The 72,089-nt window shown below is 48.8% G+C and overlaps 1 pseudogene; it reads right to left on the bottom strand.

Moving 5' to 3' along the window:
* Positions 1-43,626: 43,626 nt before the first annotated feature.
* Positions 43,627-44,268, bottom strand: LOC139272630 (heat shock cognate 71 kDa protein pseudogene; annotated as a pseudogene).
* Positions 44,269-72,089: the final 27,821 nt, after the last annotated feature.

The following is a 72,089-nucleotide window of genomic DNA, read 5'->3' as shown; positions in this document are numbered from 1 at the left end:
CGCTCCAAGACTTCCTTGACCCTTGCACCAGGGAGGCAACATAGCATCCTGGAGTCTCGATTGCAGCCGCAGAAACGCCGATCTATTCCCCTTACAATAGTATCCCCTACCACTATAGCTCTCCCATCATTTTTCCTGCCCTCCTGTGCAGCAGAGTCACCCCTGGTACCATGAACTTGGCTGCTGCTGCCTTCCCCTGGGGAGTCATCTCCCCCAACAGTACCCAAAACGATGTATGTGTTTTGGAGGGAGGTGACCGCAGGGGACCCCTGCACTACCTTCCTTCCACTGCTCTGCCTGGTGGTCACCCATTCCCTATCTGCCTGAGTAACCTTTAGCTGCGGTGTGACCAACTCACTAAATGTGCTATTCACGACATCCTCAGCATCACGGATGCTCCAGAGTGAATCCATACACAGCTCCAGTGCCGCAATGCAGTCTGTCAGGAGCTGCAGCTGGATATACTTCCTGCACATGTAGTTGGCAGGGACACTGGAAGTGTCCCTGTCTTCCCACATAGCACAGGAGGAGCATGACATGGCAAGAGCTCTCCTGCCATGACTTAACCCTTAAATTAACTTAATTTGGCAACAATGCCAAAGGTTTCTTACTGATAAGAACAAGAAAAAAGATAAAGAAAAAGAAAACTCAACCAGCCAATCACTTACCCTCTTGGCTGTGACGTCACACTTCGATTACTTTTTACTTCTCTCTTACCTTTGACCCCGCTGCCGACACTTCCCTGACAGGTCCGCCCGGTCCCGCTCCCGCTGCTGCTCCCGACTAGCTCGGTCTGGGCCTCGAGCCTCGGGCTTTATTGACACGCTCCGCTGCCGACACTTCCCTGACAGATCCGCCTGCTCCCGCTGCTGCTCCAGACTAGTTCACGTTTGCGATTACGCAAGCGAGTTTGGGCAGAAATACGGCCGCAGACCTCACTTCGGAAAACCAGCGCGATTGGCGCCCAGATTGCCAACTGCACCCAAAAGCGGACACTCGACCCCAAGGTCTGATCGGATCTCCCGTTCCACCTTAAGTGACGCGATCTTTGAGGAGCTCACACACAGCATAGTTCTTTTCCCATGAGAACAGAACAGTGTTAACTCACTCAGATAAATTAGCTGATGCCTGCAACGGCATGTTTCTGCACGTTTAGCCATCGCGCACAGAAGATTGAAAACCTCATGCTGCATTGCCTGCGTTACAGGCAACAGTGCACTCACCCAGGAAAGGTCACCTCCTGTGTAGCTTGCGTTTGAATAAGACACTTTACTGTCAGCTGGGGCATAAGACCAGCTATAATGACATACTTTTAAGTTAATCTGGTTTGTACTATGATTAATTATATATTCAATTCATTCATCATTCATAGGCAGTCCCTTGGAATCGAGAAAGACTTGCTTCCACTCCAAAAATGAGTCCTTAGGTGGCTGAACAGTCCAATACGAGAGCCACAGTCCCCGTCACAGGTGGGACAGACAGTGGTTGAAGGAAAGGGTGGGTGGGGAGTCTGGTTTGCCGCACGCTCCTTCCGCTGCCTGCGCTTATTTTCTGCATGCTCTTGGTGACGAGACTCGAGGTGCTCAGCGCCCTCCAATTAGGGCGGTCTTTGGCCAGGGCCTCCCAGGTGTCAGTGGGGATAGAACATTTGAGAGTTAACAGTCAAACTGTGATTTGTTTCTGAAATAAAATTATAATTTTCCAGTTTAGCATAGAATCATAGAGGTTTACAGCACGGACGGAGGCCATTTCGGCCCATTGTGTCCGCGCCGGCCGACCAAGAGCTACCCGGCCTAATCCCACTTTCCAGCTCTAGGTCCATAGCCCTGTAGGTCATGCCACTTCAGGTGCACATCAGGTACTTTTTAAATGCGATGAGGGTTTCTGCCTCTACCACCCATTCTGGCAGTGAGTTCCAGACCCCCACCATTCACTTGCTCAGACAATGAACTCTGTGATTGAGACAACAGAAGATATGGCTCTGTATAGAATGTGTGTGGGGTCTGGGACTACCCTGCCCATGAGCAGTGTAAGTGAGGGGAGGTTTAAGAGTTAAGAACGAGCTCACACTTTTGGCAAACATTCATTCCATATTGTTAGCACCATTGTGACCACCAATTTAAAGAGGCGGGGGGAGAAATTGACCTGGTTTGTGCCTCCCGTTAATGCCTGTGGGGGGAGGGGGGGGGTGGTGCAGGCAGTAACATCATCGTCATCATAGGCCGTCCCTCGGAATCGAGGAAGACTTGCTTCCACTCTTAAAATGAGTCCTTAGGTGGCTGAACAGTCCAATACGAGAGCCACAGTCCCTGTCACAGGTGGGACAGACAGTGGTTGAGGGAAAGGGTGGGTGGGGAGTCTGGTTTGCCGCACGCTCCTTCCGCTGCCTGCGCTTGCTTTCTGCATGCTCTCGGCGACAAGACTCGAGGCGCTCAGCGCCCTCCCGGATGCACTTCCCCCACTTAGGGCGGTCTTTGGCCAGGGACTGCAGGTGTCGGTGGGGATGTCGCACTTTATCAGGGAGGCTTTGAGGGTGTCCTTGTAACGTTTCCTCTGCCCACTTTTGTCTCGTTTGCTGTGGAGGAGTTCCGAGTAGAACACTTGCTTTGGGAGTCTCGTGTCTGACATGCGGACAATGTGGCCTGCCCAGCGGAGCTGGTCGAGTCTGGTCAGTGCTTTGATGCTGGTCGAGGACGCTAACGTTGCTGCGTCTGTCCTCCCAGGGGATTTGTAGGATTTGCGGAGACATCGTTGGTGGTATTTCTCCAGCGACTTGAGGTGTCTACTGTACATGGTCCACGTCTCTGAGCTATACAGGAGGGTGGGTATTACTACAGCCCTATAGACCATTGGCAATTTTGAGGGCTTGGTCTTCAAACACTCTTTTCCTCAGGCTGCCGAAGGCTGCACTGGTGCACTGGAGGCGGTGTTAGATCTCGTCGTCGATGTTTGCTCTTGTTGATAAGAGGCTCCCGAGGTATGGGAAATGGTCCACGTTGTCCAGGGCCACGCCGATGACTGGGGGCAGTGCTGTGTGGCGAGGACAGGCTGGTAGAGGACCTTTGTCTTACAGATGTTTAGCATAATGCTTTCCTATGCCTCAGTAAATAATTTGTCTGTGTCCTGGAGTTCAGCCTCTGTATGTGCGCAGACGCAGGCGTCGTCCGTGTACTGTAGCACGACGACAGAGGTTGGGGTGGTCTTGGACCTGGCCTGGAGATGGCGAAGGTTGAACAGGTTCCCACTGGTTCTGTAGTTTAGTTCCACTCCAGCGGGGAGCTTGTTGACTGTGAGGTGGAGCATGGCAGCGAGGAAGATAGAGAAGAGGGTTGGGGCGATGAGGCAGCGCTGTTTGACCCCGGTCCAGACGTGGATTGGGTCTGTAATGGATCCGTGGAGCAGGCGGAGGATGGTGGCGAACTTTTGGGGGCTTCCAAAACGGAGGAGGACGCTCCATAGACCCTCGCGGTTGACAGTGTCAAAGGCCTTTGTAAGGCCGAAGGCAGCTGTGTATAAACATAGAAACATAGAAACATAGAAAATAGGTGCAGGAGTAGGCCATTCGGCCCTTCTAGCCTGCACCGCCATTCAATGAGTTCATGGCTGAACATTCAACTTCAGTACCCCATTCCTGCTTTCTCGCCATACCCCTTGATCCCCCTAGTAGTAAGGACCTCATCTAACTCCTTTTTGAATATATTTAGTGAATTGGCCTCAACAACTTTCTGTGGTAGAGAATTCCACAGGTTCACCACTCTCTGGGTGAAGAAGTTCCTCCGCATCTCGGTCCTAAATGGCTTACCCCTTATCCTTAGACTGTGACCTCTGGTTCTGGACTTCCCCAACATTGGGAACATTCTTCCTGCATCTAACCTGTCTAACCCCGTCAGAATTTTAAACGTTTCTATGAGGTCCCCTCTCATTCTTCTGAACTCCAGTGAATACAAGCCCAGTTGATCCAGTCTTTCTTGATAGGTCAGTCCCGCCATCCCGGGAATCAGTCTGGTGAACCTTCGCTGCACTCCCTCAATAGCAAGAATGTCCTTCCTCAGGTTAGGAGACCAAAACTGTACACAATACTCCAGGTGTGGCCTCACCAAGGCCCTGTACAACTGTAGCAACACCTCCCTGCCCCTGCACTCAAATCCCCTCGCTATGAAGGCCAACATGCCATTTGCTTTCTTAACCGCCTGCTGCACCTGCATGCCAACCTTCAATGACTGATGTACCATGACACCCAGGTCTCTTTGCACCTCCCCTTTTCCTAATCTGTCACCATTCAGATAATAGTCTGTCTCTCTGTTTGCTACCACCAAAGTGGATAACCTCACATTTATCCACATTATACTTCATCTGCCATGCATTTGCCCACTCACCTAACCTATCCAAGTTGCTCTGCAGCCTCACAGCATCCTCCTCGCAGCTCACACTGCCACCCAACTTAGTGTCATCCGCAAATTTGGAGATACTACATTTAATCCCCTCATCTAAATCATTAATGTACAGTGTAAACAGCTGGGGCCCCAGCACAGAACCTTGCGGTACCCCACTAGTCACTGCCTGCCATTCTGAAAAGTACCCATTTACTCCTACTCTTTGCTTCCTGTCTGACAACCAGTTCTCAATCCATGTCAGTACACTACCCCCAATCCCATGTGCTCTAACTTTGCACATCAATCTCTTGTGTGGGACCTTGTCGAACGCCTTCTGAAAGTCCAAATATACCACATCAACTGGTTCTCCCTTATCCACTCTACTGGAAACATCCTCAAAAAATTCCAGAAGATTTGTCAAGCATGATTTCCCTTTCACAAATCCATGCTGACTTGGACCTATCATGTCACCTCTTTCCAAATGCACTGCTATGACATCCTTAATAATTGATTCCATCATTTTACCCACTACCGATGTCAGGCTGACCGGTCCATAATTCCCTGTTTTCTCTCTCCCTCCTTTTTTAAAAAGTGGGGTTACATTGGCTACCCTCCACTCCATAGGAACTGATCCAGAGTCAATGGAATGTTGGAAAATGACTGTCAACGCATCCACTATTTCCAAGGCCACCTCCTTAAGTACTCTGGGATGCAGTCCATCAGGCCCTGGGGATTTATCGGCCTTCAATCCCATCAATTTCCCCAACACAATTTCCCGGCTAATAAGGATTTCCCTCAGTTCCTCCTCCTTACTAGACCCCCCGACCCCTTTTATAACCGGAAGGTTGTTCGTGTCCTCCTTCGTGAATACCGAACCAAAGTACTTGTTCAATTGGTCCGACATTTCTTTGTTCCCCGTTATGACTTCCCCTGATTCTGACTGCTCCCTACATTTTTCCTGCAGCTGTCATGCAGCAAAGATCATGTCCGTTGTGCCCTGTAGGGGACGAAATCTGCAGTGACTCCAGGAGGAGCTCCTCGGCCACAGGGAGAAGATAGTTGAGGAGGTCTCTAGCGACAACTTTCCCAGTGGCACAGGAGATACAGCAGTTGGCCGACAGCCATGATGTGTGAGGATTCTTCATCGCAGTCAAGGCTACCTACAGTCCAAACACCCAAGGCTCCACCCCACTCCTGGCCAAGAACGGGGAAACACTCATCAAGGACACTAAGGCAGTCACTTCGAAGATCCCTCAATCGAAAGCACAGGAGATATAGCAGCTGGCCGACAGGGAGATTCCTCTGTAGTTGCCGCAGTCGGACTTGTCCCCTTTTTTAAAAGATGTTCAGGATCACTGCATCTCTGAGATCTCCCGGCATGCTCTCCAGACGAGAGAAATGAGATCATGTATTCATGCCAACAGCGCCTCTCTGCCATACTTCAGTACCTCAGCGGGGATTCCACCCGCTCCCGTAGCCTTGTTGATCCGAAGCTGTCTTCTGGCTTTTTCTACCTCGTGCAGCGTTGGGGTTTTACTGTGGTGGTGGCGGGTAGCATGCTGCGGGATGGAGTCGAGAACACTTGGTCGAAGGCCTTGACTGCGGTGAAGAATCCTCGCACATCATGGCTGTCGGCCAGCTGTTGTAGCTCCTGTGCTTTCTCCATCCACCACCTGTTCTTTAGGCCCCGGGTTTTTTTGCTGGACCTCAGCCTTGAGGCTTCCCTCCAAACCACCCATCGGCGACGACGACCAGTCTACCAGCGACGACCGAGCCGCCGTATTGTTAGCACCATTGCGACTACCAATTTAAGAGAAACAGGCCTGGTTGTACCTCCTGTTTGCGCCTTTGGGGGGGGGGGCGGTAACAGGGTGCTAATGGGTTACTGACAGGGCACGGCAAAATCACCAACACCCGTAAACTCCCCTGGCAGTTTTGCGCTGCCGCTAACACTGACTTCTCCTATTCCCCGGTAGATCGTGACATCATCCGGTGCACAGTGCCCCGTTACCGCCCCGGATGCAATATTCGCTCCTGCCCCCCTGCCACATGGACAGGCGTCAACGGCGGCAGCTGCAGGAGGCATTGTCACCCTCGGCCGGCCGCTTGGGGAGCGCTAGTTAAAGCAGTGGTGGTGGTCGGATCGAGGCAAAATGTAATTCTGTCCCCAGCGTGTTGCATTTTGCTATTTTTGGATCCCCGCAATTGCTCAGCCCTGCATTCTCTTACAGTGCTTGGGGCTGCTCTGCGCATAATCACAGGTGTCGTCTCCCAACAAACACAGCCTTAGGCTTCGAGCAACAGCACCGCAATGGTACTTCCCTTTAAAGGAGGGAAGGAGCCTGTACAACTGGCAGAACTTAGCTCACTGATCTTGGAGCGCTACACTGTACGTTCCCGGCAGAATCAAATCTTTAACGCCCGGCGATACTCTTACTCTCCCGCAAAAGTTAACGCCCCAAACGGGACGCCACGCAATTTCTGGCCCGCACTCTCTCCCTACCTCTTTTTCCTCCTTTAAGTCACTCCTTAAAAACTGCCTGTCTGACCAAGCTTTTGGTCACTGTGATATATTCACAGAGCACAGCACACACAGCTCCTAACATGGCAGGCAGCTCTCTCGGAAGCCTCCGGAAATCTGCCTGGTTCTGTTTATTATTAACTCGCTGCACTTGCAGTACACAATACATCCACATCCACAGTGTGGAGCTACAAACATTACAAGCTTACAGACATTACACTTCTCCCTCCTTAATGAAGAAGCCATCATAACAAACATCATACATAACTTTCATGTTTATACATAACACAGGATATAAACTTTTTTTTCCATATTTACAAATTTAACATTTACCACTTGTTTTCTGTTTCAAAGAGGATACCTTCGCTCTCGAACAGAACCTTCCAAACATGGTGTCGAATCTAAACTCATTCGAGGCTCATCCTGAGGAATGTTTTCCTCACGGAATTTCCTTAATTTTCATTTGTACTCGCTCTAACTTCAGGCTCTTTGTTTTCCTCACTCGGGCTCAGACTTTCATTCTGATTCTCTCCTGGATTTGTTTCCAGTACATTGGATTTAGGATTTGCTACTGGTGTACCAAAACTATCTGATGAGTCAGAAATAATTGAATGATTCCCACCTTCAACTCCTTCCATGTCTGCAGCTAAAATATGATCAATATGAATAAACCTAATCTGTCCATTATCAAACATCTTTACCAAATATGTGCGAGGACCACATATCTTCACCATTCTTCCTGGTAAACACTTTACCCATTTATGGTGATGGTTCTTCACTCTCACCTTCTGGTTTAATTTCACACTTCTCTCTTTTACTCTACCTCTATCATGATTCTCTTTCTGTCTTAATTGTGTCTCTTCTACGGACTGTGTCAAATTTGGCTTTAACAACGAGAATCTGGTTCGTGGCTGTCGTTTGAGAAACAACACTGCTGGTGTTCTACCAGTAGTTGTATGAGGAGTATTTTGATATGTAATCAAAAAATTAGCCAATTTGTGATCCAATGACAACTGTCGTTTCCTTGGATTTGGATCTAACATTTATTTTATGAAGGCACGTTTTACAATTTGTACAGTGCGCTCTGCTGCACCATTCGAAACAGGATGGTATGGTGGAACCTTGGTATGTTTCACACCATTTTTGCTCGTGAATTGTGCAAATTCTTCTGAACGAAATTGTGGTCCATTATCCGAAACAATCTCTTCAGGGAGGCCAAATGAAGAAAATAATTTTTGCAAAATGTCCAATATTTTACTTGTTGTTATTTTCCACATTGGAAACACCTCAACCCACTTCGAATGGCTATCAATTACAATGAACAATTGTTGTCCTTCAAACTCAGCAAAATCAATATGTAGCCTTTGCCACACCCTGGGAGGCCATTTCCATGGCTGTAATGGTACTGGTGGTGGTTGCTTGCTTACCGATTGACATGTCGTACACTGACTCACGATGTACGCTATATCTTTATCAAGTCCGGGCCACCATAAATAACTGCGTGCAAAACTCTTGGTCAAGCACATTCCCAGGTGCTGGTCATGGAGGTCTCCTAATAATTTGGACCTGAATTTATTTGGTATAACCACTCTTGCACCCCACATGATACAATCTTTATCTACTGATAATTCATTCCTACAAATGAAGAATGGAAGTGTATCTTTGTCTGTTACCTGGTTTGGCCATCCAGTTGCAATATACTCATACACCTTTGACATCACTGGGTCACGTTTGGTTGCTCTACCAATCTCTTCAGCTGTAACTGGCAGTTCATCAATGTATGGAAAATAAAACACTTCTTCCCTATCGGGTGTAACTTGTGATGGGGAACGCAATCTAGACATTGCATCAGCATTACGGTGATCAGCTGATTGTCTGTATTCGATATCATATGTATATGCTGACAAAATCAAAGCCCATCTCTGCATTCAGGCTGCAGCTAATGTTGGAACCGGGGACTTTGGATGGAGGATTGCTGTTAGGGGCTTATGGTCCGTAACAATGGTAAACTTATGACCATACAAGTATTTGTGAAACTTCTTGACCCCAAAAATTAATGCCAAAGCTTCCCTTTCAATTTGCGCATAATTACTCTCACTGGCACTGAGAGTGTGTGAAGCAAAAGCAATTGGTCTCTCCTCCCCACTACATGATACATGAGAGATTACTGCCCCAACTCCATACGGAGAGGCATCACATGCTAGCTTAATCTCCTTAGATATGTCATAGTGAACTAACATGGTGCTCTCTACCAATTTGCTTTTACACTCCTTGAATGCTGTATCGCATTCTTTTGACCACTTCCAATGGACCTGTTTTTTCAAAAGTTCATTCAGTGGATGTAATACTGTAGCCAAATTTGGTAGGAACTTCCCATAATAGTTCAAAAGACCCAAGAATGAACGAAGTTCAGTGACATCCCTAGGAGTGGGTGCATTTCTGATTGCATCCCATTCTTCCATGGTTGGATGTAAACCATCTTTGTCTACTCTGTACCCTAAGTACTCCACTGAGTTTTTAAATAACTCACACTTACGAGCAGACACTCATAATCTGTGCTTTTCTAGCTGTTTGAGGACTTCATTCAATATGTTATGAATTTGCCTATTTGGTGCTGAAATTAGTATGTCATCCAAATAACATACTACCCCTTCAATACCTTGCAAAATCTGGTTCATCACCCCTTGGAATATGGCAGGGGCGGAAGACACTCCAAACGGTAGCCTAATTGATATAGGCCTAGGTGAGTATTTATAGTCAAACATGACTTGGACTCCTCATCTAGTTCAAGCTGTAAGTAGGCATTCGTAAGATCCAGTTTTGAAAAGATCTGATCACCTGTCAGTGTTGTGAACAAATCTTCTATATTCGGCAATGTATTGGGAACATTACCCTCTAGAACCTGGTTTACGGTTACTTTATAATCACCACACAATCTTACCTTACCTTACCAATTACATCGATCTGTCTTACAAATAATGTTCTCAGTCTCTCGCCTTTTGAGTTCTTGCTCAACTTTCTCCTTGAGTGCATATGGTATGGAACGTGGCTTGTAGTAAACTGATCTAGCGTCCTTCTGTACCCTGACACTTGCCTTGAAGCCTTGGATCGGACTGCCTGTTTCACAGTACACCTTCGGATACTTCTTGATAACCTCATCCGTTGATGAAAATCTCGCTTCCACACAGAAAATCTTACTCCAATCCAGCATCAGTGAGCTCAACCAATTTCTTCCTCGTCAGGCAGGCTTGTCTCCTTTCACTACTATTAGAGGCAAGTTCTGAAATTGATCTTTATATGTCACCGGTACGGTGATACGACCTACCACAGGAATTTTCTCTCCCGAGTAGCCTCGCTGCTCTATCTTGGATTTCTCCAGTTGGAAATCACGCAATTTGTCACAGTACAGTGACTCTGGTACTACACTCACAGATGCACCCGTGTCAATTTCAATTGGTATCTTGAATCCCGCACATCTATGTGGATTTTGATGCTTTCCGAATCGCTGACCGTTAACCTCGTGCTCCTGATGACGTGTAACTCTAACATCTCCTCGTCCTGTTGTTGTTCTTCCATGCTATGTAGTCTCTTGGGATTTCTACTCATAGCTTTGAACGCTGGACTCATAGCTTTAAAAGCTGGTTTACCCTTCAGTCGGCATGCCTTTGCAAGATGCCCAGTCTTTCTGCAGAAGGAACACTCTGCCTTCACGTATGGACAACTTTGAGCAATGTGTTGTCCCAGGCACATATAGCACGACTTCGACGCTCTGTTAGAATTTCCAGTTTCTGAGACTTTGGGCCCCCACCGTCTTTTACTTTGAACCTGCAGGTGATTTATCTCGGTTGACTGATGACCGTAATTATTATTTAATTCTCGGGAATATTGTTCGGCCATGCCTATTGACCTCGCTGTCTGACAAGCAATCTCAAAAGTCAAGTCGTCCGTCATCAATAACTTCCTTCTGATCGCATCATTTTTCACCCCACAAACAAAACGATCCCATAATGCTTGGTTTTGAAAGTTTCCAAAATTACAGTGCATCGATAGCTTTTTTAATTCTACAATGTAGTCACTGATACATTCATCAGCCTTTTGATTCCGAATCCCGAAACAATAGCTTTCAGCAACTTCTAACAGTTTGGGGTTATAGTGCTGCTCCAGCTTCGTTAAAATCTCTTTAAGCATTGTGTCCTTTGGCTCGTCAGGCACAAGCAGATTTACAAGAGTGTCATATAATGCCGGACCCGCCTCCGATAAAAAGATCGCTTTCTTACGTTCCAACACAACATCTGGACTGCATTGTCTGGAACTTCGATTATGTAATTTGGAGTGAAATACATTTCTAGCCGATCCACATACGCTTTAAAACATTCCCAATCGTGTCTATATTCTCCCAAATGTCCCAATACACCTGCCATTTTAATCTTTAGCTGTTCACACTGTGTGCTGTATTTTACCTCGGATATTTGTAGCCTTTTCCAAAGACAGAAACTTCTAAAGTGTCTCTGTCGGTTGGCTGAATCCTTCACCAACAAAATTTAAGCTTAAAATCATCTGAAAAATCCCATCTCAGTTGCCAAATGTGATATATTTACAGAGCACAGCGCACACAGCTTCCTAACATGGCAGGCAGCTCTCTCGGAAGTCTCTGGAAATCTGCCTGGTTCTGTTTATTATCAACCCTGCACTTGCAGTACACAATACGTCCACAGCCAAAGTGTGGAGCTACAAACATTACAAGCTTACAGACATTACACCCGCTGTGATCCCATTCCACCCCATCCCCGACCTCCTGCCACCACCGATAGAAAGCAATGGAGACCCCCGCTGAACACACGCAAGTGGATCCCCACATACACAAATAAATTCCTTGGTTGTGCGCCCACCATTTCTCCCAGCACACCGTCACCCCACCAGATGACCCCATGATGGTTCGGTAGGTATCATTATCAAGACGTTCCCAGTCCGAGTGTCGGCTCCCACGTCCCTGATGAGCTTTCTGAGCCACCACCACCGTCCCAGAGGTATGTCCCCTTAGGCACATCTTCCTGCCTTCTGTCACTCTCACTCTGGAAGTGGCCACAGTGATCTCCGGGCAGGGGATGGAGGCCTTTCCGTAGGTGAAGCCCTCGTGGTTGGAGTACTTGGTGGAGTTCGATCCCAACCACCAAGGCCATCTCCCCTCGTGGGGAGGTACCAGCGGATTGGAAAGCAGCTAATGTAATGCCTCTGTTTAAAAAAGGGGGCAGACAAAAGGCAGGTAACTAGAGGCCAGTTAGTTTAACATCTGACGTGGGGAAAATGCTTGAAACTATCATTAAGGAAGAAATAGCGGGACAGCTAGATAGGAATAGTGCAATCAAGCAGACGCAGCATGGATTCATGAAGGGGAAATCATGTTTAACTAATTTACTGGAATTCTTTGAGGATATAACGAGCATGGTGGATAGAGGTGTACCGATGGATGTGGTGTATTTAGATTTCCAAAGGGCATTCGATAAGGTGCCACACAATAGGTTACTGCAGAAGATAAAGGTACGCGGAGTCAGAGGAAATGTATTAGCATGGATCGAAAATTGGCTGGCGAACAGAAAGCAGAGAGTCGGGATAAATGGGTCCTTTTCGGGTTGGAAATCGGTGGTTAGTGGTGTGTCACAGGGATCGGTGCTGGGACCACAACTGTTTACAATATACATAGATGACCTGGAAGAGGGGACAGAGTGTAGTGTAACAAAATTTGCAGATGACACAAAGATTAGTGGGAAAGCTGGTTGTGTAGAGGACATAGAGAGGCTGCAAAGAGATTTAGATAGGTTAAGCGAATGGGCTAAGGTTTGGCAGATGGAATACAATGTCGGAAAGTGTGAGGTCATCCACCTTGGAAAAAAAAACAGTAAAAAGGAATATTATTTGTATGGGGAGAAATTACAACACGCTGCGGTGCAGAGGGACCTGGGGGTCCTTGTGCATGAATCCCAAAAAGTTAGTTTGCAGGTGCAGCAGATAATCAGGAAGGCGAATGGAATGTTGGCCTTCATTAGGAGAGGGATGGAGTACAAAAACAGGGAGGTCCTGCTGCAACTGTATAGGGTATTGGTGAAGCTGCACCTGGAGTACTGCGTGCAGTTTTGGTCACCTTTCTTAAGGAAGGATATACTAGCTTTGGAGCGGGTACAGAGACGATTCACTAGGCTTATTCCGGAGATGAGGGGGTTACCTTATGATGATAGATTGAGTAGATTGGGACTTTACTCGTTGGAGTTCAGAAGGATGAGGGGTGATCTTATGGAAACATTTAAAATAATGAAAGGGATAGACAAGATAGAGGCAGAGAGGTTGTTTCCACTGGTCGGGGAGACTAGAACTAGGGGGCACAGCCTCAAAATACGGGGGAGCCAATTTAAAACCGAGTTGAGAAGGAATTTCTCTCCCAGAGGGTTGTGAATCTGTGGAATTCTCTGCCCAGGGAAGCAGTTGAGGCTAGCTCATTGAATGTATTCAAATCACAGATAGATAAATTTTTAACCAATAAGGGAATTAAGGGTTATGGGGGGTGGGCGGGTAAGTGGAGCTGAGCCAGATCAGCCATGATCTTTTTTGAATGGCGGAGCAGGCTCGAGGGGCTAGATGGCCTACTCCTGTTCCTAATTCTTATGTTCTTATCTCTTTTAATACCCTGGGATGCATTTCATCAGGACCAGGGGACTTGTCTACCTTGAGTCTCATTAGCCTGTCCAGCACTACCCCCCTAGTGATGGTGATTGTCTCAAGGTCCTCCCTTCCCACATTCCTGTGACCAGCAATTTTTGGCATGGTTTTTATGTTTTCCACTGTGAAGACCGAAGCAAAATAATTGTTTAAGGTCTCAGCCATTTCCACATTTCCCATTATTAAATCCCCCTTCTCATCTTCTAAGGGACCAACATTTACTTTAGTCACTCTTTTCCGTTTTATATATCAGTAAAAGCTTTTACTATCTGTTTTTATGTTTTGCGCAAGTTTACTTTCGTAATCTATCTTTCCTTTCTTTATTGCTTTCTTAGTCATTCTTTGCTGTCGTTTAAAATTTTCCCAATCTTCTAGTTTTCTACTAACCTTAGCCACCTTATACGCATTGGTTTTTAATTTGATACTCTCCCTTATTTCCTTGGTTACCCACGGCTGGTTATCCCTTCTCTTACCGCCCTTCTTTTTCACTGGAATATATTTTTGTTGAGCACTATGAAAGAGCTCCTTAAAAGTCCTCCACTGTTCCTCAATTGTGCCACCGTTTAGTCTGTGTTCCCAGTCTACTTTAGCCAACTCTGCCCTCATCCCACTGTAGTCCCCTTTGTTTAAGCAGAGCACGCTCATTTGAGACACTACTTCCTCACCCTCAATCTGTATTACAAATTCAACCATACTGTTATCACTCATTCCGAGAGGATCTTTTACTCGGAGATCATTTATTATTCCTGTCTCATTACACAGGACCAGATCTAAGATCGCTTGCTCCCTTATAGGTTCTGTAACTTACTGTTCTAAAAAACAATCCCGTATGCATCTATGAATTCCTCCTCAAGGCTACCCCGTGCGATTTGATTTGACCAGTCGATATGTAGGTTAAAATCCCCCATGATTACTGCCGTTCCTTTTTCACATGCCTCCATTATTCCCTTGATTATTGCCCGCCCCACCATGATGTTATTATTTGGGGGCCTATAAACTACGCCCACCAGTGACTTTTTCCCCTTACTATCTCTCATCTCCACCCACAATGATTCAACATTTTGTTCATTAGAGCCAATATCGTCTCTCACAACTGACCTGATATCATCCTTTATTAACAGAGCTACCCACCTCCTTTCCCTTCTTGTCTATCTTTCCGAATTGTCAGATACCCCTGTATGTTTAATTCCCAGTCTTGGCCACCCTGCAACCACGTTTCTGTAATGGCCACCAAATCATACCCATTTGTAATGATTTGTGCCGTCAACTCATTTACTTTATTTCGAATGCTGCGTGCGTTAGTGTTTTAATACTAGCTTTTAAACCATGATTTTTAGTTTTGACCCCTCCTGCAGCCCCTTTATATTCATACATATTATCCCTTCCTATCACCTTGTGGTTTACACTTACCCCAGTGCTACTCTGCTCTGTTGCCTCCTGCCTTTTGCATTCTTTCTTGGGATCCTGTTCATCTGCGCTCTCACCCACTCTAACGAGCTCAGAGCCCTCTCCTGGGTTCAGAATACTCCTCGCATTGAGGCACCGAGCTTTCATGCTTGCCTTTTTATTACACGTTGACCCTTTAGAGTTATGCTGTACAGTGGCCTTTTTTGTTTTTTGCCTTGGGTTTCTCTGCCCTCCACTTTTACTCATCTCCTTTCTGTCTTTTGCTTTTGTCTCCTTTTTGTTTCCCTCTGTCTCCCTGCATTGGTTCCTATCCCCCTGCCATATTAGTTTAACTCCTCCCCAACAGCACTAGCAAACACTCCCCCTAGGACATTGGTTCCGGTCCTGCCCAGGTGCAGACCATGCGGTTTGTTCTGGTCCCACCTCCCCCAGAACCGGTTCCAATGCCCCAGGAATTTGAATCCCTCCCTGCTGCACCACTGCTCAAGCCACGTATTCATCTGAGCTATCCTGCGATTCCTACTCTGACTAGCACGTGGCACTGGTAGCAATCCCGAGATTACTACTTTTGAGGTCCTACGTTTTAATTTAGCTCCTCGCTCCTTAAATTCGTCTCGTAGGACCTCATCCTTTTTTTACCTATATCGTTGGTACCAATGTGCACCACAACAACTGGCTGTTCACCCTCCCTTTTCAGAATGTCCTGCACCTGCTCTGAAACATCCTTGACCCTTGCACCAGGGAGGCAACATACCATCCTGGAGTCTCGGTTGCGGCCGCAGAAATGCCTATCTATTCCCCTTACAATTGAATCCCCTATCACTATCACTCTCCCACTCTTTTTCCTGCCCTCCCGTGCAGCAGAGTCAGCCACGGTGCCATGAACTTGGCTGCTGCTGCCCTCCCCTGATGAGTCATCCCCCTCAACAGTACTCACAACGGTGTATCTGTTTTGCAGGGGGATGACCGCAGGGGACTTCTGCACTACCTTCCTTGAAATGCTCTTCCTGCTGGTCTTCCATTCCCTAGCTGGCTGTGGACCCTTCACCTGCGGTAAGACCAACTCGCTACACATGCTACTCACGTCATTCTCAGCATCGTGGATGCTCCAGAGTTAATCCACCCTCAGCTCCAATTCCACAACGCGGACCGTCAGGACCTGAAGGCGGATACGCTTCCCACACACGTAGTTGTCAGGGACACCGGAAATGTCCCTGAGTTCCCACATGGTACAGGAGGAGCATATCATGTGACCGAGCTCTCCTGCCATGACTTAACCCTTAGATACACTTAAATTGGCAACAACAATGCTGAAGTTTGCTCGCTGTTATAGAAGAGAAAAAAGAAAAACTACTCGGCAATCACTTACCCCCTTGGCTATGACGTCACATTTCTGTTTCTTTCTACTTCGGGTGTGTGTTGCAGCATGTGAATGCCAATGGTCAGTTACAGCCGGTAGCTTATGCCTCCAGAAGTCTGTCCGAGACAGAAAGGGGCTACGGGATGGTAGCATGTGTATATGCAGTAAAAAAAATGAACCAGTACCTGTTTGGCAGGAAATTTGAGCTGGAGACAGATCTCAAACCCCGAACATCCCTTTTGGCCGACAACAAGGCCATAAATGCAAATGCATCTGACAATTCGGAAAGATAGACAAGAAGGGAAAGGAGGTGGGGTAGCTCTGTTAATAAAGGATGATATCAGGGCAGTTGTGAGAGACGATATTGGCTCTAATGAACAAAATATTAAATCATTGTGGGTGGAGATTAGAGATAGTAAGGGGAAAAAGTCACTGGTGGGCGTAGTTTATAGGCCCCCAAATAATAACTTCACAGTGGGGTGGACAATAATCAAGGGAATAATGGAGGCATGTGAAAAAGGAACAGCAGTAATCATGGGGGATTTTAACCTACATATCGATTGGTCAAATCAAATTGCACGGGGTAGCCTTGAGGAGGAATTCATAGAATGCATACGGGATTGTTTCTTAGAACAGTAAGTTACAGAACCTACAAGGGAGCAAGCTATCTTAGATCTGGTCCTGTGTAATGAGACAGGAATAGTAAAAGATCCTCTCGGAATGAGTGATCACAGTTTGGTTGAATTTGTAATACAGATTGAGGGTGAGGAAGTAGTGTCTCAAATGAGCATACTATGCTTAAACAAAGGGGACTACAGTGGATGAGGGCAGAGTTGGCTGAAGTAGACTGGGAACACAGACTAAACGGTGGCACAATTGAGGAACAGTGGAGGACTTTTAAGGAGCTCTTTCATAGTGCTCAATAAAAATATATTCCAGTGAAAAAGAAGGGCGGTAAGAGAAGGGATAACCAGCCATAGATAACCAAGGAAATAAAGGAGAGTATCAAATTAAAAACCAATGCGTATAAGGTGGCCAAGGTTAGTGGGAAACTAGAAGATTGATTAATTTTTAACAACAGCAAAGAATGACTAATAAAGCAATAACGAAAGGAAAGCTAAATTACGAAAGTAAACTTGCGGAAAACATAAAAACAGATAGTAAAAGCTTTTACCGATATATAAAACGGAAAAGAGTGACTAAAGTAAATGTTGGTCCCTTAGAAGATGAGAAGGGGGATTTAATAATGGGAAATGTGGAAATGGCTGAGACCTTAAACAATTATTCTGCTTCGGTCTTCACAGTGGAAAACACAAAAACCATGCCAAAAATTGCTGGTCACATGACTGTGGGAAGAACATAAAAACATAAGAATTAGGAACAGGAGTAGGCCATCCCTAGAGCCTGCTCTGCCATTCCACAAGATCATGGCTGATCTGGCCGTGGACTCAGCTCCACTTACCCGCCCGCTCCCCATAACCCTTAATTCCCTTATTGGTTAAAAATCTATCTATCTGTGATTTGAATACATTCAATGAGCTAGCCTCAACTGCTTCCTTGGGCAGAGAATTCCACAGATTCACAACCCTCTGGGAGAAGAAATTCCTTCTCAACTCGGTTTTAAATTGGCTCCCCCGTATTTTGAGGCTGTGCCCCCTAGTTCTAGTCTCCCCGACCAGTGGAAACAACCTCTCTGCCTCTATCTTGTCTATCCCTTTCATTATTTTAAATGTTTCTATAAGATCACCCCTCATCCTTCTGAACTCCTATGAGTAAAGACCCAGTCTACTCAATCTATCATCATAAGGTAACCCCCTCGTCTCCGGAATCAGCCAAGTGAATCGTCTCTGTACCCCCTCCAAAGCTAGTATATCCTTTCTTAAGTAAGGTGACCAAAACTGCACGCAGTACTCCAGGTGTGGCCTCACCAATACCCTGTACAGTTGCAGCAGGACCTCCCTGCTTTTGTACTCCATTCCTCTCGCAATGAAGGCCAACATTCCATTCGCCTTCCTGATTACCTGCTGTACCTGCAAACTAACTTTTTGGTAGGACCTTGAGACAATCACTATCACTAGGGGATAGTGCTGGACAGGCTACTGGATCACAAGGTAGACAAGTCCCCTGGTCCTGATGAAATGCATCCCAGGGTATTAAAAGATATGGCGGAAGTTATAGCAGATGCATTCGTTATAATCTACCAAAATTCTCTGGACTCTGGGGAGGTACCAGCGGATTGGAAAGCAGCTAATGTAACACCTCTGTTTAAAAAAGGGGGCAGACAAAAGGCAGGTAACTACAGGTCGGTTAGTTTAACATCTGTAGTGGGGAAAATGCTTGAAGCTATCATTAAGGAAGAAATAGCGGGATATTTAGATAGGAATAGTGCAATCAAGCAGACGCAACTTGGATTCATGAAGGGGAAATCATGTTTAACTAATTTACTGGAATTCTTTGAGGATATAACGAGCATGGTGGATAGAGGTGTACCGATGGATGTGGTTTATTTAGATTTCCAAAAGGCATTCGATAAGATGCCACACAAAAGGTTACTGCAGAAGATAAAGGTACGCGGAGTCAGAGGAAATGTATTAGCCTGGATCGAGAATTGGCTGGCGAACAGAAAGCAGAGAGTCGGGATAAATGGGTCCTTTTCGATTTGGAAATCGGTGGTTAGTGGTGTGCCACAGGGATCGGTGCTGGGACCACAACTGTTTACAATATACATAGATGACCTGGAAGAGGGGACAGAGTGTAGTGTAACAAATATTGCAGATGACATAAAGATAAGTGGGAAAGCTGGTTGTGTAGAGGACACAGAGAGGCTGCAAAGAGATTTAGATAGGTTAAGCGAACGGGCTAAGGTTTGGCAGATGGAATACAATGTCGGAAAGTGTGAGGTCATCCACCTTGGGAAAAAATCAATAAAAGGGAATATTATTTGAATGGGGAGAAATTACAACATGCTGCAGTGCAGAGGGACCTGGGGGTCCTTGTGTATGAAACTCTTTTTGGAGTTTATCTGCAAAACAAAAAACATTAAACCATGCCACCCGCCCGAGATGATACAGCAGACATTTACAAGGCCCCTTTTTTTTTCTTTTTTTTTCTTTTTTTTTGGGGGGCTAAAATCACATTTTTTCCAGTGCCCCCTATAAAAGGGGAGGGGGACACTAAAAGCACCGGCAATTAAAACAAATTGAACTTTAAAACGTAAAATCAAATTAAAATTTGGTTGCCGGGCGTGATGATGCACTCCAGTCCCTCCGGTGCCCACCTCTCGCGGAAGGCCGCGAGCGTACCGGTGGACACCGCTTGCTCCATCTCCAAGGACACCCTGGACCGGATGTAAGAGCGGAAGAGAGGCAGGCAGTCAGGTTGAACGACCCCCTCGACCGCCCGCTACCTGGACCGGCTGATGGCACCCTTGGCCGTGCCCAGGAGCAGTCCTACGAGGAGGCCTTCGGACCTACCCGCTCCCCTCTGCACAGGGTGCCCAAAGATCAGGAGAGTGGGACTGAAGTGCAGCCAGAATTTCAGGAGCAGCCCCTTTAAATAATAAAACAGGGGCTGCAACCTCGTGCATTCCATAAAAACATGGAACACGGACTCTTCCAGATGCAGAAATTGCAGGCGGCCTGGGAGTCCGTGAACCGGCTTAAAAATTTGTTGCACGGCACTGCTCCGTGCACCACCCTCCAGGCCAAGTCCCCGATGAATAGTGGGAGGACTCCCGCATAGAGTGCCCTCCATCGGGGACCCCCGCCTCCTCCGGACGGCAAGATGGTACGCCATGGCGTGTCCGGACGGCCGGCGAGGATGGCAAAGTTGAGAGTGTGCAGGAGCAGCACGTACAGGAAACCCCTCCGCGCGGAACTGAAAGGCACGGAGGGGATTTCCCCGAGGCGGCTCAAGTTGTGAGGCGCCGGCCCCTGAGGGAGGTTCCGGGATTTGACGCCAATGAGGAATTCCGTCCGGACGGGGGTCAGTTCGGACGGGATCTCCCCACGTGCTTGATGCACCTAACAGAGTCAGGGCCCAAAGCTGTTTTTAGCGACTCGATGGCTTCGGCCGCGTGGCGGACGTCGGCTGAATTTAGGCGCCGCGCCAGCGTGCCTGGCGCCATCCAGCCCGCTCCTCCGCCATCGAGCAGGTCCCTGACCCTGGTCACCTCACCAGCCACAGCCCTCTCTTCCGACCGCCACAAAAAACCTCTGTCGTGGAGGTACGGATTCCCGAGCAGCGGCTCCTGCAGCACAGCCGCCACTCCAGCCGGCGGAGAGCTGCGCTTGGTGGAGACTTTGTTCCAGACCCTGATGAGGTCCCTGTAAAAGACAGGCAGCTCCCGAAGGGTGGTCCTGACACCCCCCAAGTTCACAAACAGGAGCTGCGTGTCGTAGTTGAGGTCGCGCTGCTGGCGGAAGAAATACGTCGCCAGAGCACACCACCTAGGAGGGGGCTCGACGTAAAGGTATCTCTGCAGGGTCTGAAGACGGAAAGTCGCGAGCTGGGCGCTGACGCACACCAACGACTGACCGCTCTCAACAAGCAGGAGCCTCAAGACCGCTGCAGAGACCCAGTGCTTCCTGTTGTTCCAGAAGAAGTCCACCAGCTTCTTCTGTATCTCCTTGTGCATGAAACTCTTTTGAGTTTACCTGCAAAAACATAAACATTAAAACCATGCCACCCGACCTGGGTGACACAGCAGACATTTTCAAGGCCCCTTTTTTTTAAAATTTATTTATTTTTTTTGTTTTTTTGGGGCGCTAAAATCAAATTTTTCCAGTGCCCCCTATAAAAGGGGAGGGGACACTAAAAGCACCGGCAATGAAAACAAATTAAACTTTAAAACGTAAAATCAAATTAAAATTTGGTTGCCGGGCGTGATGATGCACTCCAGTCCCTCCGGTGCCCACCTCTCGCGGAAGGCTGCGAGCGTACCGGTGGACACCGCGTGCTCCATCTCCAGGGACACCCTGGACCGGATGTAAGAGCGGAAGAGAGGCAGGCAGTCAGGTTGAACGACCCCCTCGACCGCCCGCTGCCTGGACCGGCTGATGGCACCCTTGGCCGTGCCCAGGAGCAGTCCTACGAGGAGGCCTTCGGACCTACCCGCTCCCCTCCGCACAGGGTGCCAAAAGATCAGGAGAGTGGGACTGAAGTGCAGCCAGAATTTCAGGAGCAGCCCCTTCAAATAATGGAACAGGGGCTGCAACCTCGTGCACTCAATAAAAACATGGAACACGGACTCCTCCAGACCGCAGAAATTGCAGGCGGCCTGGGAGTCCGTGAACCGGCTTAAAAATTTGTTGCACGGCACTGCTCCGTGCACCACCCTCCAGGCCAAGTCCCCGATGAATAGTGGGAGGACCCCTGCGTAGAGTGCCCTCCATCGGGGACCCCCGCCTCCTCCGGACGGCAAGATGGTACGCCATGGCGTGTCCGGACGGCCGGCGAGGATGGCAAAGTTGAGGGTGTGCAGGAGCAGCCCGTACAGGAAACCCCTCCGCGCGGAACTGAAAGGCGCGGAGGGGATTTCCCCGAGGCGGCTCAAGTTGTGAGGCGCCGGCCCCCGAGGGAGGTTCCGGGGTTTGGCGCCGATGAGGAATTCCGTCCGGACGGGGGTCAGTTCGGACGGGATCTCCCCACGTGCTTGAGCCTCCTCGATGCACCTAACAGAGTCAGGGCCCAAAGCTGTTTTTAGCGACTCGATGGCATCGGCCAGCGTGCCTGGCGCCATCCAGCCCGCTCCTCCGCCATCGAGCAGGTCCCTGACCCTGGTCACCTCACCAGCCACAGCCCTCTCTTCCGACCGCCACAAAAAACCTCGGGCGTGGAGGTACGGATTCCCGAGCAGCGGCTCCTGCAGGACAGCCGCCACTCCAGCCGGCGGAGAGCTGCGCTTGGTGGAGACTTTGTTCCAGACCCTGATGAGGTCCCTGTAAAAGACAGGCAGCTCCCGGAGGGTGGTCCTGACACCCCCCAAGTTCACAAACAGGAGCTGCGTGTCGTAGTTGAGGTCGCGCTGCTGGCGGAAGAAATACGTCGCCAGAGCACACCACCTAGGAGGGGGCTCGACGTAAAGGTATCTCTGCAGGGTCTGAAGACGGAAAGTCGCGAGCTGGGCGCTGACGCACACCAGCAACTGACCGCTCTCAACAAGCAGGAGCCTCAAGACCGCCGCAGAGACCCAGTGCTTCCTGTTGTTCCAGAAGAAGTCCACCAGCTTCTTCTGTATCTCCTTGTGCATGAATCCCAAAAGGTTAGTTTGCAGGTGCAGCAGGTAATCAGGAAGGTGAATGGAATGTTGGCCTTCATTGCGAGAGGGATGGAGTACAAAAGCAGGGAGGTCCTGCTGCAACTGTACAGGGTATTAGTGAGCCCGCACCTTGAGTACTGCTTGCAGTTTTGGTCAACTTACTTCAGGAAGGATATACTAGCTTTGAAGGAGGTACAGAGACGATTCACTCGGCTGATTCCGGAGATGAGGGGGTTACCTTATGATGATAGATTGAGTAGACTGGGTCTTTACTCGTTGGAGTTCAGAAGGATGAGCAGTGATCTAAAAGAAACATTTAAAATAATGAAAGGGATAGACAAGATAGAGGCAGAGAGGTTGTTTCCACTGGTAGGGGAGACTAGAACTAGGGGGCACAGCCTTAAAATACGGGGGAGCCAATTTAAAACCGAGTTGAGAAGGAATTTCTTCTCCCAGAGGGTTGTGAATCTGTGGAATTTTCTGTCCAGGGAAGCAGTTGAGGCTAGCTCTTTGAATGTATTCAAATCACAGATAGATAGATTTTTAACCAATAAGGGAATTAAGGGTTACGGGGAGCGGGCGGGTAAGTGGAGCTGAGTCCACGGCCAGATCAGCCATGACCTTGTTGAGTGGCGGAGCACTCGAGGGGCTAGATGGCCTACTCCTGTTCCTAATTATCATGTTCTTATGTTCAGTGTCATGGATTAACCAGGACGACTGGAGACCTGCTCTGCTGCACAGACCTAGTGCGCACACACATCGCAGTGTGGGCTGGCCCGTGCTGCCCCTGGCCCTCACCTCTTCTGGGCCCCGAACTCACGCCTCTCTTGGGCCCCGGTCACATCCCTCCACGATCACTCGCCGCTCCTACGCCCTGACCTCGCTGTACCTGCCCACGCTCCAATCACCGACCTGGGGCTTGGTGACATCCAATCCAGTCGCCCTCTTCGCTGCCGTCGCTCTCCAGTACGCGCTGTACCTTGAAGCGAAATGCGGCCATGCTGCTCCTGTGAAGGCCCCGACCTGCCGATGGTCCTTGCAGGTCGGGGCCGCCACGCAGAATGCCGGGTCGGACATTATACACTCCACACACACGATGGCGCTGCAGAAACTGTCATCATGTCACATGACCCTTTTATTGTATTTACATCAGTAGTTGCATTACCACAGTCGTCCACTATGGGGAGCTCTACTACACCGCCCTTACCCGGTCTGGGCCTGTATGTGACTCCAGACCCACAGCAATGTGGTTGACTCTTTACTACCCTCTGAAATGGTCCAGCGAGACACTCAGTTGTATTCAAGAAAGCGGCTCACCGCGACCTTCTTGAGAGCAGTTAGGGGTGGGGCAATAAATGCCGGCCTTGCCAGCGATGCCTACATCCCATGAATTAATTTTAAAAAACAGATTGTAAATCCCCCAAAATAACATTTATTATCTGACATATTAAAATTCACAAGCAAATCTCAAATGTGTCTGTATTTAACCAATCTTGAAGTATTGTTCCTCAGTGCTGTTATCGCTGTTGCAAGTATTAGGTAAGTAGAGTGCCTAGAGGCTGCCCGGGTGTATTTTGTATTGTTTCCATGGTGAGCTAAATGGTATCTCCTCGACTTACGAACATACAAGGGCGGACCACCTGTTTCTGCTAAGGTTTCAATATGTCACTCTCTCGATTGTTCCACGTGAGTCACTCACTTCTGGAGAGAGAGAGAGAGAGAGAAAGATAGAAAATAAGTGCAGGAGTAGGCCATTCGGCCCTTCGAGCCTGCACCACCATTCACTAAGATCATGGCTGATCATTCTCTCAGTACCCCTTTCCTGCTTTCTCTCCATACCCCTTGATCCCTTTAGCCATAAGGGCCATATCTAACTCCCTCTTGAATATATCCAATGAACTGGCATCAACAACGCTCTGCGGTAGGGAATTCCACAGGTTAACAACTCTCCGAGTGAAAAAGTTTTTCCTCATCTCAATTGTAAATGGTTTACCCCTTATCCTTAGACTGTGTCCCCTGGTTCTGGACTTCCCTAACATCGGGAACATTCTTCCTGCATCTAACCTGTCCATCAGAATTTTATATGTTTCCAAGAGATCCCCTCTCATCTTTCTAAACTCCAGTGAATACAGGCCCAGTCGATCCAGTCTTTCCTCATATGTCAGTCCTGTCGTGCCGGGAATCAGTCTGGTGAACCTTTGCTGCACTCCCTCAATAGCAAGAATGTCCTTCCTCAGATTAGGAGACCAAAACTGAACACAATATTCCAGGTGAGGCCTTACCAAGGCCCTGTACAACTGCAGTAAGACCTCCCTGCTTCTATACTCAAATCCCCTAGCTATGAAGGCCAACATACCATTTGCCTTCTTCACCGCCTGCTGTACCTGCATGCCAACTTTCAATGACTGATGTACCATGACTCCCAGGACTCGTTGCACCTCCCCTTTTCCTAATCTACCGCCATTCAGAAAATATTCTGCCTTCGTTTTTTTACCACCGAAGAAAATAACCTCACATTTATCCACATTGTACTGCATCTGCCATGCGTTTGCCCACTCATCTAACTTGTAGCCTCTTAGCGTCCTCCTCATAGCTCACACCGCCACCCAGTTTTATGTCATCTGAAAACTTGGAGATATTACACTCAATTCCCTCATCCAAATCATTAATGTATATTGTAAATAGCTGGGGTCCCAGCACTGAGCCCTGCGGCACTCCACTAGTCACTGCCTGCCATTCTGAAAAGGGCCCGTTTATCCCCACTCTCTGCTTCCTGTCTGCCAACGAGTTCTTTATCCACGTCAGTACATTACCCCCAATCCCATGTGCTTTAATTTTGCACAACAATCTCTTGTGTGGGACCTTGTCAAAAGCCTTTTGATAGTCGAAATACACCACATCCGCTGAGTCGGGAGTCCGTGAGTTCGGCGAGAGGCCTATCAAGGTCGGGAGGTGCGTCGCTGAGTCGGGAGTCCGTGAGTTTGGCGAGAGACCTATAAAGGCCGCGAGATCGGGAGGTGCGTCGCTGAGTCGGGAGTCCGTGAGTTCGGCGAGAGGACTATACAGGTTGTGAGGTCGGGAGGTGCGTCGCTGAGGCGTGACTCCGTGAGTCGGCAAGAGGCCGATAAAGGCCGCGAGTTCAGCAGTCGAGAGATGCATCACTGAGTCGGGAGTCCGAGAGTTCGGCGAAAGGCGTGCTTGTGCTGCTACAGGGAGAAGGCAAAAAAGAAGCAGAAAGAAATAGAAAGGTGACGTCACAGCCAAGGAGGTAAGTGATTGGCTGGTGATTGGTGAGTAGTTTTTCTTTTTTCTTTTCTATATCAGTAAGTAACCATTAGTATTGTTGTTGCCAATTTAAGTGTATCTAAGGGTTAAGTCATGGCAGGAGAGCTCGGTCACGTAATATGCTCCTCCTGTACCATGTGGGAAATCAGGGATGCCTCCAGCATCCCTGATGACTATGTGTGCGGGACGTGTATCCACCTCCAGCTCCTGACAGACCGCATTGCGGAACTGGAGTTGCGGGTGGATTCACTCTGGAGCATGCACTATGCTGAGAATGACGTGAATAGCACGTTTAGTGAGTTGGTCTTACCGCAGGTAAAGGGTACACAGCCAGATAGGGAATGGAAGACCAACAGGAAGAGTAGTGCAAGGAAGGTAGTGCAGGGATCCCCTGCGGTCATCCCAATGCAAAACAGATACACCACTTTGAGTACTGTTGAGCGGGATGACTCATCAGGGGAGAGCAGCAGGAGCCAAGTTCATGGCACCGTGGCTGGCTCTGCTGCACAGGAGGGCAGGAAAAAGAGTGGGAGAGCGATAGTGATAGGGGATTCAATTATAAGGGGAATAAATAGGCGTTTCTCCGGCCGCAACCGAGACTCCAGGATGGTATGTTGCCTCCATGGGGCAAGGGTCAAGGATGTCTTGGAGCGGGTGCAGGACATTCTGAAAAAGGAGGGTGAACAGCCAGTTGTCGTGGTGCATATAGGTACCAATGACGGGATGAGGTCCTAGGAGGTGAATTTAGGGAGCTAGGAGCTACATTAAAAAGTTGGACCTCAAAAGTAGTAATCTCAGGATTGCTACCAGTGCCACATGCTAGTCACAATAGGAATCACAGGATAGCTCAGATGAATACGTGGCTTGAGGAGTGGTGCAGAAGGGAGGGATTCAAATTCCTGGGACATTGGAACCGATTCTGGAGGAGGTGGGACCAGTACAAACCGGACGGTCTGCACCTGGGCAGGATCTGAACCAATATGCTAGGGGGGAGTGTTTGCTAGTGCTGTTGGGGAGGAGTTAAACTAATATGGCAGGGGGATGGGAACCTATGCAGAGAGACAGAGGGAAATAAAAAGGAGGCAGAAGAAAAATATAGAAAGGAGAATAGTAAAAGTGGAGGGCAGAGAAACCCAAGGCAAAAAACAAAAAGGGCCACATTTCAGCAAAATTCTAAAGGGGCAAAGTGTGTTATAAAGACAAGCCTGAAGGCTCTGTGCCTCAATGCAAGGAGTATTCGGAATAAGGTGGATGAATTAACTGCGCAGATAGCAGTTAACGGATACGATGTGATTGGCATCACAGAGACATGGCTCCAGGGTGACCAAGGCTGGGAACTCAACATTCAGGGGTATTCAACATTTAGGAAGGATAGACAGAAAGGAAAAGGAGGCGGGGTGGCATTGCTGGTTAAAGAGGAAATTAATGCAATAGTAAGGAAGGACATTAGCTTGGATGATGTGGAATCGGTATGGGTGGAGCTGCGGAATTCCAAAGGGCAGAAAACGCTAGTGGGTGTTGCGTACAGACCACCAAACAGCAGTAGTGAGGTTGGGGATGGCATCAAACAAGAAATAAGGGATGTGTGCAATAAAGGTACAGCAGTAATCATGGGCGACTTTAATCTACACATGGATTGGGCTAACCTAACTGGTAGTAATGCGATGGAGGAGGATTTCCTGGAGTGTATTAGGGATGGTTTTCTAGAGCAATATGTCGAGGAACCAACCAGGGAGCTGGCCATCCTAGACTGGCTATTGTGTAATGAGCAGGGACTAATTAGCAATCTTGTTGTTCCAGGCCCCTTGGGGAAAAGTGACCATAATATGGTAGAATTCCTTATTAAGTTGGAGAGTGACAAAGTTAATTCGGAAACTAGGGTCCTGAACTTAAGGAAAGGTAACTTCGACGGTATGAGGCGTGAATTGGCTAGAATAGACTGGAAAACGATACTAAAAGGATTGATGGTGGATAGGCAATGGCAAACATTTCAAGATCACATGGATGAACTTCAGCAATTGTACATTCCTGTCTGGAGTAAAAATAAAACGGGGATGGTGGCTCAACCATGGCTAACAAAGGAAATTAAGGATAGTGTTAAAGCCAAGAAAGAGGCATATAAATTGGCTAGAAAAAGCAACAAACCTGAGGACTGGTTTCCTTATTTGGACTTATAAGGATATCATTATTCAGCAGGAAATTGTGTTAGGGAAATTGATGGGATTGAAGACCGATAAATCCCCGGGGCCTGATAGTCGGCATCCCAGAGTGCTCAAGGAAGTAGCCCTAGAAATAGTGGATGCATCGGTGATCATTTTCCAACAGTCTATCGACTCTGGATCAGTTCCTATGGACTGGAGGGTAGCTAATGTAACACCACTTTTTAAAAAAGGAGGGAGAGAGAAAACAGGTAATTATAGACCGGTTACGTGACCTCTGTAGTGGGGAAAATGTTGGAATCGATCATGAAGGACGAAATAGCAGCGCATTTGGAAAACGGTGACAGGATCGGACCAAGTCAGCATGGATTTATGAAAGGGAAATCATGCTTGACGAATCTTCTGGAATTTTTTGAGGATGTAACGAGTAGAGTGGACAAGGGAGAACCAGTGGATGTGGTGTATTTGTACTTTCAGAAGGCTTTTGACAAGGACCCGCACAAGAGATTGTTGTGCAAAATCAAGGCACATGGTATTGGGGGTAATATACTGACGTGGATAGGGAACTGGTTGGCAGACAGGAAGCAGAGAGTCGGGATAAACGGGTCCTTTTCAGAATGGCAGCCAGTGACTAGTGGAGTGCCGCAGGGCTCAGTGCTGGGACCCCAGCTCTTTACAATATACATTAACGATTTGGATGAAGGAATAGAGTGTAATATCTCCAAGTTTGCAGATGACACTAAACTGGGTGGCGGCGTGAGCTGTGAGGAGGACGCTAAGAGCCTGCAGGGTGACTTGGACAGGTTAGGTGAGTGGGCAAATGCATGGCAGATGCAGTATAATGTAGATAAATGTGAGGTTATCCATTTTGGGGGCAAAAACACAAAGGCCGAATATTATCTGAATGGCGGCAGATTAGGAAAAGGGGAGGTGCAACGAGACCTGGGTGTCATGGTTCATCAGTCACTGAGAGTGGGCATGCAGGTACAGCAGGCAGTAAAGAAGGCAAATGGTATGTTGGCCTTCATAGCTAGGGTATTTGAATATAGAAGCAGGGAGGTCTTACTGCAGTTGTATAGGGCCTTAGTGAGGCCTCACTTGGAATATTGTGTTCAGTTTTGGTCTCCTAGTCTGAAGAAGGACGTTCTTGCTATTGAGGGAGTGCACCGAAGGTTTACCAGACTGATTCCAGGGATGGTTGGACTGTCATATGAGGAGAGACTGGATCAGCTGGGCCTGTATTCACTGGAGTTTAGAAGGATGAGAGGGGATCTCATAGAAACATATAAGATTCTGACGGGACTGGACAGGTTAGATGCGGGATAAATGTTCCCGATGTTGGTGAAGTTCAGAATCAGGAGACTTTGTCTTAGGATAAGGGGTAGGCCATTTAGGACTGAGATGAGGAGAAACTTCTTCACTCAGAGAGTTGTTAACCTATGGAATTCCCTGCCGCAGAGAGCTGTTGATGTCAGTTCACTGGATATGGCACTTATGGTTAAGGGGATCAATGGGTATGGAGAGAAAGCAGGAAAGGGGTACTGAGGGAATGATCAGCCATGATCTCAGTGAATGGCGGTGCAGGCTCGAAGGGCTAAATGGCCTACTCCTGCACCTATTTTTGTATGTTTCTATGTTTCTATGTTTTTCCCTTGACCACTCGACTAGTTACATCTTCAAAAAATTCCAGAAGATTTGTCAAGCATGATTCCCTTTCATAAATCCATATTGACTTGGACCGATCCTGTCACTGCTTTCCAACTGCCTCCTCGATCTCCCGCCGACTCCCCGACGAATCCTTAGGTGACTGAACAGTCCAATACGAGAACCACTGTCCCTGTCACAGGTGGGACAGACAGTGGTTGAAGGAAAGGGAGGGTGGGACAGGTTTGCCGCACGCTCCTTCCGCTACCTGCGCTTGGTTTCTGCATGCTCTCGACGACGAGACTCGAGGTGCTCAGCGCCCTCCCGGATGCACTTCCTCCACTTAGGGCGATCTTTGGCCAGGGACTCCCAGGTGTCGGTGGGGATGTTGCACTTTATCAGGGAGGCTTTGAGGATGTTCTTGAAACGTTTCCTCTGCCCAACTTTGGCCCGCTTGCCGTGAAGGAGTTCTGAGTCGAGCGCTTGCTTTGGGAGTCTCGTGCCAGGCACGTGGACAATGTGGCCCTGCCCAACGGAGCTGATCGAGTGTGGTCAGTGCTTCGATGCTGGGGATGTTGGGCCTGGTCGAGTGGATTACCGTGGATCGGGATCCGCAATTTTCATCGGTTGGTCCAGGCCCACGTGATCCCAGGCTGCACAAAGGCTCCTGGAATACATGGGCCCCTACGCTGCCCAGCTAATGGAGGTCTTGGTCCGGCAGTCCACGTTCCTCCGGGACCACCAGGTACTTTAGTTAAAAGAATTTCGGATGGTAGCATTCACCCGCAGGAAGCCTCCGATCGCAATTTTTGGCTGATTGTGACAACTATTCTGTTTGTGACAGTAAATGATCAGGCTAGAAGCAAGCTTGGTTACCAGCCGATCATTAGAGTGGTGTTTTAAGTGAAGCTACTGAGTAAAACCTAGTGGGTAGAATTCTCGTTGGGGGATTTGTCCTGATTGCTCAAGGATAGGAGGTCGGCCATTTGGGACCGAGACGAGGAGGAATTTCTTCACTCAGAGGGTGGTGAATCTTTGGAATTCTCTGCCCCAAAGGGCTGTGGATCCTCAGTCTTTTTGAGTATATTCAAGGCTGAGATGGATAGATTTTTGGAGTCAAGGGGAATCAAGGGATATGGGGATCGGGCGGGAAACTGGAATTGAGGTCAAAGATCAGGCATGATCTTATTGAATGGACACCGTGGACCACTTCCCATATCTCGGGAGCCTCCTATCAACAAGAGCAGGCATTGACGACGAGATCCAACACCGCCTCCAGTGCGCCAGTGCAGCCTTCGGCCGCCTGAGGAAAAGAGTGTTTGAAGACCAGGCCCTCAAAACTGCCACCAAGCTCATGGTCTGCAGGGCTGTAGTCATACCTGCCCTCCTGTCTGGCTCAGAGACATGGACCATGTACAGTAGACACCTCAAGTTGCTGGAGAAATATCACCAACGATGTCTCTGAAAGATCCTACAAATCCCCTGGGAGCACAGACGCACCAACATTAGCGTCCTCGACCAGGCCAACATCCCCAGCATCGAAGCACTGACCACACTTGATCAGCTCCGCTGGGCAGGCCACATAGTTCGCATGCCAGGCACGAGTCTCCCAAAACAAGTGCTCTACAAGGAAAACAGATTATCTGCACATTGTCACATTGCTGTGAGTGGGAGCTTGCTGTGCGCAAATTGACTGCCGCATTTCCCACATTACAACGGGGACTACATTTCAAAAAGTAGTTAATTGGCTGTAAAGCACTGTGGGAGGTCCTGTAATTGTTGCAGGTTCCTGTAGTTCGCATGCCTGACACGAGACTCCCAAAGCAAGCGCTCTACTCGGAACTCCTTCACGGCAAACGAGCCGAAGGTGGGCAGAGGAAACATTTCAAGGACACCCACAAACCCTCCCTGATAAAGTGCAACATCCCCACAGACACCTGGGAGTCCCTGGCCAAAGACCGCCCTAAGTGGAGGAAGTGCATCCGGGAGGGCGCTGAGCACCTCGAGTCTCGTCGCCGAGAGCATGCAGAAATCAAGCGTAGGCAGCGGAAGGAGCGTGCGGCAAACCAGACTCCCCACCCACCCTTTCCTTCAACGACTATCTGTCCCACCTGTGACGGGGACTGTTCAGCCACCAAAGAACTCACTTCAGGAGTGGAAGCAAGTCTTCCTCGATTCCGAGGGACTGCCTATGATGATGATGATGATATGGAATGGGGGAGCAAGGCTCGAGGAGGCAAATGACCGCCTCCTGCTCCTGATTCTTCTGTAACTCTGTCGGAAGACTGGCAGAAACTTCAGAGGAACAACGTGAATGACAGGGTCTCCGCCACTCGTTCACTGAGGGTACAGCAGGAGAAGACCCCAGGGCATTGCCCCGAATGATGATACCTGGATTTATTGCCTACACAATTTTGTTAAGGCAGAGTGCGGCATTTGCCATGAACAAATATGTTTGCTAATTGGTCCAGAAATTCCTCTCGAGGACTTGCCGCTGTGGAAGAGAAATAAGATGTGCACTTACCTGAGGCTGCTGAGCCCACTGGAGATCCCAGTCCAGAGGCCTCTCGTGACTGCGCGTCGCAGCGCGTGCTCGTCAGGATGTGCGCAGGAGTCACGTGGGCCTGGACACCCAATCACAGTTAATTATTTTCTCATTCACAATAATAGGAGATTACGAATCTCCTGTTGGTATGAATGAAAAAAAAAACGCACAAACACTACATAATTACTTTGAAAAAAACACCAGACATAAATACACTAACAAAAATTAAAGTTGTTATAAATGGTTTTTAAAGAAAAAAAATTTGCCGATTTAAAAAAAAAAGTTAGGCTTAGTGATTAAAATAGCATTACCTGAGTGGGCAGGGTTTTAACATAAAATGTTATTTTAATCATGTTTTTGATATGTTTTAAAACTTTTACGCTTGTAGCAGTAGGCTATGTGCTTGCTTTATCAGTCGCAAGAGTTTTGAGGACATTTGCCGGGCAAGATATGGGTAAATCCCGCAATCCTGCCCGTGCAAAAGACCTCGCTTCCGAGATGTCTACGATCTGTCGAGCTCCAACTTGACAGATCGGAAAAGCCGGCTTTCAGCGCATGTACACTGCGTATTCACGGAACCCACCACCCCCCCACCACTCATCCAGTGTTTGGGCTCTTTGGAAAAAAAAATTTAATTTGGGACTATTTACCAGAAAGTTTGAAATACTAAAGTGCTTATGGAAGAAACTACGAACTTTAATCGAATTTTGGACTTTTACAAGACAAATTCAAGTCTGTTGGCGGGCCTAAGGAACTCAAGGAGCCAACGTGATTATTGGAACTGTCTGGGTGTTGGGACTAAGTTAAATTGTCTGGAGAAATGGATATTCGAAAACCCTTCTCTACAAGAGACATTAACATTACAACAATAACTCAGAGATGGCCAGCCATCAAACTGAACCGAGAAAAGCCATCTTCAGCATGAAGAAGAACAAAGGGCCCACTACAGCCTGTATGCAAAAACCAAGCACAAAAGGACATTGCGATTACCAAGCTAATATTTCCATCAAATATAGATGAGCATCCCACCCAAGACATATTAACTTTTAACGAGCCTGCCAAACTATTACAAAGAAATGTCAAGCCCGCCAAATTTAAACAAAGAATTATGGACTGATTTGGCGCAAAGATTAGGACAACTCTAACAGTATAACTGGCCCCGTTTTAACAAAGGGTGTACCATACTGCGACTATGCCACCAAGAAGGGAAAGAAACCAACACGACAGTTGTAAACTAACTTCTCCAGCCTCGAAGTCCTGAAGGAAAGAAGAACATCACCATCGCAGCAGCAACCGACCACAGCCAACGTGGCATCACCGCGACCAAGCAAACTTGAAACAAAACTCTTAACAGAAAGAAACCGAAGAATCGAAAGTTTCCACTCTACAAGCTGCTCCTGAGCTACCAACGAGTAAAACATTACCTGGAGAACTATAAAACCCGACTTCTATCGAAAGGAAACGGATACTTACCCCACAAATCCAAAACGCGCCTTACTGCATCAGCGGACTCAACCCAACTGAAGATTGCGAATTAAGAAGTCTCCTCCGACGTTCGGGGTACGGCAAACAGAACCTACAGAATTCAACAAACCCCGAAATCACGAACTACCGCTAACTGACCAGAAAGGATTGGTAAGCATAGTCCCTGCCTTCCCTGGAGTCTAACCTAGCTAGAATTAGGTATTGGGAGGTGGGAGGTGTAATTTTTACTGTAACCCCCTTTGAATGTGTAATGTATTCTTTATTAGAGTGATTATAAGTTTGACATTGTATTTTCTTGTCTGTAATAAAATCAAAGTTCTTTTGCATCAAACCAGTGTCCTTTGCACTTTATCACACCCCACAAATAAATCCAGAGTCTAGAACCCAAGGGAGTGGGAGCGATTCGAACCGTTCAAGTAGGTCAGAGGTGAACCTGATCCCCGGGACCACCCTTTACAGGGCCCGGGACGTCGGAATTTCCACACCAATATCTTTAGTTGGACATGGCAGAACTAATTCCCCTGGCCACGTTTCGACAATAGCCCATTGTCAGTGGCGGGTGAAGCCTGCAGAACATGTCCTGTTACTCATCTGTCAGCCATGGTTCCGTTGGCGGCACTCTTCGCCTCAGAGTCGCGGATTTAAGTCCCACGCCAGGAACCTGAGCACCAAATCTAGGCTGACGCTCCCAGTGCTGTGCTGGGGGAGCGCCGCACTGTCGGAGGGGCAGTACTGAGGGAGCGCCGCACTGTCGGAGGGGCAATACTGAGGGAGTGCCACACTGTCGGAGGGGCAGTACTGAGGGAGCGCCGCACTGTCGGAGGGGCAGTACTGAGGGAGCGCCGCACTGTCGGAGGGGCAGTACTGAGGGAGCGTCGCACTGTCGGAGGGACAGTACTGAGGGAGTGCCGCACTGTCGGAGGGGCAGTACTGAGGGAGTGCCGCACTGTCGGAGGGACAGTACTGAGGGAGCGCCACACTGTCGGAGGGGGAATACTGAGAGAGTGTCGTACTGTCGGAGGTGCCATCTTTCAGATGAGACATTAAACTAAGGGCCCCATCTGCTCTCTCGGGTTGACGTAAAAGATCCCACAGCCACTATTTCGAAGAAAAGCAAGGGGGAGTTCACCCCGGTGTCCTGGGGCCATTATTTATCCCTCAACCAACACCTGAAAACAGATTATCTGCACATTGTCACATCGCTGTGTGTGGGAGCTTGCTGTGCGCAAATTGACTGCCGCGTTTCCCACATTACAACGGGGACTACATTTCAAAAAGTAGTTAATTGGCTGTAAAGCGCTGTGGGAGGTCCTGTAGTTGTTGCAGGTTCCTGTAGTTCGCATGCCTGACACGAGACTCCCAAAGCAAGCGCTCTACTCGGAACTCCTTCACGGCAAACGAGCCAAAGGTGGGCAGCGGAAATGTTACAGGGACACCCACAAAGCCTCCCTGATAAAGTGCAACATCCCCACAGACACCTGGGAGTCCCTGGGCAAAGACCGCCCTAAGTGGAGGAAGTGCATCCGGGTGGGCGCTGAGCACCTCGCGTCTCGTCGCCGAGAGCATGCAGAAATCAAGCGCAGGCAGCGGAAGGAGCGTGCGGCAAACCAGACTCCCCACCCACCCTTTCCCTCAACCACTGTCTGTCCCACCTGTGACAGGGACTGTGGTTCTTGTATTGGACTGTTCAGCCACCTAAGGACTCATTTTAAGAGTGGAAGCAAGTCTTCCTCGAATCCGAGGGACTGCCTCTGATGATGATTTGCTGTTGTAATGTGGGGAACGCAGCAGTCAATTTGTGCACAGCAAGCTGCCACAAACAGCAATGCAATAATGGCCAGGTAGTCTGTTTCTTTCATGATGTTGGTTCAGGGCTAAATATGGGTCCGGGACACCTCTATACAAAAGCAAAATACTGTTGATACTGGAATCTGGAATAAAAACAGAAAATGCTAGAAATCTCAGCGGATCAGGCAGCATCTATGGAGAGAGAAACAGAGTTACTGTTTCAGCTCGGGATGACCCAAAACGTTAACTCTGTTTCTCTCTCCACAGTTTCTGCCTAGCCCGCTGAGATTTCCGCAATTCTCTGTTTTTATTCCAGGACACCTCTGCTTTGCTTCGAGTTAGTGCCGTGGGATCTTTTACATCCACCTCAGAGTTCAGCCAGGGTCTTGGTTTCACGTCTCAGCTGAAAGACGGTCCCTCCGACAGTGCGGCGCTCCCTCAGTACAGCCCCTCCGACAATGCGGCGCTCCCTCAGTACTGCTCCTCCGACAGTACAGCGCTCCCTCAGTACTGCACCTCCGACAGTGCAGCGCTCCTCAGTACTGCCCCTCCGACAGTGCAGCGCTCCCTCAGTACTGCCCCTCCGACAGTGCAGCGCTCCCTCAGTACTGCCCCTCCGACAGTGCGGCGCTCCCTCAGTACTAACACTGGGAGTGTCAGCCAGGATTATGCAACTCTAACACAAGTCCTGCCAAGTTGCCCCGCCCACGGCTGTCTAAGTCGCCGGATCATCAATCTGTCAGGGCAGCCGTTGAGAACAAGCCAACACTGCTGACATTTGCCAGTTCAATCAGACGCCCTTCCAAGGTGCAATCAAGCGGGTCACTGTGACCTTGCTTAGCAGGGACAATGCGGGGTCACTTTCCCGATGGAATAAAGGGAACAACGAAAGAGAGATAGCTAGAGATAGAGAGAGAGAGAGGGACAGAGAGAGAGAGGGACAGAGAGAGAGAGGGAGAGAGAGAGCAAGGGACAGAGGGAGAGACAGAAAGAGAGAGACAGAGAGAGAGAGAGAGAGAGAGCGAGAGAGAGACAGAGGGAGAGAGATAAAGGGAGATAGAGATAGAGAGAGAGAAAGAGAGAGAGAGAGGGACAGAGATAGAGGGAGAAAGATAGAGACAGAGAGAGAGAGAAACAGACAGGGAGAGAGAGAGAGAGACAGAGGGGGAGAGACACAGACAGAGATGGAGAGATAGAGATAGAGATAGAGAGAGAGAGAGATGGAGAGATAGAGATAGTGAGAGAGATGGGGAGAAAGAGAGAGGTAGAGAGAGAGTTATAGCAAGAAAGAGAGAGACAGAGAGACGGAGAGAAAGGGAGAGAAACAAACTTCATCCATGTGGCTGGAGTGCACAAGAGCCACCATAACTGGTGGCGACCACGTTAGTGATCAGGATGTCGAACAACAATACGATGCAGTATATAAGTCGGAAAGAAGATATAACGTTGTCAATATCCCAGTCTCAGACCACCACACTGGAATAATGGCCCTGGAATAGTATCCTTACACAGGGGGTGGAATTCCGTTGTGCCCCGTTTGGGGGCGGTACCATCCGGGAGGCGGGACATTGTGCGCCAGGCGCGGAAGTCCCGCCCCACTCGCCAAATTGGGGTTACCGCCCCCGAAAAGGAAGCGGAGCGCAAGATAACGCACTCCACTTCCTTTCTGGGGCGGGTAGTGGGGTGGGGCGGACGGGATGGGAGCGGTGCGCAGCGCGATGCACTGGGCCGTGTAGCCCCGCCACGTAGGAGGGGCTCTTCCCCGTCATTAAAGGGAAGGGCCCAAGCTGCAAACTCTGCAGCGATGAAAGGGTCCTCCCTGGACCACCGTGGGGCAGGGGCGCCGGGCCAACAGCCCGGCGGTGCTCAAGCAGAATGCCGGGCTGACCGATCGCGGCACGCACCCCGCGTTCGAAGCGGCAACATTTCTTTTTCAATGGCCGGCTGGCACTCGCTGCCATCGCCCGGTGCAGCCTCAGAGGGGGGGGGCGGCGACACCCAATTTAGGGTCTGGGGCGATAGCGGGGCACCGCGCACGATGAAGACGTTGTCATCGCCGGCGGGACGGGCGCTACAGGATACCGCCGCCACTAAACTCCCGCCGAATTTAGCGGGAGTGGTCAGCGACCCCGTGGCCGGGCGAGAGGTCGTTTGCGCCCCTCGGGGGAGGGGGCATGCTGCTGTTGACAGGAGGCGCAAACAAGAGTGGTGGATGCAGAAACCCTCACCACTTTCAAGAGATGGTTGGATGGGCACTTAAAGTGCCGTAACCTTCAGGGTTACGGACCCAGAGCTGGTAATTGGGATTAGACTGGATGACCTCTTGTTGGCTGGTGCAGATACAAGTACTGCAGGGAATAGAATACGGCCAGGGTGATCTCCTGGACTAGTTTCGATCGCCTGGATGGGTCGGAGAGGAATTTTCCCAGATTTTTTCTCCCTAAATTGGCCTGGGTTTTTATCTGGTTTTTGCCTCTCCCAGGAGATCATATGGCTCCGGTTGGGGTGGAGTGTAGAATGTTTCAGTGTAAGGGGTGTCGCAGTTGTGTGGGGCGGACTGGTTGGGCTGGGTACTCTTTACTTTTCCGTCATTGTTCATAGGTTTATATGTAACCTTCAGGGCTGCTGACCGAGGGCCGTGCGGCTCTTTGTCGACCGACGCGGACACGATGGGCCGAAATGGCCTCCTTCAACGCTGTAAATTTCTATGTTTCTATGTAACCCCAATTTCTAGGCCATAACATTTACAGCACAGGCCATTGGGCCCAACGGGCCCGTGCCGGTGTTTATGTTCCATACCAGTCCCCTCCCACCCCTCTTCATCTCACCCCATCAACATATCCTATTCCTTTCTCCCTCGTGTGTTTATCCAGCTTCCCTTTTAATGCATCGATACTATTCGCCTCAACCACTTCCTGCGGCAGCGAGTTCCACATTCTCACCGCTCTCTGGGGAAAGAGGTTTCTCCTGAATTCCCCGTTGGATTTATTAGTGACTGTCTTATGTTTACAGTTCTTAGTTCTGGATTCGTTCGCATGCAGAAACATCTTCTCTACGTCTACCCTATCGAACCCTTTCATAATATTAAAGACCTGAATTAGTCTTCTCTTTACCAGGGAGCAGAGCCCCAGCCTATTTAGTCTTTCCTGACAGGTATAAGCTCTTAGTTCTGGTGTCGATCTAGTAGTTTGTCATTGCGCCTCTCCTCCAGTGCCTCCTTATGTCTGTCCTCTGCCTCAGGAGGAGCGTTCACCAACATCAAATAGGTTGGGCTCGCTCTCATCCCCTTTCTCCAGTGTGATCACAGAACATCTCTCCCCCTCTGTCCTTCCCTTTCTTTCTACTCAACAGGCTCCCTCTGTGGCTCAGTGGGTAGCACTCTCGCCTCGGAGTCACAAGGTTGTGCAATCAAACTTGAGCACCAAAATCTAAGAAAAGCCGCACTGTCGGAGGTGCCGTCTTTAGAATGAGCTGTTAAACTGAGGAGGCCCTGTCTGCTCTCTCAGGTGGGCGTAGAAACATCGAAACATAGAAAATAGGTGCAGGAGTAGGCCATTCGGCCCTTCGAGCCTGCACCGCCATTCAATGCGTTCATGGCTGAACATTCAACTTCAGTACCCCGTTCCTGTTTTCTCGCCATACCCCTTGATCCCCCTAGAAACATAGAAAATAAAAGAGAAGTGGAGAATGCAGGCAACGGTCCCGATCCTGCAAAAGATCTTTTTTTGAAAAATTGCAGAGTTATCCCCAGTGTATTGGGCCAATATTTATCTCTCAATCAAAAAACAGCTTATCTGGTCATTATCACATTGCTGTTTGTGGGAGCTTGCTGTGCACAAACTGACTGCCGCATTTCCTACATTACAACAGTGACTACACTTCATTGTCTTTCTTTCTTTCTTTCTGTCTTTCGTTCGCTATTGAGGGAGTGCAGCGAAGATTCACCAGACTGATTCCCGGGATGGCGGGACTGACATATGAAGAAAGACTGGATCGACTGGGCCTGTATTCACTGGAGTTTAGAAGCATGAGAGGGAATCTCATAGAAACCTGTAAAATTCTGATGGGACTGGACAGGTTAGATGCAGGAAGAATGTTCCCGATGTTGGGGAAGTCCAGAACCAGGGGTCACAGTCGATGGATAAGGGGTGAGCCATTTAGGACCGAGATGAGGAGAAACTTCTTCACCCAGAGAGTGGTGAACCTGTGGAATTCTCTACCACAGAAAGTTGTTGAGGCCAGATCGTTAGATATATTCAAAAGGGAGTTAGATATGGCCCTTACGGTTAAAGGGATCAAGGGGTATGGAGAGAAAGCAGGAATGGGGTACTGAAGTTGCATGATCAGCCATGATCTTAGTGAATGGTGGTGCAGGCTCGAAGGGCCGAATGTCCTACTCCTGCACCTATTTTCTATCTTTCTCTCTCTCTTTCTCTCTCTCCAGAAGTGAGTAACTCACGTGGAACAACCGAGAGAGTGACATATTGAAACCTTAGCAGAAACAGGTGGTCCGCCCTTGTAAGTTGAGGAGATGCCATTTAGCTCCACCCTGGAAACAATACAAAATACATCCGGGCAGCCTCTAGGCACTCTGCTTACCTAATTCTTGCAACAGCGATAACAGCACTGAGGAACAATACTTCAAGACTGGCTAAATACAGACACATTTGAGATTTGCTTGTGAATTTTAATATGTCATATAATAAATGTTATTTTGGTGGATTTACAGTCTGTTTTTTAAAAATTCATTCACGGGATGTAGGCATCGCTGGCAAGGCCGGCATTTTTTGCCCATGCCTAATACCCCTTGAGAAGGTGCTGGTGAGCTGCCTTCTTGAATACAACGGAGTGACTCGCTGGGCCATTTCAGAGGGTCAGTTAAGAGTCAACCACATTGCTGTGGGTCTGGAGTCACATATAGGCCCAGACCGGGTAAGGGCGGTGTAGTAGAGCTCCCCATAGTGGACTACTGTGGTAATGCAACTACTGATGTAAATACAATAAAACGGTCACGTGACAAGTCACATGATGACAGTTTCTGCAGCGCCATCGTGTGTGTGGAGTGTTTAATGTCCGAACCGGCATTCTGTGTGGCGGCCCCGACCTGCAAGGACCATCGGCAGGTCGGGGCCTTCACAGGAGCAGCATGGCGGCATATCGCTTCAAGGTACAGCGCGTACTGGAGAGCGACGGCAGCGAAGAGGGCGACTGGATTGGATGTCACCAAGCCCCAGGTCGGTGATTGGAGCGTGGGCAGGTACAGCGAGGTCAGGGCGTAGGAGCGGCGAGTGATCGTGGAGGAATGTGACCGGGGCCCAGGAGAGGCGTGAGTTTGGGGCCCAGAAGAGGTGAGGGCCAGGGGCAGCACGGGCCAGCCCACACTGCGATGTGTGTGCGCACTAGGTCCGTGCAGCAGAGCAGGTCTCCAGTCGTCCTGGTTAACCCTTGCCACTGGACCAAGACCTAGCTCTGTCAAGCCCGTATGGTGGCTGGTGTGCAACGGTCACCACACGTTAAAAAAATCCACGCACAGGCATCTTCCACCCTTCAACATTTAGTTCGGGATCTGGAATATTATGTCCTTCATTGAAACACCTGTGAACTCATCCCTTTTTGGCGTGGAAGCAAGTCATCCTCGATACGAGGGATCGCATACAATGATGGTGAGTGTGCTTATAAGTAATGTCATAAGAATATATTACAGCCAGCAGATTTCCTTCCCTAAGGACATGAGTGACACTAGATGGGTGTGTACAACAATCCAATAGTTTATGGTCACCATTACTGAAACTGTTTTTTTTTAATTCCAGAATTATTTTTGAATTTAAATTCCCCAGCTGCCATGGGTGAGATTTGAATTCTTGTCCCACCAATCGTCAGTCCAGGTCTCAGGATTATTAGTTCAGTAACATAACCAGTGTGTTACCATACCCAGTATCGTACCAGCGTGCCATCATCTCACAGGGTCTTTGCTGAAACGTAACTGAGTGACCAAAAAATGGCTTAAAAGTGATTGAGAAGAAAATGGAGATTGGGCGGGGGGGGGCAAAGATTTTGCATAATATCATTGGTGAAAGGTAACAGAGACTTAACCATGAAGGTGGAAAAGAATTAGTTGAGAGGCTCGAATGCTCATCATCATCTTCATCATAGGCAGTCCCTCGAAATCGAGGAAGACTTGCTTCCACTCTGAAAGTGAGTTCACAGGTGGCTGAACAGTCCAATACGGAAATTACAGTCTCTGTCACAGGTGGGACAGACAGTGATTGAAGGAAAGGGAGGGTGGGACTGGTTTGCCACATGTTCCTTCTGCTGCCTGCCCTTGTTTTCTGCATGCTCTCGGCGACGAGACTCGAGGTGCTCAGCGCCCTCCCAGATGCTCTTCCTCCACTTAGGGCGGTCTTTGGCCAGAGACTCCCAGGTGTCGATGGGGATGTTGCACTTTATCAGGGAGGCTTTGAGGGTGCCACTGAAAAGTTTCCTCTGCCCACCTGGGGCTCGTTTGCCATGAAGGAGTTCCGAGTAGAGCGCTTGCTTTGGGAGTCTCGTGTCAGGCATGCGAACAATGTGGCCTGCCCAGCGGAGCTGATCAAGTGTGGTCAGTGGTTCAATGCTGGGGATGTTGGCCTGGTAGAGGACACTAACGTTGGTGTGTCTGTCCTCCCAGGGAATTTGTAGGATCTTGCGGAGACATCATTGGTGGTATTTCTCCAGCGACTTGAGGTGTCTGCTGTACATGGTCCACGTCTCTGATGGGTATTACTACAGGAGGGTGGGTATTACTACAGCCCTGTTGACCATGAGCTTGGTGTCAGATTTGAGGGCCTGGTCTTCAAACACATTTTTCCTCAGGCGGCCGAAAGCTGCACTGGCGCACTGGAGGCAGTATTGAATCTTGTCGTCAATGTCTGCCCTTGTTGATAAGAGGCTCCCGGGTATGGGAAATGGTTCACGTTGTCCAGGGCCGCGCCATGGATCTTGATGAGTGGTCATGGTATTAATAATAAACACAAATGCATTAAAATGCCACTGTGAATGGGGTAGAGTCCTCGTGGACTCAGAAGGGAAGGAAATTGGAAAGAAACTTGAAATACAATCTATATTAACGACTTGGAAGAAGGGACCGAGTGTAACGTAGCCAAGTTTGCTGACAGTACAAAGATGGGAGGAAAAGCAATGTGTGAGGAGGACACAAAAAATCTGCAAAAGGACATAGACAGGCTAAGTGAGTGGCAAAAATTTGGCAAATGGAGTATAATGTTGGAAAGTGTGAGGTCATGCACTTTAGCAGAAAAAAATCAAGGAGCAAGTTATTATTTAAGTGGAGAAAGATTGCAAAATGATACAGTACAGCGGGACCTGGGGGTACCTGTGCATGAAACACAAAAGGATAGTATGCAGGTACAGCAATGATCAGGAAGGTCAATGGTATCTTGGCTTTTATACAAAGGGGATGGAGTATAAAAGCAGGGAAGTCTTGCTACAGTTATACAGGGTATTGGTGAGGTCATACTTGGAATACTGCGTGCAGTTTTGGTTTCCATATTTACGAAAGGACATACTTGTTTTGGAGGCTGTTCAGAGAAGGTTCACAAGGTTGATTCTGGAGGTGAAGGGGCTGACTTATGAGGAAAGGTTGAGTAGGTTGGGCCTCTATTCATTGGAATTCAGAAGAATGATCTTATCGAAACGTATAAGATTATGAGGGGGCTTGACACGGTGGATGCAGAGAGGATGTTTCCACTGATAGGAGAGACGAGAACTAGGGGGCATAATCTTAGATCAAGGGGCCGCCCACTTAAAACTGAGATGAGGAGGAATGTCTTCTCTCAGAGGGTTGTAAATCTGTGAAATTCGCTGCCTCAGAGAGCTGTGGAAGCTGGGTCATTGAATAAATTGCGGCGAGCATGCAGAAAGCAAGCGCAGGCAGCGGAAGGAGCGTGCGACAAACCAGTCCCACCCACCCTTTCCCTCAACCACTGTCTGTCCCACCTGTGACAGAGACTGTAATTCCCGTATTGGACTGTTCAGCCACCTGAGAACTCACTTTTAGAGTGGAAGTAAGTCTTCCTCGATTCCGAGGGACTGCCTATGATGATGATGATTTGTCTAAAATTTTCTGCTTGTCATCATCTCCAACTTTTCCCTTGAGCTTTTTATCCTCAGTTGTGATCTTCATGTTGAAAGCACATGACTCCAAAGCTTTTTTTGAAGAGCCTTTTTTCACGTGGCTGGTTATCTTCAGATTTGTACGTCTCAGCTTCCTGGACCATACGTTCAATAGCTTCCTTGCTCAAGCCACCTTTGTCATTTTTGATTTGTGATTTGCTTTCCTTATCGAGGAAGACTTGCTTCCACTCTAAAAATGAGTCCTTACGAGGCTGAACAGTCCAGTATGAGAACCACAGTCCCTGTCACAGGTGGGACAGAGAGTGATTGCGGGTAAGGGAGGATGAAACAGGTTTGCCGCACACCTGCCTGCGCTTGGTTTCTGCATGCTCTCGGCGATACCATTGGCATCAATATCAAATGTCACCTCAAGTTGAGGCACACCCCTTGGAGCATGTAAAATTCCAGTCAACTCAGACTTGCCCAGCAAGTTATCCTTAGTCATGGCTCTTTCACCTTCAAACACCTGAATCAGCACACCAGGCTGGTTATCCGAGTAGGTGGTGAAGGTCTGTGTTTGCTTTGTTGGAATGGTGGTGTTGCGCTTGATTAATGTCATCATCATAGGCAGCCCCTCGTAATCGAGGAAGACTTGCTTCCACTCTTAACATGAGTCTTTATGTAACAGTCCAATACGAGAGCCACAGTCCCTGTCACAGGTGGGACAAATAGTCGTTGAGGGAAAGAGCAGGTGGGGAGTCTGGTTTGCCGCACGCTCCTTCCGCTGCCTGCGCTCGCTTTCTGCATGCTCTCGGCGACGAGATTCGAGGTGCTCAGCGCCCTCCCGGATGCTCGTCCTCCACTTAGGGCGGTCTTTGGTCAGGGACTCCCAGGTGTCGGTGGGGATGTTGCACTTTATCAGGGAGGCTTTGAGGGTGTCCTTGTAACGTTTCCACTGCCCACCTTTGGCTCGCTTGCCATGAAAGAGTTCCGAGTAGAGCGCTTGCTTTGGGAGTCTCGTGTCAGGCATGCAGACAATGTGGCCTGCCCAACGAAGCTGGTCAAGTGTGGTCAGTGCTTCGATGCTGGGAATGTTGGCCTGGTTGAGGACACTAATGTTGGTGCGTTTGTCCTCTCAGAGGATTTGTAGGATCTTGCGGAGACATCGTTGGTGGTATTTCTCCAGCGACTTGAGGTGTCTACTGTACATGGTCCATGTCTCTGAGCCATACAGGAACCATGAGCTTGGTGGTAGTTTTGAGGGCCTTGTCATTAACATGGCACTGATCCAATAATCCTCCAATCACTCAAAGAGGGCCCTTGTGGATCGACTAGCAGTGGACAATTGCACAGATTGGTTGCAGAGCAACAACATAGAAACATGAGTGGTCCATTCACCCCTCGAGCCCGTTCCGCCATTCAGTAAGATCATGGCTGATCTTCTACCTCAACTCCACAGGCTGGAGAGACTTGGGGCGTGGGAGGGTGACATTCAACTTGTGTGGGGACACAGAGTAAAGTCAATGGCACTGAATATCAGACGGGGAGCAGAAAGGGTGGCAATAGGATCATCAGCAAAGTGATGGAAGGCGTCGACAGTGCTATCAAGCGGCACTTACTCACCAATAACCTGCTCACTGATGCTCAGTTTGTGTTCCGCCAGGACCACTTGGCTCCAGACCTCATTACAGCCTTGGTCCAAACATGAACAACAGAGCTGAATTCCAGAGGGGAGGTGAGAGTGACTGCCCTTGACATCAAGGCAGCATTTGACCAAGTGTGGCATTTGACAAGAGCAGGTCAGAGGCTGGGTCTTCTGCGGCAAGTGTCTCACCTCCTGACTCCCCAAAACATCTACAAGGCACAAGTCAGGAGTGTGATGGAATACTCTCCACTTGCCTGGATGAGTGCAGCTCCAACAACACTCAAGAAGCTCGACATCATCCAGGAGAAGGAGCCCGAGTAAAATTTAAGTCAATGGTAATCAGGGGGAAAACGCTCCACTGGCAGGAGTTATACTAGCACAAAGGAAGATGGTTGTGGCAGTTGGAGGCCAATTATCACAGCCCCAGGACATCGGTGCAGGAGTTCCTCAGGGCAGTGTCCTAGGCCCAACCATCTTCAGCTGCTTCATCAATGACCTTCCCTCCATCATAAGGTCAGAAGTGGGGATGTTCACTGATGATTGCACAGTGTTCAGTTCCATTCACAACTCCTCAGATAATGGAGCAGTCCATGGCCGCATGCAGCAAGACCTGGACAACATTCAGGCTTGGGCTGATAAGTGGCAAGTAACATTCACACCACACAAGTACCAAGCAATGACCATCTTCAACAAGCGAGAGTCTAACCACCGCCCCTTGACATTGAACAGCATTACCATCACCGGATCCCACCATCAACATCCTGGGGGTCACCATTGACCAGAAACTTAACTGGACCAGCCACATAAATACTGTGGCTACAAAAGCAGGTCAGAGGCTGGGTATTCTGCGGCAAGTGTCTCACCTCCTGTCTCCCCAAAGCCTTTCCACCATCTACAAGGCACAAGTCCGGAGTGTGATGGAATACTCTCCACTTGCCTGGATGAGTGCACCTCCAACAACACTCAAGAAGCTCGACACCATCCAGGACAAAGCAGCCACTTGATCGGCACCCCATCCATCACCTTCAACATTCACTCCCCTCCACCACCGGCGCACCGTGGCTGCAGTGTGGACCATCTACAAGATGCACTGCAGCAACTCGCCAAGGCTTCTTCGGCAGCACCTCCTAAACCCGCGACCTCTACCACCTAGAAGGACAAGGGCAGCAGGTGCATGGGAACACCACCACCTCCACGTTCCCCTCCCAGTCACACACCATCCTGACTTGGAAATATATCGACCGTTCCTTCATCGTCACTGGGTCACAATCCTGGAACTCCCTCCCTAACAGCACTGTGGGAGCACCTTTACCACACGGAATGCAGCAGTTCAAGAAAGCGGCTCACCACCACTTTCTCAAGGGGCAATTAGGGATGGGCAATAAATGACGGCCTTGCCAGCAACGCCCACATCCCATGAACGAATAAAAAAAATGAACAGGAGTCGGTCTTTCAGCCACTCGAGCCTGTTGCATAGGAACAGGAGTAGGCCCTGCAGCCCTTCGAGCCTGTTCTGTCATTCAAATAGATCCTGGCTGATCTGCAGCTTAACTCTATCCAGCTGCCTTTGATCCATATCCCTTAATACCCTAATCAAATTATGTCAGTCTCAGTCTTGTAAATGTTAATTATCCCAGCATCCACAGCTTTTTGGGGTGGGGAGAGAATTCCAGATTCCCACTGCCCTTTGTGTGAGGAAGTGCTTCCTGATAGCACCCCTGAACGGCCTGGCTTGAATTCTCAGGCGGAGGCAGGTGTGATACTATTTGTTTTATGTCCCTGCTCAAGTCGATTTTCACCCCCAGGGGATTTTCAGCATAGGCAGGAGACTTATGAAAGTTGAAGGTACAGACAGATATGTGATAGTTTACCTGGAGCTCCACTTTAAATTACAGAATGGGAGAAGGATGAGGGGGCACTGGTTCAAAGGGAGCTTTAGAACTGATATCAAAAGATTCTTATACAACAACAAATTGCATTTATATAGCACCTTTAATGTAGTAAAACATCCCAAGGTGCTTCACAGGAGCGATTATCAAACAAAATTTGACACCGAGCCACATAAGGAGATATTAGGACAGGTGACCAAAAGCTTGCTCGAAAAGAAAAGTCTTAAGGTGCGCCTTAAAGGAGGAGAGGGAGGCAGAGGTTTAGGGAGAGAATTCCAGAGCTTGGGGCCCAGACAGCTGAAGACACGGCCACCAATGGTGGAGCGATTGAATTCAGGGATGTCCGAGTGGCCAGAATTGAAGGAGTGCAGAGAGGACCTCGGTTTAGCGTCTCATCCAAAAGACGGCACCTCCGACAGTGCAGCGCTCTCTCAGCACTGAACTGGAGTGTCAGCCTAGATTTTTGTGCTCAAGTCTCTGGAGTGGGACTTGAACCCACAACCTTCTGACTCAGAGGCCAGAGTGCTGCCCACTGAGCCACAGCTGACACGCATTGAATCATCTCAGGCAAGATGGGCCGAATGGCCTCTTTCTGTACTGTGCGATTCGTTGAATAGTTGTGGGGGAGGGTGGGAGGAGAGAGAGAGAGAGAGGATTTCCAATTAACAAAACGTTTGACTGGAGAAGTTATCAAAGAAAATTTGACACCGATCTACGTAAGGAGCTGTTAGGACAGGCGACCAAAAGCTGGGTCAAAGAGGTAGGTTTTGAGGAGCGACTTAAAGGAGGAGAGAGAGGAGGAGAGGCGGAGAGGTTTAGGCAGGGAGTTCCAGAGCTTGGGGCCCAGGCAGCTGAAGGCACGGCCCCGAATGGTGGAGCGATTGAAATCGGGGGATGCTCAAGAGACAGAATTGGAGGAGCGCAGAGATCTTGTGGAATCCAGCAAGTTAAAACCCTGGAAAGCATTTCAGATCCAATTGGAGGGAGTGCTTGTTTATCCTGCCTAGATAAATTATGAGGGCCAAAGCTATTCCCGATCGGTAAGTGTCCTGTGAACCTGCAAGGACCTGTTCGCTGGGCGTGTCACTCCAGCTAGTGTCAAAACAGCAGCTAGAATTGAAGCACTTGCACAACATTTCATTGTAAATGGCTGAAAGAGCCAAGTCAGCCAAGCTAACATGCATGCATGCATGCATACAACTACACCTCAAAAAAAGAATGAGACAACAGATTCCTTTCAAATTAAAATTAGACTCGAGTGGCGGAAAAACAAAAACTGACGCTACGACTTTGCACTTTCTGCCCAAGTTGCTGGAGTAGGCTCAAGCCCCACTGAAACCTAGGCTGACACTCCCGGTGCAGTGCCGAGGGAGCGCTGCACTGTCGGAGGTGTCGTCTCTCAGATGAGACGTTAAACCGAGGACCCCTCTGCTCTCTCAGGTGGACATAAAAGATCCCATGGTCACTATTTTGACCAGGAGCAGAGGGAGTTCACCCCGCTGTCCTGCGGCCAATATTTATCCCTCAATCAACGTCACACAAAAACAGATTATCCGGTCATTATCACATTGCTGTTTGTGAGAGCTTGCTGTGCGCAAATTGGCTGCCGCGTTTCCCACATTACAACACTCCAAAATGTACTTTATTGGCAAGTTTCGCTTTCTTTCTATTGTGTTCCGAACACAGATGAGACTGCACACAGGGAGGTTAAAGTAACAGTGACCTCAGTCTTTATTAAGACACTCCAGAGTGTGGAACAGGCCTTAGGGGTCGGCTTATATACAGTGCTCCCAAGGGATGCTGGGATTTCAGGGGATGCACTCCCTGGTGGCGGAACATGGGAGTGCATGCTTTACAGATACACAACATCACTCCCCCCGCCAAAGTCAAAGTGAAAACTATTTACAAGGTGAGGCGGTCGGGAGCCTTTCTTTCCCTGGTGGACCGCCTCGGTACAAAGGTCTGTTCTGGTGTGTTGGCTGTGCCCTCGCTGGGCTGGCGTGTTGTTGGCCCTGCAGGGCTGTTGGGTGAGCCTGGCCTTGCTGGGCTGTTGGGCATGATGAGTTCGATTTCCTGATCCGGCGTGATGTCGTTGATCCTTTGGGTGTGTGTTGTGGGCTCGAAAAAGGTGGTGTCTGCTGTGGGTTGTTCAGGGCAGTCTGTGAACCGCAGCCTCGTTTGGTCCAGGGGCTTTCTGCAAATTTGTCCATTGTCTGGTTTGACTACAAACACCCTACTCCCTTCTTTAGCTATCACCGTTCCCACGATCCACTTGGGACCATGTCCACAGTTTAACACATACACAGGGTCATTCAGATCAATTTCCCGTGACACAGTGGCTCGACCATCGTTTATATTTTGTTGCTGCCGCCTGCTCTCTACCTGATCAAGCAGATTGGGGAGAACCAGCGAGAGTCTGGTTTTAAGTGTCCTTTTCATGAGTAGCTCAGCCGGGGGCACCCCTGTGGGCAAGTGGGGTCTCATGCGGTAGCTGAGCAGTACTCGGGACGGGTGGGTTTGGAGTTAGCCTTCTGTGACTCGTTTAAGGCTGTTTGACTGTTTGTACTGCCCGCTCTGCCTGCCCATTGGAGGCTTGTTTAAACGGGGCCGAGGTGACATGTTTGATCCCATTGCGGGTCATGAATTCTTTAAATTCGGCACTGGTTGTCACTGACCAGTATGTCAGGCAGGCCGTGGGTGGCAAACATGGCCCTCAGGCTTTCAATGGTGGCGGTGGCAGTGCTTCCCGACATTATTTCACATTCAATCCATTTTGAAAAAGCATCCACCACCACCAGGAACATTTTATCGAGAAACGGGCCCACATAGTCGACATGGTTCCTTGACCATGGTCTGGAGGGCCAGGACCACAATCTTAGTGGTGCCCCTCTGGGCGCGTTGATCAACTGAGCACATACACTGCATTGCCGTACACAGGACTCTAAGTCAGAGTCGATACTGGGCCACCACACGTGGGATCTGGCTATCGCTTTCATCATTACTATACCCGAGTGTGTGCTGTGGAGATCCGAGATGAACGTCTCCCTGCTCTTTTTGGGTAGCATTATGCGGTTACCCCACAACAGGCAATCTGCCTGAATGGACAGTTCGTCCTTTCACCGCTGGAACGGCTTGATTAGCTCTTGCATTTCAACGGGGATGCTGGCCCAGCTCCCATGCAGTCCACAGTTTTTTGCTCGGGACAGCAGAGGATCTTGGCTGGTCCAAGTCCTAATCTGGCGGGCCGTGACAGGTGATTTATCATTTTCAAACGCTTCCATGACCAGCAACAAGTCTGCGCAGAGCACCACCATCAACAAGTTTGCAGGCTGCGCCATTTCCACCCCCGTGGTGGGCAATGGTAGCCAACTGAGAGCATCCGCACAGTTCTCGGTGCCTGGCATGTGGCGGATGGTATAGTTATACGCTGATAGCGTGAGTGCCCACCTTTGTATGCAGGCCGAGGCATTAGTATTTATCCCCTTGTTTTCAGCGAACAGGGATATGAGGGACTTGTGATCGGTTTCCAGCTCAAATTTGAGGCCAAACAGGTACTGATGCATTTTCTTTATCCCGAACACACATACGCTAATGCCTCTTCTCAATCATGCTGTCGGCCATCTCGGCCTTAGACAAGATCCTGGAGGCATAGGCGACAGGTTCCCACACGGGTGCCCGACAACAACCAGGGAGCCGGGGAATGGTTTAGTGTTGGTCCCTACCGAGAAACTACTTTATCAGGGGGTACACTACGCAATGGCATCAGTGGTGCTAAATCTGACAGAAGTCCGCCTACCTACGTGGTGTCCCCGGGAAACCGAGCTGTTATACCAGGCTCTGCTGCGGGAGATGTTCCGGAAGTTCTATGAACTGGACTTCAGGGATGTCAAAGTGACAGACTTGTATAAACAGTGGGATAGGGCCGAACCGGGCAGGCAGAGGCGAGGCACTTTAAATGACATTTTCACGGGGTTTAACACCGGGGCGTCCGCCATAAACAGTTTGGATAACATGCAGCTGGCCCTCCAGATAAATGGGTTAAAGAATCAGCTACGCAGAATCCTGGGGGACGAGAATACCGTAGTGGGATCCGCGCTCCACGAAGAGGTGGCAATGACAGTTCACTTAAAGGAGATTATCTCTCAATTGGAGGCACAGGCCAGAGCTGTAAACGCCTTGATTCGGGAGGATAGAAACGCCTCCGATCAAGCCGCCCAAAATGAGGTGTGCGTGATCTATGGGGCCTGGTTGCTGGGAGAGGGACGGAGTAAACTCGAGGATCTGAGACAGGGACAGGTCCCCTCCTGGATCAGCAACCAGCACTTAGCAGCACTGCACCCTTATGATAATGTTTTGAGTCCTTGCCAATTTCGTGTAGCGACGGAAGCCTACCCGGTACCGGTGGACTGTGGAAAGTCAAACAATACCATCATGGGTGTGGTGGTCAGGATGCCCATGATGGGGGCGTCCCCACGACCAGCACCCCTGTACCGAGTGGAGAATGTGGGAGTCATTCGTGGAGGGGTGCATGTTCTATTCCAAGAGGTCCCACCTTATGTCACAATGTGGGAGCACACTGTGACAGGTACAGACTTCTCAGGTTGTCGGAGCAGGGGAGCACAGGTAATCCTGTGCCCCCAGCACTTGAACACTTTTGCAAGGCCACAATGCGGGTTCAACACTGCTGGAGCAGAGCCTATCAATTGCACAATGGAGGTAATGGCCCCTAACCACATGCCTCCACAGGTAGCATATGTAGGCGGTGGGACATATTGTGTCACCACAAGTGCCCAACGGTATGAACACGGACCGGGAAGGTGGTGTCCAATACCGTACAGCAGCTTTTGCTTTAAACCCAGGGCAGAGGTTCAAGTGGCACACACCAGAATCACACCCATCCCTGAACCTTCCACGATTCACCTCACGGTACAAAACAACCTCAGCCATCTACAACAATATGTCGCCCATTTTGGCTATTCCATTGCCCCACTACCTGAGAAACTTACAGCCCTCCTCCAGGCAGTGGATTTGTCTCAAAAACATTTTTACACCATGGAGCAGAAAACTGAAATGCTATCAGGGGAGATTGCCCAGATTAAACCCCCAGCATGGTGGGATTTGGGAATACGGGCAGACATACCTGCATGGATCCGGGTGGGATCGCATGCCTTAGTAATCGGCCAACTCCTGATTGTAGCTTATCTGCTAGTTACAAGCTGTAAGCTCAGGAGAAAAAGGAAAAGAAAGCAGTTCCTCAGGCTACTACACAGACAGGAGAGCCGTTGCTAAACACTCAAGGCGTGTAAACAAAGCTTGACCGCGACACTTAGGCGGTTTTGTTATTCCCAGGGATGATTGCGTTTTCATACATGGACCTGGGGAGTTTGCAGGGCAGGTTTCTTTTCTTTACGGTTAAGACTGAAATGAGACTCAATGTACAATTACTGCTGTAACCTTAAGTACATTTATGTATATTGCTGCCGTATATTGTAACCTGTTGGATTCTGTGTTTTGTACCGCGTTAAAAGGAATTACGATATATATCGACGGGATCAGTTTCGAGTTAAACTGGGGAAAGTTGGGCAATTTGGGAGACCTAGGGTTTTCTCACCACCCTGAACTTTGACACACTCGAGTGGTGTCTGACTGCGTCAGATGGGGGATTATGTAGGGGAGGACGAAAACCCCCTCATTTTACCCAGAAGGAAAAGGGCTGTGGGATCAGACTGTGCTGTGAATTGAAACCGATAACAGTTTGACCTTGGCAGAGCAGTGATTGGACGTGGGTGGACACCGGAGGGCTAATGGTGAGACAGAGTCAGCCCGAAGCATGGGGCTTTCAAGCCAATGGGAGAGCACTTGCTCGAAAACTGTGGGACTGACTCACAGCCATTATCGGACTATTGTCTTCCCCATGTTTACACTATGGAGGGAAATTATGCAGACCTTCAGAAACCAGGGAACCCAAAACAACCCAAGGGCCTACACAATGGCTGCAGGAGGCCAACGCAATCAACACCTACTCAAACCTTGAGTAGGTTAACATCAGTGGAAAAAACCCGCAATAATCTAAAACTGCTGCATTTTTCAAAATCACAAAGCCCACCAATGGGAAGAATCGATTTCAGCAGGAGAGGCGGACTGGATAATCTGGCTATAAAAAGGGTTTTTTGACCCAGTGTGTGTGTGTTCTGCTCTTGTGATTCAACAACCAGCAAGCCTCTCGACACTGAAGGAAAACCAGTGTCCGAAGACACCAAAGATAGATGAAACAAACCACCAGACTGCAGAAGGCACAGTAGTGAGTATAACCTCTGGTCCCCAGAACTCCCAACTCAGTTAGACCAGGAAAGGTGGGAGGTTGGGCATTGTACTGCTAAACTTGTGTAAAAATTTTCGTTGTGTCCGTTTAGTGGGATTTAGGGGGATTGTTTTGTTGGTGTATTGCTGTTTGTTGAGATACACCTTGTAAAATAAATTGGAAGCCTAAGTTCCTCTTGGAATCACCTTGTCTCAGTTCTATTGTATTACATCTCCTGATCGCGAGTCTTATGTCAGAACAGTGTAAGGGAAGCTAGGAGCGCCTCGAAAACGCTCAACTGTGTGTCACAGGCTAGGGAAGAAGGGGTTAGGAGTGTTTGACACTCACAGGTGCCTCACAGGCTAGGCATAAGCTGTGGGGATGCACGAGTCTCAAAACCCCCTTCATAAGCTGTGGACACAGTCTCTCCAGGGGTGCTCTTGCAGCACTCAGGGTACCTCACAGGCCAGGCATAAGCTGTGAGGGCAGAAGCCCAGAGAGAGACACCCAAGGCACAACAACACTCCCCGAGAACCCCTTACAGACCCTTATGGCTAAAGGGATCAAGGGGTATGGAGAGAAAGCAGGAATGGGGTACTGAAGTACCCCATGAAGTACTGGGCTACAGGAATGGCCTATTCCTGCACCTATTTTCTATGTTTCTATGTTAAGAACATAAGAACATAAGAAATAGGAGCAGGAGTAGGCCATTTGGCCCCTCGAGCCTGCTCCGCCATTCAATAAGATCATGGCTGATCTGATCATGGACTCAGGTCCACTTCCCTGCCCGCTCCCCATAACCCCTTATTCCCTTATCGCTCAAAAACCTGTCTCTCTCCACCTTAAATATATTCAATGACCCAGCCTCCACAGCTCTCTGGGGCAGAGAATTCCACAGATTTACAACCCTCTGAGAGAAGAAATTTCTCCTCATCTCAGTTTTAACTGGGCGGCCTCTTATTCTGAGACTATGGGCTAGGACCTCCATTTTCTTTGCTTAACACCCACTTAACGCCTATTTTGCGCTGAAATGACGTATAACGCCCATAAATCGCCCATTTTGGCACGAAATGGAAATTGACAGGCTTTTTTACGAGAATTATCGTCGAGTGTTATTTTTCCAATGGGCTTAACGCTGGGAAAAAATATTAACGCCCGCCCACTTTTTTTGGGCGGAATCAGCAAAAAGGGCGAATTCAACGCCCATACTATCGCCCAGCGTTACTTTCTGCACGGAATTAATGTCAAGATTCAATATGAACGCCCGCCCACTGTTTTTTGTTGTAAAGAGCATATTTACCCAAACTAGCGGCCATGGAGATCGCCCATCATCAATCTCACCACCTCGCACACATATCGGCCACAATATCGCTCGCCCAAAAAACCACCCACAAAAAGTGGAACTAACTGGAACAAACGCCAGCGGTGTGGCTGACATTTGTTAAATCCCACTCTTACGTGAGGAGCTGATATCTGAACGATGTGAGTGACAACACTGACACACTGCTGTGTGTGTACAGCTCAGGCATCAATGGTGCCCATCATCTTGGTGCCAGTTAAAGTTTACGTTGATTGATGTTAACTTGTATTTAACCCTTTCATGGTAAGGAATCACCAGTGTGTAATGGTCCAACTATCTGACACAATGCACAACAAGGTTATGTTCAACAACAAAAGTTTAATACCAACATTGGTCTGAAATCATAAGTATCGCAGCCAATAACACCCAACCCCTGCCCACACCCTACTTTTTCCACCATTGACATAAATCACATGGTCAACATGTCCAGCAACACAGAATACAAAGGCAAAGCGGGGGCATGGTCCCCAGCCCCCATACATTGCAACAAATTGCATGCACCCAGATGGAGATATAACACAGTCATCACCTGCGGACATGTACCTCACTTTCCTTCCCCCCTCCTTCTTCTCCCCACCTCTACCTCTTCCCCTCCTCGCTCTACGGCGCCTGGCCGAGGAGTTCCTCAGGCGGTGCCTCATCGGTGGGGGGATGAAGGCAGATGAGGTGGGTACTGGAGCGGGGGGTGTCGAGGGGGTAACATTCTCTGATGCAGAAGCAGGAACTTGGTCCTTGCTCTCATCTGTCATTCGCAGTGGTGGTGCGGAACCTAGGGGTGGAGTGCCGCGCTCGGGGACCATTGGGAGCCCTCTGCCACCAGTGTTCCTGGCTAGCAGCTCCAGGGCCTCCTCCATCCCTTCCATGTTATATCTTATTTGTTGGATAAAAACTCGGTACCAACTATGTTCTTGGTGCTTAGTAGGCTTTTTGCTGCTGGTGAATCTCCATCGTGCCTCCCACCACAGCCACACAAGCACACACCACAGCCACACACGCTTTCAGTCCCTCTCTGCTCCCTCTCTCTCTGTCTCCTCTTCTGCACATGTCATGATGACCCTTGACCTCCTGAATCATAGGAATCGAGCGTTGCCATGCTGTTGCTAGGGACGGCCACACTTTGCGGCAGAAGGTCAAAAAAATTTAACGCTACTGCCCATTTGATATCGCTCGTGGTAACGAACATTTTCAAAAATGTAAACTAGCTGTTTTGAGAATGGGCGAGAAGCCGGCGATATGAAATCCCTTTTTTACCGCCCACACCGGAAATAACGCCCATTTTGTTGAACCCCCTCATAATTTTATATGTTTCGATAAGATCATTCTTCTGAACTCCATTATGTAGAGGCCCAACCTACTCAACCTATCTTCATAAGTCAACCCCCTCATCTATGGAATCAACCTAGTGAACCTTCTCTGAACAGCCTCCAATGCAAGTATATCCTTCCTTAAATACGGAGACCAAAACTGTACGCAGTACTCCAGGTGTGGCCTCACCAATACTCTGTACAGTTGTAGCAGGACTTCTCTGCTTTTATACTCTATCCCCCCTTGCAATAAAGGCCAACATTCCATTTGCCTTCCTGATCACTTGCTGTACCTGCATGCTAACTTTTTGTGTTTCATGCACAAGGACCCCCAGGTCCCTCTGTACTGCAGCACTTTGCAATTTTTCTCCATCTAAACTTGTATCGAAGCTTGTTTAGACTACACTTGGAATATTACGAACAGTTCTGGGGGCCCGAAATTCAGGGTCTCAAAGAGACCCGTTAATGCCTGCCGCAAGTCTCGCTCGCTCTCTCTCTCTCTCTCTCTCCACGCGTACTTGTTTCACTCTATCTCTGACTATCTCACGCTCTTTGTCTCTTGCTCTCTCTTTGTTTCTCGATCTCTGTCTCTCTCTCTTTCTCGCTCTTTGTCTCTCGATCTCTGTCTCTCTCGCTCTCGTTCTTTCTCCGAAAGGAAATATTTCATGCAGAACTGTCACGCACTTTTCAAAGACGAAAACCCAGCATGTAACTGAAGTATGTTGACTGTTGTATCGAATGGCCGCCGCTTTCGGGTCCACTTGCTGACCCGACCTAAATTCAGCTCGGGGATTTTTCGGCCTGGACCCCAATCCTGCCCAATTGGTTGCACTGCCAATGTTGAGCAATTAAAACATACTTACCAGCGATTTTCAGCTGAATCCCTCGATCCCCCGCCGCGCGGTGCACCCGACAGGTTTATCTGCCGATGCACCATCTCCACACTGAGTGCGGTCCGGCAGTAAGGCCGCCCTTAAAGGGGAGGGCCCACTGCTGCGGCCGCAATGAAAATATTTTTGCTGGCTGATTTGCCGATTGGTCAGGGAGATAGTGCCCCCGGGTTCGGCCGGGCTGCCAATGGGCAGCCTGGCACCCCCTCTCTCGGGTGCCAGGCCGCTGGCCCAGCCAAAAGCCTCCCTGATGGTAGTGGCTAAAGATAAAACTTGATTGAATCGCTCCCCTGTAACAGAGGGGAGAGAGGGTGGCGATGCACAAGTGCTGTGACATCACCACGACTCCACCGCTGATTGACAGCGACGGACGCCCCCCGAGCGATCCATTTTCAGCCAATCAGCCTGGCTTTGAGTCTAAGGCCCGCCCCCATTATGATCCATTTCCTGTCGGAGTCCTGAAAATGGATCTACTTACCATACCAGGAGTTCCAGCGGTAAGTACCACTCCAAAACTCATCGGTGTGCCAGCTTTCTGGTGCACCTGAACTTCGACCCCTCTGGGGTAAAATGGATATCGAGGCATTGGAGAGGGTGCAAATAAGATTCACAAGGATGATACCAGAACTGAGAGGACATAACTATCAGGAAAGGATGAACAGGCTGGGTCTCTTTTCTCTAGAAAGGGGAAGGCTAAAGGGTGCCCTAATAGATGTCTTCAGAATGATGAAGGGGTTTGATAGGGTAGACATTGAGAAGATGTTTCCATGTGTGGGGGAGACCCAGACCTAGAGGCCATAAATATAAGATAGTCATTAATAAATCCAATGGGGAATTCAGGAGAAATGCCTTTACCCAGAGAGTGGTGAGAATGTGGAACTCGCTAAAACAGCGAGCAGCTTAGGCAAATGGCACATGTGTATTTGAGGGGAAGCTCCATAAACACATGAGGGAGAAAGGAATAGAAGGATATGCATATAGGATGAGATGAAGAGGGGTGGGAGGAGGCTCGTGTGGCGTATAAATGCCAGTATAGACCAGATGGGCCGAATGGTCAGTTTGTGCGCTACAGGATTTATACAGGTACCCATGTCATCCTCACACCCCCAAAAATTGTCACACCCACAAATACAAGTGGAAAATCAATGGCCACGATTCCCACCATGGTGCTGCTCCATGGGGTCACAATGAAAGTTATTTTGACCGTTGTGAATTTCTGCCAAGCCCAAATCACTCGGCCCTTTAAAAGAGCGGCTGCAGCCCTTTAAGCTGCCGCAGCAATGCTAGAAATACTCTGGCGGTAATTGTGGCGGCCCCGACCTACGAGAGACCGTCAGCGGCAGGCCGGGGCCATGAAAGGAGCGGTGAGCGGCGGCCATGGGCAGCGTGGCGGTGTACCACGGCAAGGTACAGCGCGAGCTGGTGCAGGAGGGCGACGGCAGCGAAGAGTGCCGTCATCAAAGTCCAGGTCGGTGATTGGAGCGTGGGCAGGTACAGCAGGAGCGGCGAGGTCGGGGCGAAGGAGCGGCGAGAGATTGTAGAGGGACGTGATCGGGGCCCAGGAGAGGCGAGGGCCCAGGGGCAGCACGGGCCCAGCCCACACTGTGCGATATGTGCGCGCACTGGGTCCGTGCAGCAGAGCTGGTCTCCAGTCGTCCTGGTTAACCCTTGCCACTGGACCAAGACCTCGCTCTGTCAAGCCCGTGTGGTGGCTGGTGTGCAACGGTCACCCCACGTTAAAAAAATCCACGCACAGGCATCTTCCACCCTTCAACATGTCGTTCGGGATCTGGAATATTAGGTCCTTCATTGAAACACCGGTGAACTCATCCCTTTTTGGCGTGGAAGCAAGTCATCCTCGATACAAGGGACTGCCTATGATGATGATGATGAAGAGAAATACCCTCCAGCCCAGTCTGAGAGTTGCAATTAATTGGGAGATTGCACAAGCGGAGCTCAAGTGTTTTAGATAATGGAGCCCGAACCAGATTTTGGAGAAGAGGCACGGGCAATCCCCTGTCCACCACTTCCACTGCTGTTACAACAACAACTTGCATATCTATAGCGCCTTTAATGTAGTAAAACGCCCCAAGGTGCGTCACCAAGTCAGATGATCAGTACCCGGAGGAGAGATTGAGGTAGACTAGGCCTACATTTTCTAGAGTTTAGAACAATGAGAGGTGATCTCATTGAAACGTACAGGCCCTGAAATTCTGGCCTCTCCCGAACGTGCCCGAAGAGGCCGCCCCGCAGGTTCCGGGCCTGAACCTGGCACTTGCGATTGTACGCATCCCCGGGAGAAGGGCCTTCACGGGCGGAGATTTGGGCTATTTGCCCAACTCTTGCCCAGTGAATAGAAACATAGAAACATAGAAAATAGGAGCAGTAGTAGGCCATTCGGCCCTTCGAGCCTTCACCGCCATTCAATATGATCATGGCTGATCCTCTATCTCAACACCATATTCCCGCTTTCAACCCATACCCCCTGATGCCTTTTGTGTCTAGAAATCTATCTATCTCCCTCTTAAATATATTCAGTGACTTGGCCTCCACAGCCTTCTGTGGTAGAGAATTCCACAGGTTCACCACCCTGTGAGTGAAAACATTTCTCCTCATCTCGGTCCTAATGTCCTTCAAACTATAACGCCTGGTAAAATTAAGTGTAAGGCCTGCTTTTACCAGCGTAAGTGTTTTAATAGATAGAAAAAAATAAATGTTATTACTTATTTTTATATTAAAAACCCTGTCTATATACATAAGTTTATTTTTAACATATTTTTAAAGTTCAAAAAAAGAATTCTCTAAATATTTAATTTAATGCAATGATTATTCTTTTTTTTTTAAATGAAGTGTTTTTTTTAATATATTTTTGTGATTTATTTGATGTTAGGGGTATTTTCATTGTTAGTAATGGGAGCTTGGAGCTATGAATGAGAATGCTACATTGTGATTGGTGGTCCAGGCCCATGTGATCTCAGGATGCCGGTATGTTGCCGGGGATACGTGGGCCTCTACGCTGGGCTGCTCAGCACGGCCTCCGGCCCGAGGTGTTCGTTGGAGCGGGACCACCTGGTACTTTCGGATTTATTTTTTTGGCCGGAGGCAGCCAAAAGGGTTTGACCGGGTCGATGCAGGGAGGATGTGTCCCCCGGGCTGGGGAATCTAGAACCAGGGGTCACAAGACAGTCTCAGGATAAGGGGTCGGCCACTTAGGACTGAGATGAGGAGAAACGTTTTCACTCAGAGGGTGGTGAATCGCTGGAATTCAGTCCCAGGGCTGTGGAAACTCAGTCATTGAGGATATTCAAGATTCAATAGATGTTTGGATATTAAGGAAATCAAGGGATATGGGGATAGAAACATAGAAAATAGGTGCAGGAGTAGGCCATTCGGCCCTTCGAGCCTGCACCACCATTCAATAAGATCATGGCTGATCATGCAACTTTAGTACCCCATTCCTGCTTTCTCTCCATACCCTCTGATCCCTTTAGACGAAAGGATCACATCTAACTCCCTTTTAAATATATCCAATGAACTGGACTCAACAACTTTCTGTGGTAGAGAATTCCACAGGTTCACAATTCTCTGGGTGAAAAAGTTTCTCCTCATCTCGGTCCTATATGGCTTACCCCTTATAGCGTAGGATAGTGCAGGAAAGTGGAGTTAAGGTAGAAGATCAGCCATGATCTTATTGAATGGTGGAGCAGGTTCAAGGGGCTGAATGGCCAACCCCTGTTCCTAATTTTTATGTTCTTCATATGTTCACATTTGAGGACAGATGAGCAAAAGCTTGGCAAAAAGAGGTAGGTTGAGTAGGCTGGGCCTCTACTCATTGGAATTCAGAAGAATGAGAGGTGATCTTATCGAAATGTATAAGATTATGAGGGGGCTTGACAAGGTGGATGCAGAGAGGATGTTTCCACTGATAGGGGAGACTAGAACTAGAGGGCATAATCTTAGAATAAGGGGCCACCCATTTAAAACTGAGATGAGGAGGAATTTCTTCTCTCAGAGGGTTGTAAATCTGTGGAATTCGCTGCCTCAGAGAGCTGTGGAAGCAGGGACATTGAATAAATTTAAGACAGAGATAGACAGTTTCTTAACCAATAAGGGAATAAGGGGTTATGGGGAGCGGGCAGGGAAGTGGACCTGAGTCCATGATCGGATCAGCCATGATCGTATTAAATGGGGGAGGTTCGAGGGGCCGTATGGCCTATTCATGTTCCTTTTTCTTATGTTCTTATTTTTGGATATTAAGGAAACCCAGGGATATGGGGATAGTGCAGGAAAGTGGAGTTGAGGTAGAAGATTAGCCATGATCTTATTGAATGGCGGAGCAGGCTCAAGGAGCCGAATGGCCTACCCCTGCTCCTATTTCTTATATTCTTCACATGTTCATATGAGATATGAGGACATAAGAGCAAAAGCTGGGTCAAAGAGGTAGGTTTTCAGGAGGGTCCTAAAGGAGGAGAGAGAGCGGTAGAGAGGTGGAGAGGTTTAGGGAGGAGGTTCCAGAGCTCGGGGCCCAGGCAGCTGAAGGCACGGCCATTGATGGTGGGCCGATGAAAATCGGGAAAGGGCAAGAGGTCAGAAAAGGAGGAGGGCTGTGGGGGCAGAAGCGATAGGGAGGGGGGGCAAGGCCATGAATGGATTTGAATACAAGGGTGAGAAGTCTAGAAAGGGCTGGGTAGGCCAAACTGTGTGATTGATACACGCACACAAAAATCCCTACTGTCAGCTATCACCAGTTTAGCTTGTTTATTTATGACAAGCATTTACATGTTAATTTTATAAATATCACATTCAGCATGATTACCTGCCAGAAAAGTAAAAGAGTTCATTTTAAATATTTAAGGAGAGGCCTGGAATGTAATAGAGTCAAGGCATCAGAGATTGGAGGCTGCCGGGCATTGGAACTGTCAAGTCTGGAGTTGGCAAAGGCGAGAATGAGGGTGTCAGCAACAAATGAGCAGAGGCGGGGGCGGAGGCGAGTGATGTTACGGAGGTGGAGCTATGCGGTATTGTCGATGGAGAGGATGCAAGTGTCAGAATGGTTCCAGGGATGAGGGACTTTGTTATGTATGCAATAAAGTTATACTGAATACTGTTTAATACGGCCCAAAGTGCCTGACTCACAAAATGGCTGGCCTTTTATACCAGAGCAGCACCATGTGCATGTGGCTCAGTGGCCTCCAACAATGACGCCATCTGGTGGCTACAAACAGCATGTACATACATGACAATACCCTCCTCTGAGATCTTATCACAGTCTTTCACAGGTTGAGATGGTCCGGTGCTTTTCAGTCCCGCGTTGACCGTCTCAGTTCGATTCCAGCCTTGGGTGAGTATGCAAGGTCTGTTGTGGCTGACGGCTGGATAGCTGACTTGTTGGGGATGGCAGTGGCTATGTCAGGAATTGCAAGTCCATTTTTATTGAACAGGTCCGTGATGGAAATTCCGGGTTCACTGATGACCCTTGAGTCCACTGAAGGCTGGTTGGTTGGTTGGTCATCGACGGTTTTTTCGTCCGACTGCTCTGGCTCGTCTGTGTGCCTCAGCTTTGTTTGATCCATGTGTTTCCTGCAAGTTTGCCCATTCTTGAGCTTAATAACAAATACTCTGTTGCCCTCTTTGGCCATGACCGTGCCAGTGATCCTTTGGTACCCTGACCATAATTCAACACATATACAGGATCATTAACAGAAATCTCACTTGACACAGTTGCACGATCATGGTACCCTTGTTGACTTTGTCTTTTGTATTCAACATGATTATTTAAATCCGGGTGTACAAGAGATAACTTGGTCTTAAGACCTCTTTTCATCATGAGTTCAGCAGGTGAAAATCGGGAAAGGGCAAGAGGTCAGAAAAGGAGGAGGGCTGTGTGGGGTCTTGTCCTGTAACTCAGCAGTATGCAAGACAAGCGGGTCTGCAATGACCCTTGGGTTACTCTCCTCATGCTTTGTTTGATAATTTGTACTGCACGTTCTGCTTCCCCGTTGGACGCAGGCTTGAATGGTGCTGACCTTCCATGTTTTATGCTGTTAAGTTTTACAAATTCCTGAAACTCCTGACTGGTGAAGCACGGCCCACTGTCGCTCACCACTATGTCAGGCAGACCATGTGTCGCGAACATGACATTGAGATTCTCTATGGTTGCCGTGGACGTGCTGGATGACATGATTATGCATTCGATCCACTTCAAATAAGCGTCCACCACCACTGTGGCCTCCAACAATGACACCATCTGGTGGCTACAAACAGCATGTACATACATGACAGACTTCAGCTGCGTGGAAAGACTGGACAAGCTGGGGCTGTTCTCCATAGAGCAGAGGAGGTTGAGAGGAGATTTGATCGAGGTGTGCAAAATCATGAGGGGTCTGGACAGAGTAGATAGAGAGAAACTGTTCCCATTGGTGGAGGGGTCGAGAACCAGAAGACACAGATTTCAGATGATTGGCAGAAGAACCAAAGGCGACATGAGGAAAAGCTGTTTTACGCAGCGAGTGGTTAGGGTCTGGAGTGCACTGCCTGAGAGGGCGGTGGAGCTAGGCGGTATTATCGATGTGTGTGCACTAGGACTGTGCAGCAGAACTGGTTTCCAGATGTCTTGGGTAATCCTTGCCACTGGACCAAGACCTAGCTCTGTCGAGCCCGTGTGGTGGCTGGTGTGCAACGGTCACCCCACGTTAAAAAAATCCACGCACAGGCATCTTCCACCCTTCAACATGTAGTTCGGGATCTGGAATATTAGGCCCTCCATTGAAATACCTGTGAACTCATCCCTTTTTCGGCGTGGAAGCAAGTCATCCTCGCTTCGAGGGACTGCCTATGATGATCATGGTGATCCTTTTTATAATATGGAGACCAGAACTTTGCACAGTACACTAAGTGTGGTCTAACCAAGGTTATATGAGTTTAACAAAACTTTTCTGCTTTTCAAATCTATCCCTCTAGAAATTAATCTCAGCTTTATTTGCTTTTTTCAATGGCCTTATTCACCTGCGTCACTACTTTTAGTGACGTGTGTATCTGTACCCCCAGATCTCTCTGTTCCTCCGCCCCATTTAGACACTTATTTCCCCGAAGGTGTATGTTGCCTCCCTACTCTTCCTACCAAAATGTACTCCCCTCACTCTGGTCTACATTGAAGCTCATTTGCCAATTACACACACCCATTCTGGAAGTTTCTTCATGTCTACTTGTATTTTGTCGCAGCCCTCCGTGTTAGCTACAACCCCCACTATGGCGTCGTCCGCAAATTTTGAAATTGTACTTCCGATTCCCGAGTCCCGAACGTTTATGTAATGAACATCACAGCTCCAATGTTCCCCGTGATTTTTGGAGGGCCATGTGGTCTCTTTACTGGGCTGCGTGGCCCATTCAAAAGTCCCACGTTAAAATAATCCACGCACAGGCATCTTCCACCCTTCGGGATGTAGTTCAGGATCTGGACTATTAGGTCCTTCATTGAAACACCTGTGAACTCATCCCTTTTTGGCGTGGAAGCAAGTCATCCTCGATACGAGGGACCGCCTAACACGATAGTATATAAGTGGGACAGATTAAGAACACATGTAAACTGGGCATCCATGAGGAGCTGTGGGTCATCAGCAGTAGCAGCAGTATCGTACACCGCCTCAGTCTGTAAATTATGGTCTGGCATATCCTTCATTCGCCCATCGCTCTCAAGCCCGATGGCCAATCCTGGCTCAATGAGAAGTGTCAGAGATCAAACCAGTAGCAGCACTGGGCATGCCTGAAAATGAGGTGCCAACCTGGTGAAGCGACAACACAGGACTACATGCACATTGAGAAGAGGTTTGGCGCGATGACACAGCCCTGCTTGACCCGGGTCCGGACATGGATTGGGTCTGTAATGGATCAGGCCCTCAAAGCTACCACCAAGCTCATGGTCTACAGGGCTGCAGTGATACCCGCCCTCCTGTATGGCTCACGGACATGGACCATGTACAGTAGGCACCTCAAATCGCTGCAGAAATACCACCAACGATGTCTCCGCAAGATCCTACAAATCCCCCTGGGAGGACAGACGCACCAACGTTAGCGTTCTCGATCAGGCCAACATCCCCAGCATCGAAGCACTGACCACACTCGACCAGCTCTACTGGGCGGGCCACATTGTCCGCATGCCCGACACAAGACTCCCAAAGCAAGCGCTCTACTCGGAACTCCTGCACAGCAAGCGATCCCAAGGTGGGCAGAGGAAATGTTTCAAGGACACCCTCAAAGCCTCCCTGATAAAGTGCATCATCCCCACCGACACCTGCGAGTCCCTGGCCAAAGACCGCCCTAAGTGGAGGAAGAGCATCCGGGAGGGCGCTGAGCACCTCGAGTCTCGTCGCCGAGAGCGTGCAGAAAACAAGCGCAGGCAGCGGAAGGAGCGTGCGGCAAACCAGACTCCCCACCCACCCTTTCCCTCAACCACTGTCTGTCCCACCTGTGACAGAGACTGTAATTCCCGTATTGGATTGTTCAGCCACCTGAGAACTCACTTTTAGAGTGGAAGCAAGTCTTCCTCGATTCCAAGGGACTGCCTATGATGATGATGTGCACATTGGTGTGAAGTGAGACCCACACCACACCACACGTGATTCTTCTCTGCGTCTCTCTGTGTGGGTTTTTTCCATGTACATATTTTCGCCCCTCCTTTTTTCTCATTCTATTAATATGTCTATCTATGATCGAGGACACAAACGTTGGTGCGTCTGTCCTCCCAGGGGATAATTGCAGGACCTTGTGGCGACATCGTTGGTGGTATTTCTCCAGCGATTTGAGGTGTCTGTTGTATATGGTCAACGTCTCTGAGCCATACAGGAGGGCGGGTATCACTACAGCCCTGTAGACCATGAGCTTGATGCCAGATTTGAGGGCCTGGTCTTCGAAAACTCTCTTCTTCAGGCGGCCGAAGGAGGTGGTGTTGGATCTCATCGTCAATGTCTGCCCTTGTTGATGATAGATAATATGATTATCATCATCATCATCATAGGCAGTCCCTCGAAATCGAGGAAGACTTGCTTCCACTCTAAAAATGAGTCCTGAAGTGACTGTACAGTCCAATACTGGAATCAGAACATAAGAAATAGGAGCAGGAGTAGGCCATACGGCCCCTCGAGCCAGCTCCACCATTTAATACGATCATGGCTGATCTTATCATGGACTCAGCTCCACTTCCCTGCCCGCTCCCCTTATCCCCTTATCGTTTAAGAAACTGTCTATTTCTATCTTAAATTTATTCAATGTCCCAGCTTCCACAGCTCTGTGAGGCAGCGAATTCCACAGATTTACAACTCTCAGAGAAGAAATTTCTCCTCATCTCTGTTTTAAATGCGCGACCCCTTATTTTATGATCATGCCCCCTAGTTCTAGTCTCTCCTATCAGTGGAAACATCCTCTCTGCATCCACCTTCTCAAGCCCCCTCATAATCTTATACGTTTCGATAAGATCACCTCTCATTCTTCTGAATTCCAATGAGTAGAGGCCCAACCTACTCAACCTTTCCTCATAAGTCAACCCCCTCATCCCCAGAATCAAAAATAGTGAACCTTCTCTGAACTGCCTCCAAAGCAAGTATATCCTTTCATAAATATGGAAACCAAAACTGCACGCAGTATTCCAGGTGTGGCCTCACCAATACCCTGTATAACTGTAGCAAGACTTCCCTGCTTTTATACTCCATCCCCTTTGCAATAAAGGCCAAGATACCATTGGCTTTCCTGATCACTTGCTGTGCCTGCATACTATCGTTTTGTGCTTCATGCACAAATACCCCCAGGTCCCGCTGTACTGCAGCACTTTGCAATCTTTCTCCATTTAAATAATAACTTGCTCTTTTATTTTTCTGCCAAAGTGCATGACTTCACACTTTATACTCTATTATATATGTAAAGCTGTAAATTCCTTGTTTAACCACCAGAGGACTCATCCCCTGGAGTCCCAAGGAATCCCACAATCCCTTGGGAGCGTCTGTACATAAGGAGGCTTCATTGGCTGGAGAGGCACTCTGGAGACCTGTAATAAAGGACTACGGTCACACGTTACTTTGAGCTACCAGTATCTGGTCAGATTCTTTATTCAAGACATAACATCTGGCGACGCGATACAAATGATGAACCCCACCACAACAATGCAGAGAACCGTGAGCATACTGGAGAAATTTTCAGAGGGAGATGATTGGGAAACCTTTGTGGAGCGACTCGACCAACGAGCTGGAAGGAGAAGGGAATGCTGCCAAACGAATGGCGATCCTCCTCACCATTTGCGGGGCACCAACGTAGGCTTCATGAAAAACCTGCTCGCTCCAGCGAAACCTACAGACAAATCGTACGATGAGTTGTGCGCACTGGTCCGGGAGCATCTAAACCCGAAGGAAAGCATTCTGATGTCGATGTATCGGTTCTACACGTACAAGAGGTCTGAAGGCCAGGAAATGGAGCTATGAAGCCAAGCTAAGACGCCTTGCAGGACATTGCAAATTTGAAGGACACTTGGAGCACATGCACAGGGACTTCTTTGTACTTGGCATTGGCCATGAAGTAATACTTCGCAAACTTTTGATTGTAGAGATCCCAACCTTGAGTAAAGCCATAGCGATAGCCCAAGCATTCATCGCCACCAGTGACAATACCAAACAAATTTCCCAGCACACTAGTGCTGCTGCAAGTACAGTGAACAAAGTGATGTTGTTTTCGAATCGTAACATACAGGGCAGGACTCACATACCTGCAGCTGCACATCCACAGATGTCTCAGAGTCCACCATCAAGAGTGGTGAATGCAAGGCCATTAACACCTTGTTGGCGCTGCGGGGGTGATAATGATTTCCATTCATGCTGCTTCAAAGGATACGTTTGCAAGGGCTGTGGAACAATGGGACACCTCCAATGTACGTGCAGGCGAGCTGCAAACCTTCTAATCTTGCAAGCCACCATGTTGCAGAGGAGGACAGATCACGGTGAATCACAACAAATCAGAGCCTCAGACTGAGGAGCAGAGGTACATGGGGTGCACACATTTACCACAAAGTGTCCCCCAATAATGCTGCAGGTTGAATTAAATGGACTCCCGGTGTCAATGGAGCTGGACACATGCGCAAGCCAGTATAATGAGCAAAATGACTTTCGATAAATTGTGGTGCAGCAAGGCCTCAAGACCAGTCCTGACTCCCATTCGTACTAAACTGAGAACGTATACAAAGGAACTGATTCCCATAATCGGCAATACTACCGTAAAGGTCTCCTACGATGGAGCGGTGCACAATTTACCATTCTGGGTGGTACTGGGCGATAGTCCCACGCTGTTCGTCAGGAGCTGGCTGGGAAAGATACGCTGGAACTGGGACGACGTTCGAGTGCTTTCGTCTGTCGACGACACCTCGTGCCCAGGTCCACCTAATTCCGGGGGCGCGACCCATCCATCACAAGGCAAGAGCGGTACCGTACATGATAAGAGAGAGAGAGGGTGGAGATTGAGCTAGACCAGCTGCAACGAGAGGGCATCATTTCACCGATCGACTTCAACGAGTGGACCAATCCGATTGTTCCAAGGAAGACGGCACCGTCAGAATCTGTGGTGATTACAAAGTAATTATCAATCGTTCATCCCTGCAGGATCAATACCTGCTACTAAAAACAGACGATCCATTTGCAACGCTGGCGGTAGGAAAAATGTTCACGAAGCTGGACTTGACCTCGGCCTACATGACGCAGGAGCTGGAGGAATCATCGAAGGGCCTCACCTGCATCAACACGCACAAAGGTCTCTTCATTTACAACAGTTGCCCATTTGGGATTCGATCAGCCGTGGCGATATATCAGTGGAACAAGGAAAGCTTGCTGAAGTCGGTCCCGCGCACCATAGTCTTCCAGGACGACATCTAGGTTACAGGTCGGGACACCGTCGAGCACCTGCAGAACTTGGAGGAGGTTCTTAGTCGGCTTAATCGTGTGGGGTTCAGGTTAAAACACTCGAAGTGCGTTTTCTTGGCGCCTGAAATGGAGTTCCTGGGGAGAAGAATCACGGCGGACGGCATCAGGCCCACCGATTCGAAGATGGAGGCAATCAAGAACACACTGAGACCATAGAATGTGACGGAGCTGCGGTCGTTTCTAGGACTCCTGAACTACTCTGGTTACTTCTTACCGGGTCTTAGCACATTGTTAGAATGACTGCACTCATTACTGCGTAAAGGAGATGAATGGGTATGGGGTATGTGGTGTCCTTACACCTTACTATAGAATCACACGAGGCATGTACTGCAGACATATCACGACATGACCTGAACCCTTATTCCCAGGACCAAGAAGTGATGACCCTCCGTGGGACCTCCCTTTATATACCTGGATGACCACGTGAGGAGTGTCTCCCACAAGTTCACCCCCTGTGGTCAAGGTGTGCATTACTCAGGTGTATACAGTGTACAGTGTTGTTACATAAAGGTTACAGTTGTGTGACAGGGTAAAAGCCACGAAAATGCCTTTGAGAAAGCTAGGAAACTGTTATGTTCAAACAAATTGCTTGTGCTGTACGATCCATGTAAGCATTTGGTACTAGCATGTGATGCATCATCATACAGTGTCGGGTATGAATTGCAACAAGCTAATGAATTTGGGAAATTGCAACCGGTTGCTTATGCATCCAGAAGTCTGTCTAAGGCTGAGCGGGCCTACAGCAAGATCGAAAAAGAAACATTGGCGTGTGTTTATGGGGTAAAGAAAATGCATCAATATTTGTTTGGGCTCAAATTTGACTTGGAAACCGACCATAAGCCACTTATATCCCTCTTTTCTGAAAGTAAAGGAATAAATATGAATGCATCATCCCGCATCCAGAGATGGGCGCTCACGTTGTCCGCATACAACTACGCCATCCGCCACAGGCCAGGCACAGAAAACTGCCGATGCTCTCAGTAGGCCGCCATTGCCCACCACCGGGGTGGAGATGGCACAGCCTGCAGATCTAGTTATGGTAGTGGAGGCATTCGAGAGTGAGCAATCACTGTTACCGCCCGACAGATTAGAACCTGGATGAGCCAGGACCCCTTACTGACCTTAGTAAAACATTGTGTGCTCCACGGGAGTTGGTCCAGTGTTCCATTAGAGATGCAGGAAGAAATAAAGCCATACCAGCGGCGCAGAGATGAAATGTCTATACAGGCAGACTGCCTCCTATGGGGCAATCGGGTAGTGGTGCCAAAAAAAGACAGGGACACCTTCGTTAGTGATCTCCACAGCACCCACCCAGGCATTGTGATGATGAAAGCGATAGCTAGATCCCACGTGTGGTGGCCCAGTATCGATGCAGGCTTGGAGTTCTGCATGCACAAATGCAACACATGTTCACAGTTAAGCAATGCACCCAGGGAGGCGCCACTAGGTTTATGGTCTTGGCCCTCCAAACCATGGTTCAGGGTCCATGTCGACTATGCAGGCCCATTCTTGGGAAAAATGTTCCTTGTGGTTGTCGATGCGTACTCTAAATGGATTGAATGTGAGATAATGTCGGCAAGCACGTCCGCTGCCACCATTGAAAGGCTGCGGGCCATGTTTGCCTCGCACGCACTGCCTGACGTCCTTGTGAGTGACAATGGACCGTGTTTCACAGGTGCCGACTTCAAAGAGTTCATGACCCGCTATGGGATCAAATCTGCCACATCTGCCCCTTTTAAACCAGCATCCAATGGTCAGGCAGAGCGAGCAGTGCAAACAATCAAGCAGAGCTTGAAGAGGGTAACTGAAGGCTCACTGCAGACTCGCCTATCCCGAGTCCTGCTTAATTATCACACAAGACCCCACTCGCTCACTGGGATTCCCCCCCGCTGAACTGCTGATGAACAGGGCACTTAAGACAAGGCTCTCTTTAGTCCACCCTGACCTACATGAACAGGTAGAAAGCAGACGGCTTCAACAGAATACATATCACGATTGCGGAAATGCGAAATCGAGATTAATGATCATGTATTTGTGTTGAACTATGGGCAAGGTCCCAATTGGCTTCCCGGCACTGTCGTGGCCAAAGAGGGGAGTAGGGTGTTTCTGGTCAAACTTTCAAATGGACTCACCTGCAGAAAACACTTGGACCAAATCAATCTCCGATTCACGGACTATCCAGAGCAACCCACAATAGACTCTAACTTTTTCGACCCCCAACACACACACAAGTGGCAACCGACCCAGCGGTTGACCACGAAGCAGAACCCATCACCTGCAGCAGCCCAGCAGGACTCACCAGCCCCCAGAAGTCCAGCAAGGCCAGCTGCGCAGCAGCCCAGCGAGGGCCCAACAAACGGCTCACCAACACCAGCGTTTGCACCGAGACGATCGACCAGGGAAAGGAAGGCCCCAAATTGACTCACATTGTATGTAGTTACACTATTGACTTTGGTGGGGGGGAGTGTTGTTATATATGTAAACCTGTAAATATCTTGTTTAACCATCAGAGGGCTCAGCCCCTGGAGTCCCAAGGGACCCCACAATCCCTTGGGAGCACCTGTACATAAGGAGGCCGCACAGGCTGGAGAGGCACTCTAAGATCTGTAATAAAGGACTACGTACGGTCACACATTACTTTAAGCTTACAGTATCTGGTCAGATTCTTTATTCAAGACATAACGCACTCCATCTGCTAAATTTTTGCCCACTCACTGAGCCTGTCTATATCCTTTTGCAGATTTCTTGTGTCCTCCTCACACATTGCTTTTCCTCCCATCTTTGTATCATCAGCAAGCTTGGCTACGTTACACTCAGTCCTTTCTTCCAAATCGTTTATATAGATTGTAAATAGTTGGGGTCCCAGCACTGATCCTTGCAGCACTCCACTAGTTACTGGTTACCAATTAGAGAATGAACCATTTATCCAGACTCCCTGTTTTCTGTTCGTTAGCCAAACCGCGATCCATGCTAATATATTACCTCCAACCCCGTGAACCTTTATCTTGTGCAGTAACCTTTTATGGGGCACCTTGTCAAATGCCCTCTGGAAGTCCAAATACACCACATCCACTGGTTCCCCTTTATCCACCCTGTTCATTAC

Source organism: Pristiophorus japonicus, chromosome 1, assembly GCF_044704955.1.
Source record: "Pristiophorus japonicus isolate sPriJap1 chromosome 1, sPriJap1.hap1, whole genome shotgun sequence".
Lineage (NCBI taxonomy): Eukaryota > Metazoa > Chordata > Chondrichthyes > Pristiophoridae > Pristiophorus > Pristiophorus japonicus.
Note: the sequence above shows the minus strand (reverse complement) of the source record. Positions and strands in the feature narration are given on the sequence as shown.